This window comes from Coloeus monedula (genome assembly GCF_965178545.1).
Source record: "Coloeus monedula genome assembly, chromosome: 15".
NCBI lineage: Eukaryota > Metazoa > Chordata > Aves > Passeriformes > Corvidae > Coloeus > Coloeus monedula.
Genome location: NC_138795.1, coordinates 10,985,963 through 11,057,255, shown reverse-complemented (window position 1 = coordinate 11,057,255; position 71,293 = coordinate 10,985,963). Strand labels below are relative to the sequence as shown.

The 71,293-nt window shown below is 43.5% G+C and overlaps 1 protein-coding gene across 2 annotated transcripts; it reads left to right on the top strand.

Annotated features, from left to right (window-relative positions):
• The first annotated feature begins 18,807 nt into the window (after positions 1–18,807).
• Positions 18,808–46,937, top strand: P4HA2 (prolyl 4-hydroxylase subunit alpha 2). Of its 2 annotated transcripts, XM_082291320.1 has the most exons (16): positions 18,808–18,847; positions 19,965–20,067; positions 25,842–25,941; positions 27,628–27,724; positions 28,885–29,036; positions 30,531–30,668; positions 31,489–31,728; positions 33,429–33,640; positions 34,376–34,552; positions 38,134–38,204; positions 38,439–38,538; positions 39,491–39,544; positions 41,919–41,978; positions 44,222–44,290; positions 44,698–44,794; positions 46,490–46,937. In XM_082291320.1, exons 3-16 carry the CDS (start codon positions 25,860–25,862, stop codon positions 46,558–46,560), a joined length of 1,620 nt encoding a protein of 539 aa, XP_082147446.1. In that variant the 5' UTR covers positions 18,808–18,847; positions 19,965–20,067; positions 25,842–25,859; the 3' UTR covers positions 46,561–46,937. The 2 variants fall into 2 exon arrangements, with proteins under 2 accessions (XP_082147446.1, XP_082147447.1); XM_082291321.1 differs by lacking the exon at positions 19,965–20,067.
• The last annotated feature ends 24,356 nt before the right edge of the window (positions 46,938–71,293 follow it).

Sequence of the window (71,293 nt, the reverse complement as noted above, 5' to 3'; positions counted from 1 at the left end):
TGGCTCATTGGCGAGGCTGGATCCCTGGCTGGTTGTCAGCCTGTGTAGTTGTGTCCAGTGTATTCATCTCTGCTGATTTGTGCCAGCTAACAATTTGCTCCATGTATTTTTATGTTCTAGTGTTGGATGGGGCTTGGAGCAACCTGGTTTAGTAGATGTCCCTGCTTATGGCAGGGTGTTGGAATGAGATAAGCTTTAATGTTCCTTCCCACCCAAACCATTCCATGACTGTGATTCTTTGTAGCTAGAAACCTACAAATCTCCCCTTCTTCCAGCTCCCACTGCCAGCATTGTGTAACTCCACTATAAAGTGTTTTCAGGAAGGTTTTTTCTGTCTCCTGTTTTTTCATCTCATAGGCAACCAAATCACATTCACCTAAAGCTTTCTATGAAAGAAATTAATTTCCTTTGAACATTCATTTGAGGTGTGTTCGTTTATAAAGAAATCTAGCTCTCTTCATCGCCCTTCCCAGGCACTTCCTTTGCATTCCTGGCTGGCGTGCCAGTAGGAAATGCAGGTGCTCAACCTTTGACTGCTGGTACCCATCACTGTAGGAGAACAAAAGTGTGAAGTTGTGTGCCTAGAACAGTCAACCCAATGGTTTTCTAAATCTTCCCAGCATGGAAAGCTTGAGGTTTCTAATTAAATTAATGGTTTCCTATTGATGTATAAAACATAGAGGGTCAATTCCTGATGTGCTGTGAGCTAGCGTCACCCTGGGGACTTAACAAATGGCTGCTGTGCCCTGTCGTGCATGGGGACACTTCCAGCATGCATTGTATAAAACTTGGGTTTACCTTGTTGGACACATAGTCCCTCCTCTGCTGACCCACTCACTAAAAGCAACAGGACATTTTAGGTGGATGTTCACAGATAGGCACAAGTTCCAGGTCATACATCCTGCAAAGATGCCCCCAAATAATTTTGGGGTGTAGAAAAGACCTTCCTGGCCCATTGGAAGTGCCTGAGAATTAAGTTTCAGAGTGAGGCTGGAGCCTAAATGGGATTTACTTTTGCTGAATGCTGAGGGGCCCCTAAAGACTTTGTATTGGCTCCAATCCAAAGCCACGTGAGCATTCCCGTCAGTGTGGCTTTCGGAGCAGGCCAGGAGCAGTAATGGATTGCTTGCGATATTTCCCAGGCATTTGCTTTATAGTCACTGAAGACAAAGTGTATTTGGTTTCTAATGAATCTGGGATGTTTTTCAGCATAATGAAGTTCCTGCCCTTGTTTTGCTATTTGTAGCCCAGCATTATGTGACATTTAAAACCACCCCATTTGTTTTGCATTGTCTGGAAGTAAATTCCCCCATAAGACCACCACTGAGCAGATACTATCACGGAGGCCAGCCCCGCTCCCACATTCCTGTCTCCCTGGACCCCCAGCCCTGGCTTATCTTGCTGCAGGCCATTAGTAGCTGGTGATGCTGGGTGTGTTCACACAGGGTCCACCCCCTGCAGGCACAGCACACGCTTCCGGGCATGATGTAATGGTGTATCCCATACAGGCACCAAGCCCCAGTTCTGTCAGGAATGTGTCACTCATGCCACAGTACATGTTTAGTCCTAATTTCCATGGGCCTTTTTCAGACAGATATGCCCCATGCTCCATCCCACAGTACAGCTTGGTGTGTAAATGCCTTTAACATTTCTGGGTGAGTGCAAATGCTTGTGCTTTGTTGAGAATAGTGCTTTATCTCATCCAGAAACAACTGTGATCATAATAAATAATAAATAATATGGTGAATAAAATCATATGGTGAATGTGAGTGGGATATTCTGGTTTGAGGCTTTTAGTGTAAGGAGATTATTTTGTGGCAATAGTTCCTGTTTCTATGTCTGAGAGAGTCAGAGTTGTTCAGCTTGGAGAAGAAGAGGCTCTAGGGAAACTCACTGCAGCCTTACAGTACCTAAAGGGTGTTCATTAAAAAGAGGGAGAGTGGCATTTTACAGAGGCAGATAGCAATAGAACAAGAGGAAATGGTTTAAAATAAAAGAGGAGGGGTTTAGATTCAACATTAGGAAGAAACTCTTCCCTGTGAGAGTGGTGAGGCACTGGCACAGGTTGCCCAGAGAAGTTGTGGCTTCCCCATTGCTGGAACTGTTCAAGGCCAGTTGGGTGGTGCTTAGAGCAACCTGCCCATGGCAGGGAATTGGAACTACATGATCTTTAATATCCCTTCCATCCCAAACCATTCTATGATTCAATGATTGTCCGTCTGTGGGGCTAATGGTGGAGTGTTTTGTCACTGGGGCGGCTCTATGGACCCTGGTGTGTCCCTTTGAGCCAGCTGCAGTCCTGGCTTGTCTTCCTGCCCTCCTGGGAGTAATTCAAGCCAGGACAGATGACTGACCTGGCCCCAGGCAGGAACTGGTATGTCCCCCTTCCTGGTCAGTGGGGGGGCCAACAGACAGAGACTGGAAAACTTATTGTGAGATGGAGAGAAGGAAGAATTGTTTTCCAGGTTGCAAAGCTGAGATGTGTAGAAATGAAGTGACCTGACAGGGACCTTTGGGGACAAAAGCGTGGTCCATGTCTTTCAAATTGCAATCCCATGAATTCATACAAACCCATCCTTCCTGCTCCCTGCATCCAGTGGTAGTGGTGCCTTGGGGAGCCAGCACCACTTTGGGAGGAGCAGCAGGAGTCAGCCCGGAGGGAATGTGCCTGGAGAGGTTAGCAGCTCCTCTCGGTGCTCCTTAATTTTCCAGTTGGGTATTTCCAAAGCACACAGAGGATCAAGCATGCTGCGATGGATGTTTTCCACACAAAGCCTGCTTGCCAGAACTTACAGCCTGTGCAGGGTCTCCATTTCCTTCAGTGTCTGGAAGTCACGTTAGGAGCACCTGCTTCTCTTCATGGACAATAACTAACACACAGTCCTATATTTCTGCTACATTTAATGAAGGGATTACTCCCTAAAGGACTCAGTACAAAATTCTGGTGGTGTTAAAATTGTGCCAACATTTTACTCACAAATCTTTGGTTCCCACTGAAGTTAGTGAGTGCAAAGATGGCTTTTAACTTGCTGGGGCTGTGCTGGGGCCCTAAATCAAGTTCACTTCAGGATAACCCTGAGGAAACCTTTTTTTTTGTTAAATGTGGAAAGAATCATATATTCTACTTGCTGTGATTGCCAAGGAAAAAATATAAGGGTTTTTTATTTTTTAGCTTTAGGCTTTTTGCTTTTTTTGCTGTAGGACCAGGTGCTGGAGCACCTGTATGCTGGTCTACATTGTTGGTATAGTGCTACTATTAATAACAACCTGACCAGAAAAAAGAATCTGATCCCATTAAGAAACGTGTTACACAACTCTCAGTGTTGAACCTTGAGTGTATCTTGAGTTGAACCCAACCAATCTTGATTAATTTGTGTTTGACTACTAAATCTACAGTTGTAATTAAATTCAGGGCAACAGCAGTTCTACAGAATCTGAGTTTCTAATAAACTCATTTAAATGTTTCATGTAAATGAATGGATCTTCAGCTCAGATGTATTTTTTTTTCACTTATGAAATAGACTCAAAGGATCATCAGGATTTGTTCTTTATTTATTCCTTGAGCCTAACCAGCAAAATTTTTGCCTTTTTTGTGTGTGGCTATAGCCAAAAGGGACGTTATAAATCTCAGACTGCAGCATTTTGGCTGTTTTTACAGCAGAAGACAAGTTCAGGTTGCCATTGGAGTTAATTAGGAATCCTGTTAGTTAAATGCTGAAGATATGCTTTGTGTTTACATCACTTGGTTGTACTGGGCTGTGCTCGCCCTGGATAAACACAGTTTATTTTCTTCTGCTGCCCTCTCCTTCCCTTCCAGCTGTTTGCATTGCTGTGCCCCAGCATGAAAAATATGGAGGCTTTTTAGCCAGAATCCCCAAATTCCTGTCACCACCTTCACGGTGGTGGCAGCTGTGAGTAGTCCCGGCTTGGAAAGAACAACACCAAGAGGCTGGAGCCAGCAGTGCCGACCTCAGCTGCTGAATCCTGGGGAGCAGTGCAGGGAGCAGCTCCTTCACTATCCTTCCCTGTGGCTGGAAAGTTCCTGTGGAATTAGTCAATCACATGGCTCCTGTGAGCAGCTCACTCAGCCTCTTGCTTGCTTTAGTCAGGAGAGTACCTCAGTTAATAAAGCTTTGCCAATTTGTCTCAGCTCACTGCTGGCCCCATGCAGTGACTCACTGCTAATTATTTCTTTGAGGAAATCAGAGGTGGTTTTTAAATGTGGATTTTTACTGGCACAGACAACACACGAGTCTGGATTTCATTTCACCCAGGAACCTAGATATCGCAGAGAGGACAGGCCCAGACAGGGACCCTGATCAAGGAGGGTGTCCATCTGCATGGAAAACAAGCAGGTTCCTAAAAGGAGCCCAGTGGGTGCACCAATGGTGACAGGACGGGTTGAGGAGGGAAGAGGTGCAGGGGGCCCCAGCTGCTTGTCATGAAAGAGCAACACTTCCTCACTTGTCACCACTTCACCCCAGGGTTAGCATCCTTGTCAGAGGGAGTTTGCTGGCTCCGCTGCAAACATCCCCTTGTACAAACAGCTCCATGCAGTCAGGCTTCTCTGTGTTGTGCCAAGTGCCAGGTGGTTGTGCAGGGGCCAAGGCAGGTCACAGCCCTTTGCCCTGCCTCCTCCTCCCTCTCCCTGTGGGACACATGGCTTCCTCCTGACAGAGTCAAAGAATGATTTGAGTTGGAAGGGACCTTAAAGATCATCTCAATCCGACCCCCCCTGCCATGGACAGGGATGCCTTCCACTAGACACCAGGTTGCTCCAAGCCCTGTCAAACCTGGCCTAGAACACTTCCAGGGATGGAACAGTCATAGCTTCTCTGGCCAACCTGTGCCAGGGCCTCACCACCCTCACAGGGAAGAATTTCTTCCTAATATCCAGTCTAAAACCAACCTCCATCAGTTTGAAGCCATTCCCCCTTGTTCTGTCACTCCAGGCTCTTGTCCAAAGCCCCTCTCCAGCTCTCTTGGAGCCCCTTTAGGCACTGAAAGGGGCTTTAAGTTCTCCCTGGAGCCTTCTTTTCTCCAGGCTGAACAACCCCAGCTCTCCCAGCCTATCCTGAGAGCAGAAGGACTCCAGCCATCTGTGCATCTTTGTGACCTTCTGTGGACCTCCTCTAACAGGTCCATGTCTTCTTGTTGGAAGGACCAACTAATATGTTCTTGTCTTCATCCTCTGCAGGAACAGAGCGAGGGTTTCCCTGACTCAGCTTTGCACCCTAGTAAATCCTAGCAGCTCTCCTTGGGTCCCAGCCCCCTCCTTTGTTTTCCAAACTGCTCTTTGATAAAGTCAGGAGGACTTAGAGAGGCAGAAATGCACTTGACTCCAACTCCAGACAATAGCTTGCAAACTTAGGAGCACTGGGACCTTATTTCTAGTCTCTGAGATGGACAGCAGATGTGAGCAGGGACTTCAAGCTCTCCTGATAATTTAGTGTAATAATGGTGTTAGCAAGAGCCAAATTGCTAACTTGGTTGTGAATAAAAATAATCACCCTGCCAGACCATTGCCATGAAAACTCTAAGAGCAATGAAAACAGACTGGTCTGGAATGAAACCCACTCATTGTATCAGAATCATCTTGTGCATATTCATTGCCAAGTATGTTGGCTTTTGGGTTATTTGACAAAATATGGCCTCAGCTGCTCTCTGCTGTTTGGCACCATGTCAGGAGAACATGGAAAACAGGGAATCCTATTCCACAGATTTTTAGAAAGAGGATAAAAAAAAAAAACAAAACAAAAGCAAAACCCAACAAAACCAAAACCCCAAACAAACAAACAAAAAACAACAAAAAGAGAAAGACAAAGGGTATTTCATATAATTTTAAAAAGAATTTTTAATAGTAGTAATGATGCAAGCAAGCAATGGAGTGGATTTTGTGTGATTTTTATTCCTGGCTACAAATGGGATTTTTTTTGTGGGGGAGAAAGTTCATAAAGCCTCTCTGCTATTTATTCCTTTGACCTCTGCATTACCCCAGCTGTGGCTGGGATGACAGATTACATCCATGCACTCGAAGTTTTAAGGTTAAAAGGAAAAGTGACTCATTCAGTATGAAACCCCCAGGAAAAAAATCCCTTCAGAGTGAGAGAGGTGTTAAACCAGCAGCTGAATTTTGGCCAGTTGCTGGACTGACTTATGGGTTAGTGCTGTGCATCCATGTCTGCTTTGGGGTGGGCTTTCTGGACTAACTCCTTAGGGGCACAGGTGCTCGCTTCTGTTGAGAATGGGTGGGGGCAAACAAGTCCCAGCTGCACAAGTCCTGCTGGGACACACAGCATGGTGCTGGAACAGAAGAAGAGTTGGATGTGAGAGGACTGAAGGAACCCTTGTTTGTGCCTACTGTAGGAGAGGCCCCAGCTGGTGAAGATGTGTCATGCAAGCTGGTCTTTTTTAGGGCAGAGACACAAAGTAAATGGCCTTTGACAGTCTGTCATTTACAATTCCACTTTGTGGAACACTGGGCATGATATCTCAGTTTCTGGGGTTTGTAACTAGTGTTTTAAATCAGGCTTTTCCTTTCTGTGCTTTTGGTTTTAAAAAACCCCCTATTTTTAGAGAGCAAAAGTGGCATTTACAGCTCTCTCTGTGTAAATCAGTTTTACTATAACCACTCTGAGGACAGCTTCATCGTCTTGGTCCCAGTCTTGTGCTGGGGATGTGTCATGTAATAACACATCCCCAGCTTAGTGGAGGAGGGAACAGCTTAAACTACAGAACAAGACAGGTATTCATCACTTTTGATGCTGTAAATGAATGGACTGGAAACAGAACTGCAACAGCAGAGCTGACCACCATCACTTACATCTGGTTTGCACCCTTTAATCCATTGATTTCAGTGCTCTTTCCTGATGTCAGGCAGTTCTCAACTGCCTGAGCAGCCTGGGGTGAATTTGGGTTTGGTATCAGCATGAGAAGCCTTATGGGCTCTGCCTGTCTGCCCAGCATGGTGTTGGGCTGTTACCACCATATCCTGGATCTCTGTAAAGCTGATCCTTTAATTTGTTTCTCTGCTTCATCCAACACTTACAGTATTCTTGCCTGCCCACATGCTTGGATCATCTTGTCAGTCACAGGCAGAGCCCTCTGTCCTGAGCAGAGGGAAAATTGCATGTTAATACGGAAAATACCAATAATGTTGTTGAATTTTGTTGCTATGGGAACAGGAGCTACCCATTGTGAAGGATGCCCAGAATTGTGTCTTTAAACAATGACAGGGAAAAGGAATGAGACACAGAAGGCCAAGATCTGCTCTGTAGGTTAGTTTTCTGTTTCTTTTGACATTTAACTATAAATTGTCCCTCTTGTGACTGTCTCGTAATATAATCTTACATCGTACAGAATTTCTCATGCTCTTGCATTAATAAATGGGATGATGTATTCTCCTCTTCTCTTTCTGTGACTTTCTGTGAGTAAAATACTTCACCGAGAGATGAAAGATACTATTTGCGTTCAGCCCACATAAATATCTTGTGTTAATGTACTAATGCACCAACGTCTGCAGTCTGCACCCAGATGTCAGCCGTGATAGCTTTTCATCTTTCAGTCTGATCATTGGGTTCCTTTTATTTAGGAATGAGTAGGACTCAAAGAGGAGGTGAATAATTCTGTGGTTAATGAGCACATCTGCAGCTATAAAAAAGCCAGGCTATGAAGGAGTAGGAAGGTCAAACTGCCTCACATGTGTCCTGCAGACAGCAGGCCTCTGCTGAGCTCCCTGGTGCTGGTGGAGGTACTTTAAATAGCCAGGGCTGATTCCCATCGATGCTGACAGAATGGATCTCAGTGTATACCCAACTCCAGACCCAACGTTCTCTGTCCCTAAACTCCTTTTCCACCACTGGGAACCACCCTCTGCCAATGTACAGCTGGTTTCATGTGTTTAGAACAAACTAAGTTCCACAACTTTGCAGCCAGGCCATGGCGAGGAGCCAGTTCCCATAATTTCTTCACTGGGGCATTTCTGCCTGCACAAATGACAGGCAGGTCAGTGCAAGGCCTTGATGCTCCAGTTCAGCTGCCATCCCAGCTGTGTCAAGGCACAGAAAACACCCAGCAAGAAGTGGGTACCAACAAGGCCCATGATGAATACTCAAAATGACTGTTTCTTCAAAGCTGCTGGGAGTTTGGTCTTCTGCTGGCTTACAGCATGCTGCACATCTGTGATGCATCACCAAAACACACAGCCAAACACCTTATCAGTAGAGGAGAAACACAGAGCTCGTGCTAGCACAGAGGAAAGGTTTTCCAAGGCAGGTTGGGGTGATTACGCCACAACTCCCTCAGCCTCAAGCCAGAGGCCTATGACAGCGGCACTGAGCAAGGCCTCAGACAACTGAGTCAGCCTTATCAGCTGGGGCCATGCTAGAGGGAGCAGGTTATGGATGGGCTGTCAAGGCCTGCTGGCATGGCCTGCTAGCATTAGGTAGCTTCACAGCTGCTAGCCACTTTCCACATGACTTCTGAGAATGCTTTTGAAAAACTGTGCAGGGAGGTTGTATTAAGCACACTGCCCAGCTGACAGGAGTGTCTTCTCCGCACCAGCTAAATTCCTGCTGTATTTTTAACCTGTTCATTGACCGTTGCACTGTGTGCCTATGTTAGCTGTCAGGAGCTGTGTTAAATTTCTTTTTTACTTTGTCTCAAGGATTTCAGCCCAGGATGCTCTGCTCTCTCCCAAGGGGTGGGACTTACATGCAGAGCATGTGTTTCAGGCTCTGCTCATGCTGAGCAAGTGGCTGATGGTGACCATGCTCTGGGAGAGGAGGGAATGTCTGACCCAGAGCGGGGGGCAGTGGATCCTCCCAGCTCAGCAATGCTCCAGGATGCACACATAGGGTGTGCAGGAGACCCCATTCCTTCTCCCTCTGCATGATTCCTCTCTGCTTCCTTCACATCTTCCTTCCACAGCCAATCCAAAATCAAGGCCAGGAGGAGGAGGAGGGAGAGGAGCTGCTGGTCAGCTCACAGTCAAAAGAGGGATTGGGATGCAGAGAAATGTCCAGGCAGTTATAGGATGAATTTTGGTGTCTATTCACTTTGCCTTTCTTGAGAAAGTGTCTCTAAGACTATGAAAATAAATAGTCCTGCTGTGTCTCAATTGTCTTTTCAGCCAACAGAGTTTGTAATGCAGCTCCTGGCTCACTGGTATGAGGTCAGACACAGAGCAGCTAATGCTGACTTCCTGCTCACCTGAATTCCCACCCAGAAAGTGACTATGCTAGTTTAAGTGAATTAATTTAGAAATGGGTTCTTTCAGGCCACACAGTTTCTGTAGGGCCCTCGGGAGCAATGCCAAAGGGGAGCTCATTCTTTCCTGCTCATTATTTTATGGCTGACCTGTCAAAATAGGAACAAAGGTTACATTTAGCAGGAGCTGTGACAGCAACTGATGCCATATGGACCTCATTCTGCTTGTCCCAGTGATTCACAGGGGCTGTCACAAACCACCATCCTTTCATGGCTACCAGATTTCCCTTTCAACTGAATCAGATTAATCCAAAATGCTTCTGTCAAAATAAGGAGAGTAATCATGGCATTACCTATCTGGATGGCTGAAAGCCTATTATTAATCTCACTAATTCTGTGTTTCACTGTCAAACTGCTGAGTCAGTCACTGGTCTGTGTTCGTGTATATTTAATGCTTTTAGGGATAAAGCCAAGATCCTTGGGTTTTGCAGAACACAATTCCATTCTTTTACTTTAAAATAAGCATGGCACACATACTAAATACAGAAATACCCATTGTTTTCTAGTTGGGTTATAACAGAACTGTTGGAACTGTTAAATCTAATTTCTGAATTTTTTGCTAGTTACTTTGTTACTACCCAACTGTGAGAAATGAGACAACTCTTAAAAAGATTAATTTATTGAAAACAGAAAAAATTGAAAAATTACAGAAATCAGAAAAATATAAAAATTTGGGATCCTATGGCTCGGTAGATGGTATGCCCCAGGAGCGCAGGGATTTGAGATCTTCTGGCTGAGACAGCACTAGACCTCAGGTAGAGAAAAAAACTTGCAGTGCTGGGTTGACTTAAAAAAATTACTAAAAGCCCCTTAAAAGGGGTAAGGCTTTTCATGCCCAGCACCGATGTCTCCCACAGCTAGTCTGGAGAGAGCAAGAGGGGAAGAGAGAAGAGAGCCCACCTCTCGGCTTCGTCCTTTTTATAGTTTTTGCTCCGCCCCCAATCCGCCCACAGCCCGCCCCTTCGGTCCAAGGCGATTGGTGCTTTCCCTTTGATGGATCATCTCCGTCCACCAATGGCTCATCGTTGTCAAGGGGGGGGTGGTATCAGTTAAAGATAAGGGAATACAATACCTTCATTAAAATTCAGGTATTCAGGTTGCCATGGAACTGGCCTGCAGAGTAATGGCTCTGTAGCTAGAAATAGCTGCTGGCTATTAAGACTGGGTGGGGGGGTTTTGGCCTTGGAATCAAAATGCAAGTGAAACACCTACAAAAAGTATTAAAATACATCCAACACACCTCAGAACACTTGTAAAAGTATACAGTAAACACAGGAAAGGTAACTCTTATGGTGTACCAGTGGTTTGTAGCTTGAAAAGGGGCAAGTTTGTGATTTTTAACTGGGAAAATTTTAACTGGGAAGGGTGCAACTCTATTAATAAACTTTAAACAAATAGAAACACTGATAATGGAACTGGATTTTTGTACCTGGGCTGATGGGTTAATTGTAACATTCAATTTAAAAATAATTAACTCAAAATTAATTATTTAAAGCACTTAATATGCAAAGACCAAGCACAAATAGGGATTTCATGTATGACACCAACTATGTGTGGCAGATGCTGGTATCGTGTCAGATTTGTTTAATGTATAGTGTAATGTATAGTGAAATATATTGCTTACATGTGTAGCCACAATATGTTGGCAGAATGTGAGGTTTTATTTCAGTTTGATGTGAGGTAACAAGTACTTGAGTATTATCCAATGTTGCTTCCTTGGCTAGCCAAGACTCTTCCCTTCGAGGGTAATAACCATTTTACCACAGCCATGTGGAGCTAGCACAGCTACTTGGAGGGGGGAATGGATTTATTCTGAGTACCTACAGCAAGAAAAGTGTTTATTATTTAAATGTTCACTCTCAGCTGTGGAGGTTTTTACGCTGGAAATGGATGCACGGGAATGCAGGGCTAGAGAAGGCATGCAGCCCCTCAGCCTGCTCCAGAGGGTGAAGCATGAGGCTGATCCTGGATCCGGCTGATCCTGGATCCGGCTGATCCTGGATCCGGGCTCGGCGTGCTCCCACGCGGCCGCTCCGGGAATCGCAGTCCGGCCCGGGCCCGGTGTCCGGCCCGGGGTACACGCGTCTGGCTGTCGGTCCCTGGCTGCGGGGAGAGCCGGAGGGTCCCGCGGGACGCACTGCCCGGCTGGGCTGGGCTCGGCTCGGGGAGATGGTGAGGCACAACCAATGGGGTTAATACAGATGATGCACAAAGCTTAGAGCGGTATTTTGCCCGGTGGGAAGGATGGGTGAGCTGTCTGGTCAGCAGCCAGGGCCTGGGGGAGAACAGCTGTAGCCTTCCTTCAGGGGAGGGATCTCAGCCGAAGCACTTGGTGAGGACAAAACCCAGGGGTGTCAGGAGAGCTGGATTCCGGGGGCTGGGCAGCAGCATGGGGCCACTGCTTCACCAGTGTCACATTAGAAACCACATGGCTGCCTTGAAACAGCTTCTGTGAAATAAACAGTGCCACACTGAGGCATGAAAAGCCACTTTGCACAACCACATGGCTCTGAGTTTACCACGAGATTGGACAACACTCTCAGATACATCACAGGATTCTTGGGGTTGTCCTGTCAAGGGTCAGGAGCTGGACTCAATCATCCTTGTGTGTCCCTTCCAGGTCAGGATATTCTATGGTTCCAAGGGAACTTTCCAACAGCCTGAGAGTGTCCTTTAATTTCTCGCAGCAAAATCATGCTGAAAGTGATATGGAAAGGGCAGCTCCAGGCATGTGAGGCCCTGCTGGGAGCTGGGCAGCCATGGCTGTGTTCCCAGCTGCCCTTGGCTGCCCATGGGCAGTGTGTGCTGTGGGGTGTAAAACCACAGCAGCAGAGCTGTGCCACAGGCTGCACCCTCCAAGAAAACTGAACACAAATACTAGCACTGCCCAGGGTGGGTCATTTCATTTTTGACTTCCCAAAATCATTACAGGGACAGCAAGTTAGGCCACAATACCAGGGTTAGATCTGCAACTAAAATAGCTTCATCTCTTGGGACCTGAAACTTTGCTAATTAGACCCTTCCTTCTAGAATTATTAGGGGTTTACAATCTGTATAAGCTGAGGATTTGTCTGTAGGGCTAAAATTATTTACCTTGTGATAAATTTCCTCTGTCACACCTATACATTCAATACAAGCCAGATTGAACAGAGTGGAAATGAAGATTTATTTTATAATATTTGAATGTGCTTCTTGAATTACAAATGAGAAAATATAGTTTAATTTTCTTGTGAATTTCCATCCATCCATTTTTATGCTAAAGCAAGTAATGTTATTAGCCTTTTGGTTGTATTAATACATATTTTCCAAACATATTATTTTTCTGTATTAACCATGGAGCTTTAAATCTTCATTAACCAGAATAATTCAGTTCAGTAATTGCTAAATAGAGCTGAAGTGGAGACATATATAACAAAGAGCAGACTAGAACATAAAACCACACACTTATATCATTACAATTATATCAGGAGTTATTAAAATGCCTATAAAGAACACTGGAATCTGTTTAAATGTCAGAAATTGTTAAATGTATATACTCTTTACAGATATGCAATTTTATTTCTTGCAGTGGCAGCTTAATTCCATTGTGTGTCTACTTCTTTTTTTTCTCTTCTTTTCTAATGTAAGGGAAGAACACAGCCCATACTGATTTAAGCTCTTTGAGTTAATTAAATGTGCTTAGAAAATGTGGAGCTGAAGATGCTTCCACACACACTATTTACTGTAGAACCAGTCATTGTGGAAAAAATCTCTGCCTCTGCACTTCCCCAGATGATGCCAGAAATTACTGTCTTGTGTGTCCTATCACAGGCAGAGCAAGAAAAAGTATGTGCTCTGGAATAACACCAGCAAGTGAATGGTGTGACTTTACCTATGGAGTTGTAGCATGGGCATATGTAGAAGATATATTTTCCCTTTCAGCAGCTGTAGTGAAAGGAGTTCACTGCCTTATTTAATACCTCTACATGAACATCCATGCTCAGGCATTCACTGTTTACTTATGCTGAGTATACAGTGCACACACTGTGCCTCTTCCTCTCCCTGGGAAGGAATAAAGATCTACTGTTCAAGTCAGACAAATATTTTTAAAATCAAGTGATGTGCCAGAAAGGATTTCAGGAACTCCAGAAGTTAACAATTCCATCACTGAATTTTGCTGTGCAGATGTTGCTGCTTAGAGGAAAGATCAAGACTCATGCTGCCAGAGTTGCCCTGATTCAGCACTGAAATGGGGGTTCAGAAAAGATGCTTTGCAGGAGCAGCTCCAGATCAGGCAGGAGAGGAGGCACCTCTGGGAAGAAGACTGACCCTGTCCCCTTCTGGCCTGGGTGGCTGTGCATGAACCATGAATGATACAAAATACAAATGAGGGTATGTTATGTGAGAATGATGAGAAGCTAAAGGACTAAGTACTCTGCAGTTGGAGGAAAGATGTTTGCTTTGCTTGCTGGCTGCTGGCAGGCCTGGAGGTCATGAGTCTGTCAGAGTGGAACTTACACCTGTGATCAATCAAATTTAGGAAGGATGCTGTCAGCCTCCCTGGGATCTCAGTTCTGAGATCTGAGATTTCAGTATCTCAGCACAAAGCTAACAAGCCCTCTGCATAAGCATTTTTCATCAGCTGGGTTTCTCTTCCAAGGTGTCTGTAAATTATGTTGTGTGCAAAGACGGGATATGAAAAGCCAGCACAGGCTGATGCTGAATGAGTAAGGACATGGAGCTGAGAGTGCTGGAGCCAGTCAGCAGTGAAATCGCAGAGCTTGCAAGCAGCATTTTCCCAGGCTGCTCTCTTTAGTACAAAAAACCCAAATGCAGCGACCCTTTCCTCATATGAGAAATCTTTTTTGGATAAATATACCTTGGTTCCATGTGGAAAACCCACACACATAGCAGGAGCTATGCCCGGCAGATGATTGTCACCTAAAACGCAGTGACTGCAAATTATCATCTCTCCAGAGAGAAATATTTCATCCTGATCTGACTTCAGACTGATTCAATATGTTTTTTTTAAACGTCTGGTTTTTCATCCACTAATTAGTAGCCTAAATAAAATAAAGGTTGAGATTTTTGTGGTTTTTTTTCATGGGTTTGTAATGTCTTTTACCCATATTTCTTAACTACATCTTTCTCTAAACCTAAAAGGAGTAATGTGACTGGATGGCCTTTCCTATTTCTGGATTTGGTTTATGCTGAAGTCTGCGAAGGAATGACTCACAGAGCCTTTACATTGGCTGCTTAGCCTCATACAGAATCTGTGTTGAAACCCAGGGCGTGCAGAGAAAGGTCTGCCCAGTGCAGTGTGGGATGACCCAGTCCTCTTCCACATTCCCTCTTGGACTTTATTATGCAAAAAATGTGCTTCTCCTCCACAAACCCCTATGTTAAATGTGTCACAAGCTTAAATCCCTTGAAGGTTGCTTTCTGAGCTTCAAGCAGGGCAATCTGTCTGTGTTACTTCAAAGTCTTCCATTTCTTTACCTAGCAGTGAAAATCACTGCTCTGTGGAGAATACAGGGGTCGGGTGGGCAATGCTCAGAGGTGCCTGCTTGCCAGCCACCCACATACATTCCACTTCACTTACACCCTAGCTGTGGTGACACAGGGAGATGGGAATGCATCTTTCTGCAGAAATCAGGATCTTCCTGAGGCTCCAACCACTTAGAGTATTTCCTTCTTAGTTCAAACAGAGAGCACAGGGTGATCCATCATTCCTGCTAGCCACATTTACAAAAGAGTTTATTCATTTGCTGAGGCAGGGGCCAAGTTTTGATTAAAAAACATAAAACATGGGTATAGTTAAAAAATGTTTCAGCCTGGAGAGTGCCTCCTTTGCATGCAAATGATGGAAGTCACAGTCCTCAGAGCTGTCCACCCCCAATGCCCCCTGACAGATTTCAAAGGAGAATATCAGAACATAATTTATAAAAGGTGCCTCATGTCCTGCAAGCCCCTCAGATGCTGAGCAAGGACTGCAGTCTGTATCCCAACACCCCCTGGTTCTTTTGGGCATCCGTGGATAATCTGGAAAATCTAATTAAAACATGGGCAATGTAATTTTAAATAAGAAGGGGAGAATGTGTGTCTTTTTCCTTCCCTGCAGTCAGACCCTTCTAATTCTGTATGGGTGCACTTGTACTGTTTTAAATAAGCCAGTTGGGAAATTACTAGTTTTTTCTGTGTTTGCAGAAGTTTAAATGGTTTTGTGAATGTGCAGCTGGGCACGGCCCAGAGTACTGCCAGACCAGCCTCTACTGTACCAAAATTATGTTGAATAGGAATACAAGCCATCAGATTCCTCCCTGGGATGCTCCTGGTGAATCCAGCTTTAGTGTCCCAAACCTGGCACAGAGACAGCTGGAGGTATCGCTCTGTATGACAGACCTTTTCCATCTGAACACTGTGTGTTTATCTCACCTTAAGTCTTGTCTAGATTATCTGCAGCAGAATTTAAGGCATAAATCCCATCCTTTCACTTCTCTGTTGCACTTTGGTGTCCTCAAGGGGTGCAGCCTTGAATAACACTGAGTTATTCATGACTGCCTGCAGCCTCCCAGTCTGCTCAGCTCAGTTGCACCAGCACCGGGGTGGCTCAGGGCCTCACAGGACTGAGTTCCCAAAACAGTGTATTGGCATAAAGCCTTTTGCCCATTCCAGGAGGATCCTGGCACAGGTCAGACTGCTCAGGAAACTTTCATAGCAGGAGTTTGTTTGCAGCCAAGGTCTCTGAGTTTTGTCAAAGGACAAAGCATTGTATAGTTGATACCTCAGCATTTTACATGCTAGGTTTCTTTAGTCTGTGCAGGGCAGCTCCATGCAGAGACATCTGAGCTGGCGTGGGCTAACTGCTGGACAAAGTTACCTGCAATCAAGACAGCAGATGCCCAGTGCAGAGCAGTGGGAGCACGTAGAGCAGTGTGCTGTGTGGGCTGTGGAAGTGCAGTAACCTGATGTAGCTTTTTGTTGCCACTGTGCACAGAATGTTATTCCAAGAGGAAGTTGTACTCAGATCTGTTCATAGTGAAGTGTGTCTGTCTGGCCACATTGCCTTTTCCCTGTGTTTGCATCTTAGTCGCACCTTCTCCTTGTGATGGAGACATTTCTCTAATGCTTAAAGGGTTTGATTCAGGATGGCTTCCTGACAAATGCTCAGGAATTTTGCTGTTTGGAAATGCTCTGTGATTTTGCTGTCAGATGGGTACCAGACAGTGCCAAGCCCATGGCTGCAGCTGGCACAGGAGGCTTGTCCCAGTACATACACCCTTCCCTCACCTCAGAAGCCCCCCTTCTTCTGCCCATCACCAACAGTACAGTTTGTATTTCCTTTGGTCCACCAAATTCTCAGCTTGTGAGATTCACCTGTGCACCGGCTAAAGGAAGACTAATAATTAGATGATTCTTCAGTAGGCAGCACATCCACAGCATGGCACAATCTTTTATCTACAGCTGATGTAAAGACATTGCTCAGACTTTTGGCTGGATCTTTAAACAGCAGAGATTGGATATTGGCATGCCTTGACTTTTGGCTTCCATCCTTGCTCTTCTAGGATCTGGTATGATTATTTTTTCATTCATGAAAAACAAAGGAAGAGCAACAGACATACAACTAATTTTAGAATTTGTTCCTGTACAAGGCCTTTTTACACATGTAACTTTTAGCTTCAGTTTCAGGGAGAAACCTGAGCTATGCTGAGGTCAGAAAGAGTTGTTTTCCAGACATATTCCTGCTGCCTCCATTCTGATTTGCTGCATTGTTTTATGGGAATTCCCATATGGCATGACATAAGTACTGTTCAGATAGTTTTAATATTTCCTCTGCCTAGGTCTTGAACAAACCCTTGTAATATGAGAGACAAGGGGGCACCCAAAAATACTTGTGGGGACTTTTGGCAGGCAAGCTCTCTGCAAAGGGATTTTTACTCTACTTTTAAGGAACATAAGGGCTTCAAACACCCACAGGATGCTTGATTCTCCTGGTTTTAAAGCAGATCTCCATGCCATACCTTTACGGGTTCAGTTGTTCCTCTCACATATTCTCACTCCTCTCTCTGCAGTTTTTTTCCCCCTTTTTACATACATTAACACTGCTACTGTTGCCAATGGGCTCAGCATTGTCCAGCAGCAAGTCTCTTGGAGTCCGTGGCATTGGCTCCATGGGGCGTGGGGGAAGCTTCCGGCAGCTTCTCACAGATGCCACACCTGTAGCCTCCCACTACCAAAACGTTGCCAGACAAACCCAACACACCTGTACAAACACATTTTTAGTCCTTTCTACTAAAAGAGAAGAAAAAATCTGCTTCTCCCTAACATAAGAGCAAAAAGTCTATAATAGATTAACAAAGAAGCATCAGACCTGAGGAATCTGGCTCTGACTCATGTCATTGGCTCTGAAGACTAATGGTGTTTTTACAGTCTATAAAATGTACAAATATTGTTAATGCCACCACAGACTCACAGCTTGCTTTTCTCATTGATAGTGATGCAATCATTTCTAAGTTCACCCAAACAAATGTTAATGTACAAAGTGTATGTATGTGCAACATACGGAACTGTGTTAGGATGTTCTGGTGACAGGACAGCTGGACCCTTTTATTATGGTTTATGATATTAGCAGTTGTTGAAAGTTTCAGTGAAATTGCACCCTTATGTTAGATATTTATTTCCCTATTTTCTATTTTTCTTATGGATTGTGCTTTGGTGAGTCATCTCCCAAAACGTTGTTTTTTCAGTTGTATTTCACTAGATTTCTCTTTAGAAAATGGACTTGTGATGGAGTGAATTTGGAAAGCAAGAGGTAGCTTGTTCTTGGTGTCTTGCATGGTCTAACATGGTTCCTGGTTCTATTTAACATTGGAAAGATGTTATTTTTGGTAGATGTAACTGTTAGGGTGATTGGCAATGATGATGGTCACTCAGAGTTAGAGTGAATGCTGGTTTCTGGAGAGGAAACAGTAAATTAGACGTTCTGGTGAGCTGGGGAATGATTTTCTCTTTGTTTCAGTTCTGCCCGTGCCTCGTGTCGGGTCCGCCCTCGCCCGAAGTTGTGCTTTGGTCCCGGGACACCCAGTGGGGCTCCGGCTGCTCCTGCCCTTGGCGGAGCCCAGGCCAGCGTGAACCCATCACCCTGCTCATACGGCCCTGCCACGTTCCGGCACTGAGATTGCTTTCCTTCATTGCCATCATTTTCTTTCTGCCACGAGCCCGCCGCCTGCCCAGGGCTCACCCGGAGCAGCGGAGCGCTGGCTCGGCGGTGCTGTGAGCAGCTCCTGAGCTGCCGCCGGCCTGCAGGGAGCACGTCCAGAGCCAGGCGGGTTGTTCTAGGGATGGAGCAGGGGTTACAGGGGTGTTTGATTTCCCTCTGGATCCGCTTTTCACCGAGGAACAGTCGCTGAGAGGCCTCAGCAGCACCCGGGCGGTGCGGGCGCTGGGGGCTATGCGCTGCTACTCGCGGCGTTACGGCGGGGGGAGGGGCAGGGGCGGGGCTTCGGGTGTGGCGGTGGCCCAAGGGGGCGGGGCCGGCGGGAGGCGGGGCTGGAAGGGCCGGGGCGCTTCTAGAACGGGCGGCGGGAGCGGCGGACGCAGGGTGAGTGGGGCAGAATTGAGAGTACAGGTACAGCTGGTGGCTACGCTGAGGGCGGTGGGGCGGCAGCAGCCTGTAACAAGCTGTGCCCGTTCCCGTAGCCCCCCGGGACTCGCAGGGGTCCCGCTGCCGGGCTCCCCAGTGACGCTGCGGGGGAGCCGTGAGCGCTGCCCGGCGGCGCGGTCTGAGCGGACTGAAGGCAGTCCAGTCCTGCCGCGCCATGGTTAAATCCTTGTCCAGGGTCCTCGCTCCGCTGCTGGGGGTTGGTGGGTCCTGGGTGGCTGCCCCCGTCCAGCGCCCCGCGGCGGGGTCGGCGAGCAGCAGCCCCTCTGTGCTGCCCACGGGCCGGGCTCTGGGAGGACGGCGGTTTGGCACGGGGGGAGGTGGTATCGCAAAACACCAGCGGGTCTTTATAAGCGTATTAGAGGTTTCATCGCAAAAATCATGGAAGAGCTTGTTCTCCTTCTCCGCGCTGTTTGGGTTCGATAGGACTGGTATTCCTGGTTTAATGACTGCCAGCTGACTGTGGCAGCTGCATTAACCGGCTGTGCATGTTCCCTGCCTGCCATACGCTCAGCATGGAGCAGGCGATGCCTTAAGCCTTGTAGTGGTGTTTAAACCCCACTTGTTCTGCTCATGTCTCATTTAATTTTACTCTGAGCTCTGTTTTTCTAAAAAAGCCCGTCCTTGTATAGCTGTGTACCTGAGCTGGGGACAAGCCAGGAGAGCACAGGCAGCTGTGTATGACCTGTACGATGCAGCGACCAAAGTCTCGGTGGAAAAGGCTGTGCAGAGACAGTGGAGAGGAGCTGGTGTGAAAACTGAAGGCACTAGCTAAGTATTACCACAGCTCAGCTGGGGCACAGCAGCTTGGCATGTCGTACGATGGCAAAACATGCCTTTGACTAGACAGGAGTAATTTTATTTCAGGCAGCAAAGAATGTTCTTGTAACCTGGAAGCAAGGAGGAGAGAGGATATGTAAATAAAGACTATTTTTGGGACTGTGTCTTTGTGATGTTTGGTATTTCTAGCCAATAATCATCCCTCTTCCTCAATAGTAAGGTAGTGTTCCCCAGAAGAAATTTTTGTAATAAAACCTCTTGCTCTTTAATTTTAAAGGTGCTCTGTGAGGGTGGAGTGGAGCTGAAAGGCCACTGTGGCCATCTTTACCAGGGTAATACTTCATCTTTCTGGCATTAAGTACTTGGAAATAATCCCACAGGTATGTTGCAAATATATATAGCAATCAGTAACTGCCACTCATATTTCACAAGCAGAACGTTATTCTGCACTTGTAAATTGGCACTGCTGTGACAGCAACAGACAAGAATGTGGCTTCTTGCTAATGCCATAATTTCTTGGGATTCAATTTTTTAATGTAACCAATCATACTTTGGGAAGCAGTGTAGGAACTACGTCCTTTAAAGAGAGTAACAGCAGAGGGAGCAGGATTTACCAGTTCGCATAAGAAGTTTTTCAGTGGATGTTTAAGTCAGGAATCCAATCTGTTTATAGTTTCCATGCTGTGCACATTGGCAAACTTCCAAAGAAGCAAGCTGTAAACGCAGATACTTTTCCTATGACTAGTTCTGATTTTTGTGCATGGTTTTCTATATGTCAAAGACATGAGAACATGGAGTGTGGAAGGGGGCATGTTCTAGGGTGAAGTTAGAATAGAGTCAACCCCTGAGATAACGATAACCTCTGAGATAATGCCTGATTTTAATTAAATATAATTGAAAGAAACAGTTCATTGGCAGTAGACCTTTTAATATGAAAAGAACCACTCTTATTTCTGAGCAGGAAGATATTTTTAATGCTTTATGTGAGCAAATGGCAAGTATGATGATATACTAAATTCATGGCCTTTGCACAGTAAAATGCAGTCTAAATATTACTTCTAAAAAAATAAGCTGTAGTGGAAAAAGCCCTGAGTCTTTTTGTTTTCACTGACACTGCAGGATTTGACTCCAGAATGCTTCATATAGGCAGAGCTTGCACAGTAAGATTCAAGTGAATTTGCTGTGTCTTAGACTTGCATCAGTTTTGAGTGTGGAAGAAATGTTCTTTGTTATGGCTTTAAAAAATTATTGGTAGCTAATCAAGGTGATTATGGCTTCTAAGGTGGTTATAATTTACTTCATGTTGGAAGAAATGCTAGCAGTTTTGCATGATTGTGCTGTGTCCTTGTTAATGCTTGCAAATAAACAACTTTTCCTCATTTTCTTTTGGCTTGCCTTGAGAAACATAAGGCAATCCTATTGGTGTTTTTGCTTTTATAATTGGTTTTAGATGCATATTAAAATGCTTTGTAAAGAAAGGTGGTGATGTTGGTGTAAGCTGCTTTGAGCGGTAAAGCCAGTGTGCTCTGGAGGAAGGGGCTGGGTTGGACACTGGTGCATCTGAGTTCATGTGGATAATGAATTTCAGCTCTGAGTTACTTGTTTCAAAGTCTTCAGCCAGTGGTGTGGGTTTTCTTTCTTAGGGTAAAATTATTCATTCCTTAGTATTTAATAATTTCTAAGTAGTTTTCTAGCTGCTATCATGTGTCAGGCTAATCTCCAAGATGGGAAATACTGCTACAAGTGGATGATTTTATGGCTGCTTTTCTTGGTTGGTATTGAAAGAGGCTCTTCCTTGGCAACATCTTGAAAATCTGTTTACAATTAAGCCTGTCTTTTGGCTCTTAATAGGTAAGCAGCCTTGCAGGTTTTTTGTTTATACCATTTTCCACTTAAATATCATTAACTTTATCTACAGCCATCAGTATTGATAGCAGCTTGATGCCTACTTTTGAAGCTCCATTGTTTGTGGAGGGGAAAGGGATGAAGCCATCTGCAGCACCAGTTCAGTACTGCTTGATGTGTCTGCAAGCAAGAAGACAGGGTAGAAAACAGTGGTGTTTGGAGGAGCCCCAAACAGACCTGTCTCATCAAAGAGTCCAGCCTCAAACTGTGTTTTGAGGATGGACCAAACTTCAGAGCCTCAACTGTGTGTGCACTTAGAACTCATCAGTGGCCTGAGGTGACCATGGAGTAGTGATTTGCTTATTGGATTTCACCATGATATTTAAATGTAGATACATGTGAAAGCAGCTGTTTTCAGAGTGATTATCCAGGTGTCTTTAACAGCACAGGCAAGCACAGAAGAGGAGAGAGGCTGTATCCCTTACTTGTGATCAGCTTGTATGTTGTATTCCATTAGCTCAGAAAAATGGTATCTTAATCAGATGTTGACAGTATCTGGTTATGATACTTTGTCTCATAAGCTTTATTATTCTGTAGGGAATTCTGGGTCTGTAAGCATGGAACCAAACCAGAGAGCAGTACTCTGCCTTAGTTCCTTAAAAGAAACTATTCCTGTGTGCTCTGAAAAAATTTTCCTCCACCTAGTCTTTGGAAAAAGAGGTGACTTTGCTTGGAGCAGTTACATCACACCCCACTTCCCCACCTCCCCTAGAGAAGTCCCATAGCAAAGGGAATGCTATCACCTCTAAGTGTGGAGTGGAAGAACGCTGGGGTTTTTTTCTGGAGTTCATGTGACCAGAAAGTGTTCGTACATGAGTACAAGTAACACTCTGGTCTAATTTACCACAATAAAGGGTATGACTTCTATTCTTTATGTTGCACAGACTGGTCTTATGTTGGTCCCACTTAATTGAATTCTCTTGCGTGAGGACTCTGTGCAAATTTGGAGCTGGATGAAGGACTTGTGCTTTTTGTCCCTGTTTTTAGGTAGGCCATCAGGCAAGTGGAGGACTTTTGTTCTATGGTGAATAGAAGAGACCGTAGCATATCAGTTTGATCAGAAGTTGAATCCTAAAGGCACTGGATGAGTAATAGGTGTTTGTTTCCTCTTCTGACCTGAAAAAAGTCCTCTCTTTTGGCTGAGAGCTGGCCTATGTCCCCTGTGACTGGATATGAAATTCAGGGTGAGTGAGAAACTGAAGAACCATGGTTATTACCGCAGGCCTGGGCCCTACGGTATATCACAGTGTCCTGCAGCTGTAGGGAGGAGGAGGAGAGAAGATCCAGCAGGCAGGAATTGTGCAGCAAGATTGATTTATTTAGTTATTTTACAAACTCTTTTATAGACTTTTTTCTTCATAGTCTAATTGGACAAGGATCAGCCATCCCTTGGGGTGATTGGCTAAAATCCTAAAACATCCATTGTCAAAATACTTTTCTACTGTACATAAACAAGACTTTCCAAGGTTGCAGGTGGTTTGGTTGTTTACATAACTCTGCTACCTCTTCTGTGAGAGAGAGAAGTCTCTCATGGACTTACAAAAATGCTGCTAGCAAGGATTTTCTTGCTATTTTCTATCCACACATGGTAGGTGTGCAAGCAACTTCCCTTTAATAGGTCAGGTCTCTATTTTTATAGCTTGTTGATTATAAGGTCTTTATAAAGCTTATTTAATAAAGAACTTGTGGAGAAAAATTCCATCCTGGTCTATTTTGTCTAGAAGAACCTTTTTTTCCTTCTGCCACTGTTCTCTGGGCCTGACAGCACTCTTTCCAGTGGGAGTGATGATTCATTGAGGTCTTATACTGTAAAGAATTAAAAGAAAAAAAAAGCCAGGAATATAGGCAATATTTGTCCTACACAGACTTATTGTCTGGCATTTGTTTGAATAAAACACACTGACTTTACAAACGCTTGTCTCCATTACTGAAGCATGAGCTACTTATGCCTGTTCTGCCTGTCTTGCCCTCTTTGTTGGCATATGATTCAGCTGGAGTGGGGTGGGCGCACATACGTGTGGCTGTGCATACATGCTCCTGCCAGCCAAGACTGTGGTTATTCAGCCTCCTGTGATTCATTATTTGTGCTGGTTTTCCCAGTAACAGCTGTGAAAAGAATGTGTACAAACAATCTTTAAACCCTGCATCCAGGTGTCCTGCTTGTTCGAGCAAGAGCTGCTGTCTCTGTTTACTGAGGTCTCTGTTTATTGACTTAAGTAAAACTGAGTAGGATGGTAAAGCTGTTAAAGATCTGCTATAAAGACAAGCTGCTAGCTGTAGTAAGTGTACTTCTTGGCAGATATCCTCAGCCATGAGAGAACGTGGTGAGGAGGTGCAGGAGAATGTAGAGTTGTGTTGTTTTAACTGGAAAATTTACTTGTAATTGTTCTCCCAGGCTTTATGTTATGCATCCAAAAAATCACTCCATTAAATGATGACAGACTATTCAGATGGACAGACGAAGCTTAATATATCCAAATTAATGTACTTCCCAAGTGCTCTTGCTGGGCTTTCTGCTACATCACTTATTGTGGCTTGTAGTATTGGCAGACCTCTGCATGGCACTATTCACTCAGCTTTACTCATTTCTCAGATTCCCCATGTACTAGTTCTTAACTAACTTAAACTAGCAGTTTGGAAATATGTGGTTTGCAGGAGGGTGAGAAACAGAAGAAGGAAAGGAGAAGACTTATTTTGATGCTGTGAGATGTTTTCCTGCTCTTACTCATGCTTGCAAACTTGTGGTAAATGATTCTGATTCCTTGTGTAGTCTTGTAAAGCAATCAAAAGAATAATTTAAAAACAATCATCTTGCTGTGTGATAATACACAACAGAGGACAGAGCTATTTCTAATGTTTTTAGTGATGGTGGTATCACTAAGGGTATGTTTGATGTTTGTGTCTGGCACTGGTGAGCCCAGCTGAGGGTGAGGGCTTCTCTTGTGCTGTGGACTTGAAAATCCAAGTAAGAAAGGACAATATCCACCTTTCATCTTTTGGAGGCAGATGTGTGGAGCCCAAGGGAACAAGTAAGAGTTATTGCAGAATTATCTTGGTTCCTTCCTATTTGCTGCATTGCTTGAAATTTCAGGACATTCCATGTATTTTCCCTTCCTTTCTCCCTTCCATTCCCCTTTCTCAGGTTGATTCCATTTTGCCGCCGCTAGATGCATTTTTACTGTGTTTGGATTTAGTGGGTTGCACATGGTAATTTTGAGCCACCAGTTTGCCCAGTTACATTGAGTAGGAAAAAGTAATAATTGCTTCCTGAGTTGAGGTGGAGAGTTGTCACCTCCATTTTGACGCTGTGCAAGGGCGTGCCAAGAGCTCAGTGTTTGAGCACCAGTGCCCCTACACAAGTCTGGCATTGGCTGTTCCTGCTTGGTGGACAGGCAGCTCTGGAGCAAGCTGTGGGCTGATTCAAGTGCAGTGCTCCTCAAAAACCTGGAAAAGGTGTTCTGGTCATCAGATCTCCCAGGAGGCTCTTTTGTATGCCCCTTGAATCCCTTGCTTCACTTGACCCTATCTGTTCAGACTGGCTTTCCTCCCATGCCCCTCAGGCTTGTGCTTTTGGAAGTGGAACAATCTGCTTTCAACATTCATCTCTGGGATTGGGTTTCTAAACTGGCATGGCCTTTGAAATACAGAAGTTATAAGGGCTGTGCCCAGAGGCCAGTATGCTGAGATGATGCATGTTGAATAAGCAGAGCTGGAAATTTCACTTTTAACTTTTCCAACCATTGCTGCCACTTCCACACTACAAAATGTTCTGTTTCACTATTTGGCTTTCTCACTGTTTGTGTTTCTAGACAGTTTTCAAATAACTGAGTTTTATAGAATGCTATAAACCCATTTAATTTAGACTTTTATTATTATTGGAATGTAATATAATTTTGTGGGTCTCATATTTTCCAGTTCCAGTTATGTCTGACATGGAAGGCACTGAGCTGCTCTTGCAATAGAGCTTGTTCTCACTGTCTCAGTGGACAATATATTGTTTCCCTTACTTTTCTCTTGTGGACTTTCCAGTGTCTTCCACGTAAATCCCAAAGAGTATGCGAGATAGCATTTGAGACTAAGTAACAGCTCATGTGGTTGAAGAAGAGTTTTCTCAAGCTTTACTAACTAAAATTCAGAGAGTCTAAATAACTTTCATGAGAGTAAAATGACTGAAGATAAAGGTTAATGCTTTGGTTTGTTTCTCACAAGTAAGTTCATTATTTTTATTCCTCCTTTTAATTTTTTACAGGTTTGAGGTATCTGGAAGATGAAGCCCTGGCTGCAGTTGGTGTTCTTCCCCTGTGTTTTCCTGTTCTGGCACACAGAAGCAGAATTCTTCACCTCCATAGGTGTGGAAAGAACAAGTGCATGATGTTGTGATGTGGTTATTGTGATTGCTAGAACTGTTGGAGTTACCAGTTGAAGCATATGGTTTTCTTCATGTGGCCGTGGCCAACACTGTCTCTATTAGGAAAAGCTGCTCTTCTACAGCATCAGTGCAATTTGTTTGCAGTTGGTTGACTTAGAATGTTGTGACGAACATGATTCAAGTTTCTCTGGGGCCTCTCTTAGTAAAATAAGATGGGGCCTGTGTTCTATTAGGATTTGTGCATCTGTTGTCATCTTGAACAGAGCACACCACCTTATGCTAAAAAGCTTAGTACTGAATTTGAGTTACAAAAATAGTTTAAGTGGTAAATATATGAAGGTTTTTTTCCACAGGACCTGGAATTGCCTGTCTTCTCAAAAAGTTGGAATTAGGTGTCAGAAGGAAAAATTAATAACTCCCTTATGTTGTGTGTTTTGTTAGGTCTGAGTAAATCCTAAATAATTGTTATAAATCTGAAAAGTAATTTGATTTTTATGACAATTTAGTTCCTATGTTCTAATAGGATGCAAGCATGTATGATTGTGGTAGAGCCTCAGAATAAGCACAAACTGAGTTTTCTCCTGTTAATTGGTCTAATGTTTTCCTCTGGAGCAGTATGGGGACTTCCCCTTCATAAGGGCATTACAGGCTGATTAACTACCAGTGGCTGTTCTCCAGAATGTTCTTTGAGTCAGTGGAGCTGTTTCTGAATGGCAAAGCTCAGAGCTCCTGGTGGGTTGTTCGGCACCACTGTGTGGAACGGTTCAGCCAGAGTCCCACTGCCAACCTCCTCAATGCCTGGCGGCTGGCTGAACAATATTTAACTACATGTGTAGTATTTGCTTCTGATTTTTTCTAAGTTAAGTAGCATTTTATACAAAGCTTCCATGAAGGATCATCTTCTCTTTACACTTACCTAACTCTGAAACTTTCTGAACCTTTCCTAACTCTGAAAACAGCCTGCTGCCTTCTATCTGCTTAATCATGCCTCATTCATAATTACTTTGGAATGCTGGAGCTAGAGCTGTGGTTGCAGTTATAAATCGCATCATGCTCTTTCAGTTTGGGCTTTGAAAAGCCAAGTTTGTCACAGCAATTGGGACTGACATGTTAGCAATTTCCACTAATGCTAGTCAGGAGAGTGTGTGTGTGAGTCTATGAACATTAGTCTGAAATTCCTCTCTGCTTAATGTTAGGTTGTTTCCACAGTTACCTATATTGTAAAGCTGCAACTTTAAATAATGCCAGAGATTACACTTATGATTCGTTAGTGTGACCTAATCTGTATCCATATGTAGAACAGATGCTTTGGCAACCCTTTGGATCTTTTGTTGCTTTGGCTCCATAGCTATGAGTGTCAAACCTTTCTTCTAATTGTCTTGCATGCCCTTGTAATACTAAAAGTAATTCAGGGGCAGTGGAAGGGCTAGAGCAAAGCTACATGAACTGTTGAAGCTGGGACTTTAAAAGCCCCTTGAAGCATTTGAATGCCAGACCCATGTGTCTAACAGCTTTTGTGCTTTACAGGCATTGAAGTGCATACCATTAATTTGTCTGTTGTTTGTGGTGATTTTAATAGCCCTGGAGCATTTAAGGTTTGTCTTCTGTGCACTTGGTAATTGTTACTTTTTTAGATCTGATGGATGTTTGCTCCTATTTTTTTTAGGTCAAATGACAGACCTGATTTATGCAGAGAAGGACTTGGTACAGTCTTTAAAGGAGTATATCCGAGCAGAAGAGAACAAGCTCTCTCAGATTAAAAGGTAGGGGAGGAGATTTGTGTAATGAAGGGTGACAAAATATTTCATTTGTGTTCAATCACACCCCACCTTTGTCACCACTCTCTGCTGCTAGATCTTGTTGGTATTGCCTCAGTAGATAATCACAGGGAGAGGATAGGTACTAACTTGGTTTAATTTATTCCCATTAACCTACAAGGGTCCCTGCTTCAGATATCACTTAGAATTTGCTTCTTTGGAAATGGTGCTCTGGTGGGCTTTCCCCACTTTGCCCTGTCCTTGTACTATCACAGGACTTGCGTAGAGAGGACACATCAGAGTCATATCGGGAGTCTTGTCATGAGAGCTGAATACCTCTGTGTGCCAGTGTTCTGTGCTGCCTGTTGTTTCATGCCATCAGCCCTGCTTACAAGAGCCAAGCGTGCCAGTGGCATTTACCAAATCTCTGGATTCCTTCCTCTGTTGGCTTTGCCCTCAGGGACAGTGCTCCTACCTTGTTCTCTTCAAGTGCCAAAGTGTCTGCAGCACATCTCTGATGTTGTCCTGATTGCTTGGATCGCTTGAAAGGCTCTTGCTGACAACTGATACTTTGTGTCCCTTAGGAAGATTGTTATGCTTGTCTAGCCAAAAGCAGTATCTACTAGGGTGTGACAGGAGAGTAGTCTAAATGAGGTCCAGGTTCAGAAGAGACAAGTCCCTTTAGAAGGAGTCATGCTTTCCAAAGAACTTCTGAACTTGAGGTTGTATGTGTCAATCCAACCTTCCTTTGGGAATGTAAGATGAGAATGGAGCTATGGAGTAGTGAAATGATAGGAATTCTGGTCATGTATACATAAAATGTTCTTTTCTTGAAAAGCTGCCCTTTGGAGGCAAAGCAATCTCCTCTTCAAGTACTGGTAAAGAGAATATCTGTTAAATGTATGTATAAACTGATATTTTTAAGGCTCGTTACAACTGAGATGCATGCCTGCTGTAGTTAGCTTTAAAATACTAAGCAGGGAAATATTTTCCCTTTGAAAGAGACTATTGTAATTAAGAAACGTCCACTTTATCCTTGTGAACTTGAAAGGTTGAAAGCCAGTTTTGACAATAATTTGATCTAGATGTGTAGTTTGCATGATTTAAGAAGGAAGATGTGCATTTATAAATTGTTCTCAGGCTGAGGTGAACATTTCTCATTCCAGTTGGGCTGAAAAAATGGATATACTGACCAGCAAATCAGCCTCCGATCCAGAAGGGTATCTGGCACACCCCGTAAATGCATATAAGCTTGTGAAGCGTTTGAATACTGACTGGCTGGAATTGGAAAACCTGGTTCTTCAGGATACAACAAATGGTAAGGAGTTACAGGGGACTGCTGTCAGGAGGCAGCCTTGTGTTCTGGAAAGCCACAAGCTTGGCTTAAATATTACTGCCAAGTTTGTTTAAAAAACAACTAAAGGACTTGCCTTGTGTGTACAGATTACCCAAGTGAGTGAAACTTGCAAGTGAAACACATCTCTGTCAAGGCTCAAAAACTGGTTTTTTTGTGGGGAAAAAGGGAGAATGGGATATGCTTAAAGCTGTGGTGGCAACTGTTGAGCATTATGTTCTCTGTATATAAACTGCTACCTCTGCTTTCCCAGTCTGTTCCTTCTCTTGATGATCACTGGTTTTTGACCATGTTGATCAGAGTATGAGATTAAGAATCAAAATGAGTCCCATATTGAACTGGTGGAAAAATTTGTATCAGCCCCAGCATTAGAGTTGGCAGATGCTGTTGTCAGTCTGTCAAAACGAGGATAATATATGGTTGCTATCATTAAACCTGTCCTTCTAAATCAAATGCTTCCCGTACTAATCCTTGGGTTTGCATCATATTGTCAAGTGTCTGCCTGAATTTGCTTGCATACCTTTTAATTTGGTTGCGTGCCTTTTTTTTTTTTTTCCTTAAGTGGAGGTTTATTTTTACTGGACTCCTGGGAAGTGAGGGAGAGGTGGTTATGTTTTTCAGGCAGAACACTGCATGTTTTCCCTTTCTACTCTGCATATGCTAAAGTTTAGGTACTTGGAAGTTTTTTCCAGACAAGGCTTTTATTGCCTTTTGGAATAGTCATCCTAAATGGAGATAAAATACTCAAGTCTATTAAATACATCTGTCACTAATTCTTTTTCAAAAGGCTTCCTTTTCCAGTTTGGCTTGCTATATGACTGGAAATGGTTGGGCTGTTTTTATTCAGTTGGTGGCTTCCTCTTCTGCCCAACCAACCTGCTGTGTAACCCTGATATGTTTACTCAGTGCATCTAATTTTATTTCTGGATATCACCTGGTTTTACTTGTCAGATTTAAGTCTCTTCACTGCATAAGGCCCTACCCTAGTGAGGGAATCCTGGATCAGGGTCTCTGTCCCTGGAACTGAGACTTGAAAAGCTCTTATGGCTTTAGAGGCTGGAATATAGATTTGGAAGTCATTGACCAGTACTACAATCTAAAATCAGTTGTCTCTGTGGATATTGCAGGACATCTGATGAAAGTTATTAAGTTTTCATGTCAAAAAGAGACATTACAGGAAAATGAAGATCATTAGATTCACATTGTACATCAGTAATTGTGTGGCACAAGAAAATTGAGTTTAGTTATTTATCCTTTCTTTTTTGCTCATGAGCCATATTTCTTAAAAAGGGACAAAAAGCAAAGTGTTTATTACTTTTGAGCCTAATAAGAGGCTTTAAATCTGGATTATTTGAAACTCAATTCTAAAGACAGAGCCGATATTTCCTCTTCTGTGTTAATCTTGTACTGATATTTATTCAAGCTCTGGAAGTAACATCTTTCCCTTTTACTGCAAAGGCTTTATTGCAAATCTTACAATCCAGCGTCAATTTTTTCCAACTGAAGAAGATGAGACTGGAGCAGCGAAGGCACTGATGCGCCTGCAGGATACCTATAAGCTGGATCCTGAAACCCTCTCTCGAGGGAACTTGCCAGGTAAGTGCACCAAGGTCTCCTCAGCTTTAACAGGAAGGAAGTGATAACATCCTCAAACTCTCTCCAAAAGTCCTTTATGAAATGAAGATCAATGGGTTTTGCCACAGAGATGTTTTAGAAAATTTAACGAGATACTGGGATGTCTAATTATTAGCTGAGTCATGATGAATGTTTGTTGCTGCTGCTTGAGACACCTACTGAAACAGGTTATGGTGGCTACCAACATGCTGTTTACAAACTAAATAGGCTTCACTGGTGTGTGGGTAGATAAGCTGACACAATGTTTTTAGTTATTATTAGTGTTAATAACCATTAATAATTAACTAAATTTTAAGTCTTATCTGCGCAGCGGAGCAACTGGAAATCAGTGCAGTTGCACTCAACTGTAGACCCAGTTTGTTTAAATAAACATTAGCTTGCTTATGTGCAAATGCAGATTTCCAGTAAAGAGAAACAAGCTGGCTGTGCATGTAGTCAGGCTTCTCTGATCATCTAACAGTGTTAATCTGTAGGTTAGGTTGAAATCTGTTAAGATGTTAGTCTGCTCTTCCATTGTCTACAGCAGAAAAAACAATATCTTACCACTGTAACTGCTGTTAATTTTATTCTAATTAATTCCTTTGGAAACAAAGAGAAGTTTAAGATAGAGCTTACTCTAATTCTGATGGTGATCACTTCAGTACTGAACCTAAAGTATTGTCAAAGCATTGTTTCTTAGAAACATTTTTGGATAATAAGTGTGTATTTACAGATACCTCTCAATGTATTAAGACAAAGGTGCTTCTGTGTGGATTGCTGAAAGCTATCTTTTTGTTTTTAGGAACAAAATATCGATCCTCCCTGACAGTTGGTGACTGCTTTGGCATGGGGAAGACAGCCTACAATGATGGGGACTATTATCACACTGTGCTCTGGATGGAGCAGGCCTTAAAGCAGCACGATGAGGGGGAGGATACAACAGTCAGCAAAGTAGAGATCCTAGATTATCTCAGCTACGCTGTTTTCCAGTTTGGGGATTTGCACAGAGCCATGGAGCTCACCAGACGGCTGATATCCCTCGGTAAGAACAAAGACCATGTTATTTTAGCTGGGGAGAGTTGCCAGCAGCAGAACTGAGAACAGTCATGGTCCATTCCATGAGCTGACTGGAAAGGATATCCTGACAGATGACTTACAATAAATGTGGGTCCTGGAAAAAAGTCTGCTTATATATCTCTAACAAGCTGTCTTCTGGTCCATGCTGCTGTTACCCAAGGCCCCAATGTATCTGACTGCACTCACTACTTGTGTGCTTTGCTGCAGTGTACTGAGGTACTGTGTTTGGCAGTGGTAAAAAGCCTTGCTTGTCTCAAGTGGAGATCAAGGCTACCACAGACTTAGGCAGTGCTGCACCTTCTGTGAAGTCCTACTAACTTTACATATTCCTTAGTGCAGGTACTCTTGGATATTGGGAGAGTACTTTGCCTGAGATCTTGCAGTATTTATTTCTGAATATTCAGAACAAATTTTCTTGGAACTTTTTATTTCTGAACTGTTTCTAGCTTTCCCTTGAGTAAGCAAATAAGCATTGCTTCCTATCCATCTTTGCCTGCTTCCTGTCCTCTTCATTTAGAGCTAACATTTACTGTGTTAGGTATTTCATGTTTTTTTAATGAGCTGTGGTTCTTAGTTTAGATATTAGCAGCATCCTGAGAGTGGATAGGTTCAATAGGAAACCTTCCTATTGAAAACTATGTATTAATCTAATTTCCACAGACACTAGAATTCTTAAATTAAAATGTACAAGAATATGAGTATGTATTGAACCGAGCTCCCTCTGCAGTGGGGCTTAGTACTGATAGCAGAATGTAAATCCTTATCAGCAGCAAACAGTGGAACACACTTGGTAGTCCCCTCTGGAAGCAGCAGCTTCGTCTGCTCTGGGTTCAACTTCCCTATCTGGCCACTATTGCCCTGTGCTCTAAAGAGTGGTGACTGCAGTGAGCATTGGGGTTGGTTCCATGAGATAAACACAGTGAAGTTGGGAAGGCCACAAGGAAAAGAATCTGTTCTAGGTGGTAGTATCCAGAAACACAGGTGAACAAGGAATTGTTCCTTCTTAGTTATCTGGGGTAAAGGTCTATTGATGATGTTTTTTGATTCATACCAACATCATTAATAAATCACTAATATGTCCAAAGATGTTAGTGATCCAGACTCCCTCCCATATAAACCTGTTAGAGCTACAGATGGATGCTGTAGGTGGGCTTAAAGTAGTAACACACGCTTCAGAGCTTCCCAGCCTGAGAGGAACCTTTGGGACTGAAGACTGTGGCTGGATTCTATCACAGTCCTTGGTTAAAGTGTGCTTGTGCAGTGTGGGTGATGAGCATGGTGGAGAGGACAGGTGCAGCAAGTAGGGTACCTTGGTCTCTGCTCATGAGCTCTATGATCTGCTTATCTTGGGTAGAACTGGTCAGAAAAGTTGAGAGAAAAAGGAATGTGAAGAACAAAAGCTTCTATTCTTTTTCTTGGAATACAAGCTTTGTGATGGGTTCTTCTAGAAAGGATTCTTTTGTATCCTGTGTGCACCTCTCCTTTGTGAAGACAGAAACTTCCCAGTGTTGATTTTCAGTGCAGGCTGAAGCCAATGCCTTTGTTTGCCTGATAATGCTTTAGGAAGGGAGGAATTGTTGCTGTCTTGATACAGGGACTTGTTTGTGCTAACAGTTCCTGAGTTTGCAAAAATCACTGTTTCTCTCTGTTTTTCTCCCAATGAAGACAGCACTCATGAGAGAGCAGGCAGTAATCTGCGCTACTTTGAGAAGCTGCTGGAGAAGGAGAGGAAGGAGAAGGAGAAAGAAAAGTCAATAAACAACTCTGTGACAACCACAGAAGCCATGGTGCAAAGTGGAGCCTATGAGAGACCTCTTGACTACTTGCCAGAGCGTGATATCTATGAGGCCCTTTGCAGAGGTGAAGGGGTGAAAATGGTAAGAGATAAGAATTTCCTGACTATGCTGCCTTTGCATAGAGGTGGTCAAGCTTGGTGGGACATGGTGTGTTTGTCCTTCTGTGAAGCTGGTTTTTTAAGAAAAAATTGAGTTTGGTTCTGTCCAGGCCAAGATTTGTACCTTATATCTTGGCTTCTCAATCTTCAGCTGTTACTCACAAACAGCTCTTAGCTGTACCTCTTAAAGGTTGTTGAAAATTGATTCTCCTCAGTCTGTCTACTCAGCTTTTTCAAAGTCAGCTGTAGAGATACACAAGGAGGCTTTTTCCCCAAGAGCTGATTATGCTTTACCACACTTAGGGAATCATGTTTTTCCTTCCCTTTTGCATCTTAGGCATGTTCTCCTGGAGTGACTATTTTGATCAAGTGATTTCCAGTACCTCTCAACAAACACGGCTTCAGTTCTTAGTCCAGGGAAAAGAACCAGTTTATTTCATCTGCATAGTCTTAATTATAAGAACCAGGCTTTTTTTCACAGCTGACTGCTTGTGCACTTCTTAATCTGTAACCTATTGTGATTTAATTCCCCTAAAGGTCAGTGTTTGAGATGCTGCTCAGTGGAATTTGGAACAAGGTATCTTGGTTTTAATTGCAGTAAATTGTAGAATCACTCTTGTTTACGTATGTGGAATGAAGCTCATCTTGTCTTGCCTGTTCGAAGGTCAAGAAAAGTGTTTGAGCAAACAGTGCTTTGTTTGGCATTTTGTTGTTTCAGACACCTCGAAGACAAAAAAGGCTGTTTTGTAGGTACCATGATGGAAACAGAAACCCTCATCTGCTCATAGCTCCCTTTAAGGAAGAAGATGAATGGGACAGCCCTCATATTGTGCGATACTATGATGTCATGTCTGATGAAGAAATTGAGAAAATTAAACATCTAGCTAAGCCAAGGGTAAGTTTCCCTTTTCCCATCTCACTAACTCCATGCTTCAATCTTTATTAGCAAGGACTAGGCAAAGGTTTTGAAAGGCCTGGTTTCATACTATAGATGATACACTGCAGCTGTGAGCCTAAAGATTTCAGAACTGCCTGGTGATGTAGGACCATAAAGCCCAGGCTCCCAAAGGTATTTATGCATTATTGCACTTAATTATGCAAAGTTCTCAGTAAAAGGCTTAGAAAGCTTTTAAGAAATTAGAAACTATATTTGAAAAGGTAAATGGCTGACTTAAAATGATAGGAGTAGGTGTGCAATATGCCTTAAGTCTGCCTTTTGAACTGGAGCCAAACATAAATGAAATTTGAAAAGCCCAAATGTCAACAGAAGTGGAAAGAAGAAAAAGTTGTGCTAGAATAATACCTAGAGGTTTGGGGTTTTGGTGGTTGGTTTTGTTGTTTTTTTTTTTTAATTTTGGTGGGGTTTATTGGTTTTGGTTTTTTTTTTTTTTTTTTTTTTTTTTTTTTTGTTTGTTTGTTTGTTTTTTTTTTGTTTGCTTCTGTATCCTGGAATCTACTGCTTCTACTATAAACCACATGTGTTCCCTGTTACTCAAGGTATGAGTTCTGGTGACTCTGCACACAATAAAAAAAGCAGCTACCTCATGCAGAGCTAGTACTTATCTGGTTTTCTGGAGGTGGAATTTCCTGCCTAACTGTCACCTTTCTGGCAAAAAGTAGTATGGCAGTGTGATAGTAGTAGATGCCACCTTAGTTTTTTTGTGACGTCTGAGCAGAATGTAAAGCTGAACAAATCTTTGCTTATAGAGTGGTTCATTTTAGCACTCTTCAGGCTACTGCTATGAAATATGGTACTAAAATTCCAGTGAAGACTTTCCCTTCTGTAAGTATTTCTGAATGTAAGCATAAATAGTTAGAAACAGACTGAGAAACTGATGCTTCCCAAGAACATTTAATAATTTGGGATGTTTGTGAAGCTGGACTTCTGTGACTACCAGCCAGCTATGGAAATGTTGGCTGAACACTCCTGTCTCAGTGAGGACTCTCACCTCCATAAATGGAGAACTTTTCCTATTACATCATAGTAGAAAACTTCAAGAGCTTCAGATAAAATGGAAGCATTCACATAGAGCATATCACTTAATCTATTTTATCAAATAAAGCACTGTCTAAAGACAGCTGGTTTTTTTGGTTTTTCCTTTTTGTTCAAAGTTTTATGGAAAGTCTTAGTTCTTGGTCTCTGAATTTTGTGTATATTACTAATGTTAGAGGAATTTTTCATGTAATCTATGTAGTGTAGAGCTGCAGTCAGTCCCTAGAAGAGTAGATAAATATTACAGCCTTAAGATTCAGATGAAAATTGTCAATTTAAAAAAGCAGCCATTTTCTTATGAGTTATTTTTTCTAAGCCTATGTATAGCTCAGCTGCAGGAATAACTTTAAATTCTGCAGTATTACTGAAAGAATGGAAAATGCAAATCCTGTGATGAGATGGTCCTTAATAAATACAGCTTAATTTTAGCCAAGAAGTTTTAGGTAGTAATCATGGAAGCTTTCAGACAGAACTGTGAAGTGTTATTTTATTTTAGTCTCAGAAAGATGAGCACTTTCTTTATTATAAAATGCATTTGCAAGAAATTTTTACTTTTGAGTCCAAGTACTTCAACATTTTCTGCAGTTTACACTTGCCAATACTTTTTGTAGAGAAAGAACATCTGTATGGGATTGGGACTAGCTGCAATTGAGTTGCTTTTTATGCTTGTTTTGCAAAATGCAATCACTGTTACTCCACTTCCAAAAAGTTAGATCCAGATTTTCAGGGAACCCATCAGAACTGGCTGGGGTGGGTCAAGAAGATTCTTAGCTCTATTGATGTGGAGAGCATTGAGGCAGGTCTGCCATTAAAGTATGAGAACCATGTTCCCAAAATTCTTAATGTTACCTGCTAGTCGGGAATGTCTGAACAGGCAAGAATATGGCATGAAGTGGGGAGCCATGAATATTTAAGCTCATGCTGCAGAGTTTCAGCAGTGCAGAATTTCAGAAGGAAATAGCAGTGCTAAACTAGATAGACTCTGAAACAGTCAGTGAAACTTCTGACCAATGAAGGGTGTTATGATGATTTTTCAAAGCGAATGCCTCTTAAAAGGCTGATTTCTCCACCCTGAGAGAGGAAGCCTTACGTTTATCAGTTGCTTATACCAACTGAGATGTAGATTGTGTGTCTTAAATGAAGAAACCTGCCTATCAGAGCAGATAGGGAAAAATATCAAGGCAGTCAGGCTTTTTTGAGTTCTGATTTATTTAGATCATATGCTAGGTGCAGAAATCAAGCAAGCATATACAAGCTTGAAAATGGCAGCAGAATGAAAAGTTTGGGAAGCAAAATATATATCCCTAAAGCTATGCTTCACTGTACCAGTGAAGAACAATATTCAGTCAGCCTGGCTCTTCTGTTATGATTTATACAGGAGAAATCTGGAATGAAATAATAGTGAGTCAGAATTACACCAACAGCTCTGCCAAGAACTCTTGTATAGGGACAACACAGCTGACATGGATTGTAAAGCTGGCTGGAGACTTATTTGAGGAAAACAAAGGAAATAATGACTGTGTGCTCTGAAGAAATGCAAGTAAAAAGGCTTTCTATGACATATAATTAAGTGGAAGAAAAGAGGTATGATTTAGAGCGTGTGCGGTTGGCAGGAGTTAAATTTAAATGTGGTCCAAGCTTATACTCAAAGAAAGGAGTGTCCCAATTCTTGTTCTCAGCTGCAAGAATGAAACCAAAGTGACCAAAGTACTGTTAGCAGTCATCTGTCACTCCGAGACCACAGCAAACTTTATCAGTTTTGCCAAGTTCCATTTTTTTTTTTCCTACAGATCTGGTGAAATGGCCTAAATGTGATGATACTGTTTAAAATGTGTAGGTGTGCTGTGCTTTTGCAGAGTTACCTTCATCATGTAATAACATCTCAAACTGTCTCAGAACTAGATGTTCCAGACATTTTTCAGCTGGAAAATTTGAGCATGGGAATGTTGAGAGCTGTCCTCAGGAGTTTTCTGCCACTGGGGATTTGCTTGCCCCATAACTTGTAACTCATTCTGTAAAAGTTTTCACTTGCTATTTTGCATCTGAGAATGAGGTTGGGTTTTCAGTCCACATGAGGAGCAGGCTGATTCATGGACTACCCAGTGATTTTCTCTTTGCCAGGAACTTGGACTTCATGTGTTGTTAACTTTTGTTGTTGTTCCCTCTCACTAATATTGACTCCAGCTGTTTAAAAAAAGTGCCTTCAAAACCTGTTCACCAAGCAACTTACGGATTTAATCAATATCATGGCTTGTGCGGTCAATCAGACTCTTTTTCCAGGATCAAATGCAGGTGGTGAATTGTACTTGTGTTTCTGCAGTTGTTGTTTTAATATGAAATCAGATTATATTCTAGGTTGAAGCTCTTTCATCCAGTGAGATATTAAAGTTGGACAAATCAGGTGTTGATTTTGGTAAGATGCAAGAAATTTTCTATCCTGTAGCTGATGTGTTTCTTCCCCCTTGGGATTTTTTTTGGCACAGCTGGCACGAGCCACAGTACGTGATCCCAAAACCGGTGTCCTTACAGTGGCTAGCTACAGGGTATCCAAGAGGTAAGCAGAGAGAAGGGTTTTAGCTTTAAGGTTTTTGTGCTTAACAGCTGTTATCTGCTACCTATTGTGTCTGAAAACTTGAACTGCTTTGCATGTCACCAAAGCTTTCCCCAACAAATGCATGGAAAATGGCTCTTTTAGCCATCTGACAAAGGGCAGAAGAATCCTTCTGCCTTGGGAAATGCGGTGTGGTGGTTGGTATTGTAAAATAATGTGTTTCTGTCCTTCCCTTAGCTCATGGTTGGAAGAAGATGATGATCCTGTTGTGGCCAAGGTGAATCAGCGAATGCAGCAGATCACAGGGTTAACAGTGAAAACAGCTGAGCTCTTGCAGGTTGGTGCACTGGGTTCATCGTGGTGGAATTAGCTGCTGGTTAGGTTGGTCTGGTGCAGATGGATGTTTTCCCTGTGTGTGCCAGGTAGAGAGGGTGGAGATATCGAAGAAATAGAAGATTAACTTTGTGCAGGAATCTGAGATTCACCTGTTTGTTCTGAAGGAAATGTCTGCTGCTTATTTTTCAAGTCCACAAAAGCTGAATTTGTCCTAGTTCAACCTTTCTAAGACCCAAATATTTTTTGTAGTCCTGCTATAGTCTCATGTGAATTCTGGTCTCTGGATGGCTGTTGGGGAGAAGAGTGCCAGTAGTACAGCACTGCCAGAATAGCTGTACCTTAGCCCATTCGCTGTTTCTTTTCCTCCATGCTCCTTCAATTCCTGTTCCAGAGCCTGATTGAAATACTGTTGATTACAGGCTATCCATAGAAACCAGGTAATTGTGTAGTGATCTGGGAGACACATTAAGTACAGCCTCAGAGTAACTAAAACATGTTATGTGATCGTAAAGTAAGTGAAGAGGTGCTTCTAAGTTAATTTTCTGTGATTCTGGAGAGGCATTTGTATATAACAGATCATTCACAAGTGGCACAGAATCCAGTCCTGTCCCCTAGGCTGGACCCACAGGGAGTTGCACACATTCATCTGCCTTCCCTTCAGAGGAAGGAAGCAACAGTGTGGTGAAACTATTACTGCTGTATGTTAAACAGGCTGTTGTAGTGATAAGTTCAAACCCTTGAACTACGAAAGGGAAAAAGCACTCAAGCTGTTTCTCATCTGAGTACCTCAGTTCTGGCAATCTAAAAATAAATTAAGTGTACTATAGATAATAATCTTGCCACAAAGTGCTGTTTCTCAGAGCATGCTTTGGATTTCTGACAGCAAGTGCTATTCTGCAGCAGTCACTTGCAGTTCAGTAGATATTTATGTGCTTCCTTCTTCCATGCTGTAGGTTGCCAACTACGGAATGGGAGGGCAGTACGAGCCACACTTTGATTTTTCTAGGGTAAGATCACACTTGCAATTATTTCTTAGTAGAGTGGGGAGGAGGGAACAGTTTGGTCTGGGAGAACTTTTGAAACTGTTTTCTGTTAGAGCATTTAATATGTAGGCCTGTTGCATGGATGGATTATAAATTCTGAAAAGCCTTTGCACTGCCTTCTCTGATGCTGAAAGTTCAAGAGAATAATGAACAAATCTCCCTGCTTACCTTTGGGACCTTGATTCCTTGCACAGTACAGACACATTAAAAGTGTCATGCAGCACTTGACTGTGCTCTTTCCATTGTTTTATTTGTAAACTGAGGTCTGCAAGCCCTGGGTTATGAGGGCTTTGGTCCATTAGGCTTCCGATTTCAGTAATGTTGTCCAAATCCTGCTTTGCTGTGTGCTCTAAAGCATTTTGCAGGAGCTGACTGAGGAGGAGATATCCTTCCACCTCCCTCCAGAAGAGTAAATGTTATGGAAATCCTGATAGGTTGTACAGCCCTTCTGGCAGACCCCTGAGAGTGGCTGCAGCACTGGGGTCCGAAAAGGGTTCCCTGGGATGGTGTTGAGGGCAGTGCTCCAGCAGCAGGTGGATGTGCGGGTGGTGGTGCTGGGTCTTCATGAGGCACTAGAGGGCTCTGCCTGGCAAAGAACAGCTGTGGTTTGCTGTGAGTGGGGAGAAAAGAGCAGATTCTTAATAATGACCCTAAACAAATTCATGGATGTGCTAATCATACTGAAGAACTATGGTGACTGGTAACTTCAAGTATAAAATCCATCTGATGCCTTGATTTCTGTGGTATTTCAGTGGAATCTGACATAATTCAGATTGTCCCAGTGGTTTTACCTGGTAGGAGTGATTGCTGCAGCAGAGCACACAACCCAATAATTGAGTGCAGAATTGAAGCCACCCAACTTAGCACTGTTTAAAAAATAAAAAAAAAAAAATCCAAGTTTCAACACTGTGGAAGCTTGTTATTAACTTTGTCCTGTTGTGAGAATTTTCCTCTTAAGTCTGCTTGGTTTCCTGAGTTGAGCAAATGCTCTTGAATTCTCTTCAAAGCCATTGAACTCAAGGACCTCAGGCATCAAATGTCCATCAGTGTGGACTTTACTTTGGATTAGGAGCTGGAGCAGAGCTCCAAGTGGAATTTAACCTTGGCTGCAGTTTTCAGCTGAGGCAAGGCAGTTGCAACAGTTGCCAGAGTTTTGGTCTGGTCCTGCGGGCTCTCTGTGCATCGTAGACTTTGTGTTGAAATAGAGATGCTGCTGTGTCTCCCCAGTTTCTGATCAGCCTTGGAGCTTTTTTGTTCCCTTGCAGTTCTCAAATAGAGGCACTTCAGTAGCTGCCTATTATAACCTGGAGATTTTATTGGTTGTTCAAGTTAGATTTTTGCTATTGAAGTTCAGAAATTCATGGTTGGACATGGGTTTCACAGCAGTGGCAGTAACCAGGGAATTCCCTGTATCTCAGTGGTCTTATGTTGGCTTTTTTGGATTGGATTTGCATGTGCAAGTCTTGGGTTTTTTATGAACCCAGTTCAGGAAAGACCACTTGTTTATTAAAATATGCTTCAAGCAGACTGAACTACATGATCTTAGACATGGTTGCTGTGGTTTTCCTTGCTGTTTGTCTTTTTCAATACTGATTTATTGTTTTCTTTAAATTTTGAACATTATTGCTTTTGTGTGAAAAAATGCACCTTGATGTCTCCTGACTGGAATGACTTCCTGACTATTAGCAATGTAAATAAATTTCTGATTTCATTTTACTGAAGGCAAGAAAGACACTGATATTTTAGGTGTTCTTTCTGCTTCTACATGGCACCAGTGTGATCTCAGCTTCAACAAATGAAACTCATTGTTTATTACAGAGTAAAGACAATTTGATCTTTTTGATGTGGTCTTTAGTCCTAGACAGGCAACCACCTGAAACTACTCTATAGTTTTGTCTGCTGTCAAAACATGCATTTGCTCTTCTTATGACAGTATTTCTTTGAGTTGCTACATTTACAAGAATCTGTGTTATCTAAAGCCCACTAAAGATTAGTTTTTTGTATTCACCTCAGTTGTTGACTTTGGATCAGTGCCCAGAATAATGGCCTGTTGTTGACCTTACTTGGATAACATCTGTGGCACAGGCCCTGAAAGCATTGCTTCTCTTCTCCCTTCAGAATGTTTCAGTGCAACTTCTCCTCATCGCATCCAAGTGCTCTGTGCATGCAGCTGTGCACCCTGGCTGCAGCTTGTGATGGCTTTAATGTTGCCCTGTATCAGTTGTCCCCTTTCTATTCCATCTCTTAAATTGGGCTTGAGGATCTCTGCTGAGCTGCACGTACGTAGCTCTAGTGAGAGCCTGTTTGGAACCCAGGTTAAAGTTGTTGTCTGTTGCAGCGACCCTTTGACAGCACACTCAAATCGGAAGGAAATAGGCTAGCGACGTTTCTTAACTATGTAAGTACCTCTGTGTGTCTACTGTCTGGGAGCTTGAAATTTGCAGTTATTCTCATTTAATTTTATAGAAAGATGAGCCAGATGCTTTCAAGCGGTTAGGGACTGGAAATCGTGTGGCCACTTTTTTAAACTATGTAAGTATGATGATCCTTTAGCAGCATCTTATTTACAGCTTGTGCAGTTGGTTATTTGCAGAGATTTCCTGGCATCTAGCAGTAGGGATTTCATTATTCTTTCAGCATCAAGTGCTGTCCCATCTGAATTGATAGAATTCTGGTGGTATTTAACCTCAGAGCAGAAAATTTGAATATAGTACCCATCTTCTCCTTTTGGCCACTCTACTATGGAATCTATTACTTAATTGGATTCCATGGGGGAAGAGAAGAATTTGGCATGTTTCTCAAAGGGAAATACTTGGGGTACTCATATGGTATGCTGTTGGAGAACTTGACTATCAGCCACTTAATGTGAGACAGTCATATTTTTCCACCACTGTTTGACAGCTGTTGATGTTGTGGTCTGTCAGCCTCTTCCTCAGCTGTGTGGCAAAGCCAGAGTTGCTCAGCACAGCTGCTGCTTCAACAAACGGAGGGAGGCACAGCTGATAAACTTGGTGTAACTGGGTTACAAGTGCAGATTTGAAAGATTCATTAGTTGCATGCATTATACAGCCCACAGACCATGTACACTGGAATCCTAAACATTGCTGCCACTGGGAATAATGGCCTTGTTTTCACAGTAGTCTTCTGATGCTGTTTTATCTGTGAACCTATACTCATTATATCTTTAGGATCACCTCATCTTCTGTGTTTAAGATTTGAGTGATATAATTTAAATATTTTGTCACAGAATTTTAAATTTGATGGCTGACATCGTATTTTGAGAGTGAAATGCAGCTCAAAACAGAACCAGAAGCACTTTCAACTTGATATGGCGGGGAGGGAAATAATCTTCAAAACAAGAATTGGAGTAAGATGGGTAGCTGTGAAATATTCTGCTGCAAAGAGATTTTAATTTTAAATTGAGTTAAACTTTATGTTGTTTGCTTCTCAGAATTTTGGACAAGCCTTGATTTAGAAGGAGCAATACACATAATCTCTGCCAGTTGTACATGGTCAAAGGCAATTTGCCCTTGTTTGTCCCATGTAGAACACATAAAACATACATGTACCAACACCCTTACTAAAAAGAGTGGTTGTATGGCTAAGACATAGATATTAGCTTGCAAGGCTGCATGCACATGCTTTCTAGTTGGAAGGGGCAAAAACCTGTGCACCTTTGGCACCTTAAGCCCTTTTATTGTAGGTACCAAGGAGGAGGACACCAGAGTGGTAATTAAATCTGCTTTAAACAGAAATCCAAGTTATAATAGGGATTCTGGGGACTTGGGGAGTGTATTAATAGTAGTTTTTAAATTTGGTGGGAGCTGGATCTGACTAATTTGTTTCTTTTCATTAGAATCTGACCCAAAGCTTACTGAATTCAGTGGAAAGATGTTATATTTTTAATGGGAGTGTTTCCAGGAACTTTGGTGGGTTTTGAGTCAAGTCCAGAATTTACAATAAATCCATTGTAAATTACTGATTAATTTAATAGGGTTAAATTCATTCCAGTGTGGAAGGGCAAAGCATAAAGATACATGGGGTTTTTTAGAGTCACATAGCTGTAGCTGTTGAAGCTTGAGCTGCCTAAAGCACTTGAAATTGCATAAGACTGCTGGTGAGCAGCATAGAAACAGTGCCGAAAGAAGCTTTCTAATAGTTTGTGTAGTTTTTGAAGTGCTTGACCAAGACGCATAAACTAAATTATGAAAATTAGTTCCAAAGGCATGGTTTCAGTTTGAGGAAATGTGGTTTAAGAGACGCTTGTTTTCCTAACTGGATCATAAAGTGGAATGAAATTCTTGAAACCAGCTTACTCTGAAGTCCTCTCTCTTGTTCTAGAGCATTAGCTTATTAACCTTGTAGGTACTCAACTTCTAGTGGCTATTTGAAGTAGACGATATATAATCCAGGCAATATATATCTAAACATACATAATCTGGACAAAAGCCTTCAGGTGAAATAAAATTGTTCTACAGCAGGTACTGCTTCTTCTGCAGTTCGTGCTGGTTGAAGTGCACCCTCCTCATCAGTGCTGCTTGTAGAGGTGCAAGTTGAAATTTCAGGCCTTGGGACACTTTAGCTTGTGGGACTGTATAAAAAGCCTTGTAAATGGACAATTTGTGGACTCTCTTTTCTCAGATGAGCGATGTAGAAGCTGGAGGAGCGACAGTTTTCCCAGATTTTGGGGCAGCAATATGGCCCAAGAAGGTAAAGTCTGTTTATGTGTTTGGGTTTATTCCTTCTCTCTCCAGTTACTGTCTCTCCCTCTGCACAGTCCGTGTAAAAGTCAGCTGATGTGACAAGTGCACTTCATTGCAGTTATAGTGATCTTGCAGACTTGAGGGCATCTCCATTTGCTGGTATGTATGAAGTGAACAGTTTCTCTGTACAGCTGTTTTTAACAAAGTAAACTTGTGTTCAGTAGACTTCCTCTGTACTCTGAACATGACTGAGTTAGAACAGGACTAAGGGTTTTTTTCCTGTGCTGTCTATGGTGACCTGTTAAAGTGCTTCCAGCTGCCTGCAGCTGAATCTGTAGGCATCCCCCTCCCCTTACTGTAACCTGCTTATATTGACTAGGTTCTGACTAATCCAGACCTGATCTCGCTTTTCAGGGAACAGCAGTGTTTTGGTACAATCTCTTCAGAAGTGGTGAGGGGGATTATAGAACAAGACATGCAGCTTGTCCAGTACTAGTAGGGTGTAAATGGGGTAAGTAATACTTTTTTAGGAACAAAACCTGAAGGAAGGTTCATGTATGTAAAGCTGGGGATATACTGACCTCTTATAAAAGCATTTAGTAACCTGGGTGTTGCCATTTCAACTACTGGAGTCATTTGGCTATTATGAAATTTCCTGCTATTGATCTCATGAAGTGTTAAGCAGCTGCATTGTTCAGCTATAGCTTTTCTAGTGAGTTTTTGTATCAATGGCAGCACAAAGTGTAAGACTATCACTGGGTTTGTGTAACGTGTTGTCTCGGTTTTGAAAGACAGGTGCCTGCTAAGGAAGACAGAAGCCCCCCTTGAAGTGGCAGATATGGCAGATATAACCCCTTTTCCCTCTGAGTTATTATATTATGAAATCAAGGGCCTTTAGGCAAAGATGTGGGAAATAGGAATAACAGTTCTTTACTATATATATATATATATATGTATATAACCAGTCAAACAAAACAACAATAACTATGGCAGTAACAGCAAACAATCACAAACCCAGTCCCAGCCTTCTCGGCTGTCGGGCCCTTTCCCCTCGGGTGCAGTTCCGCTCGCAGCCGGCAGGGGCGCTGGCGGCTCCCGGTGAGCAGGGCAGGTGCGATGGTTCCCCCGCGGCTGCAGGGGGCGCTCCGGAGCGAGCTCGGGGAGCACGCGGCACCGGTGCCCTGGGATCCCGGGAAGGGATGGGACAAAGGCTTCACAAACCCCTGGGCAGCCGATCCCGGACTCTCAGGAACAGCAGGCTGGAAACGGCAGGCGGGAGCGGCAGGCATGAACACAAATCCCGGGTGGCAGACGAGATGTATCCAAAAGGGGAACCCCCCAGAGGCCCACGCAGGCAGGGAGAGCACGGCTACAACGCAGCGAAAGCTCGAAGCAGCAGCGGGGCAGGGCGGCCACAGCCTGGCCCTTTTCCAGCAGGGCAGGGAAGGCGGCTTTTTGGGGGTCCCAGCGTTGTTTCCAGCAGAAAAAGGAAAAAAAAACCGGCCAAGACGAGGAAACCGCAGCTCCTTTCTCTGCAGCTCTTATCTCCGGACGCTCAGAGCGAACTGACCCCACACCCAGGTGTAGACAAAGGAGTAGCCAGGCCTGCCCCACCCCCCTTTTTGTCTTTCTTAAGTACAGCTATTTGTCCCCTAGCAACATACCTATGGGAGAAAATTCCTTTAATAGGAAAAAAACTAAAACTAAACTAAAACCCCAACACGTATCAGCATCAGAATGACTTGAATTATCACTTGGCTAGAATCGGGTCTGTTCCTACAAAGATCTGTGCACAGTTCTAGCTGCAAAAGGATGAGAGCTCCTTGCAAGGTAAATGGGAGTCTCTGGGCACTAGGAATTTCTGCTTCCCGCTGAAAGCTTCTCAAGCTTCATGTTACCTATTCCCGTACCTATATTCCCCCAGCCTCCAAGTTATTCCCCTGGAGTGCCAGAGCATGTTGACTGTCAATGATACCAGCCCCAGAATACACTGCTCTGTTAGTGTTGCCTCCAGAACTGTGCATTGCAGAAGATCCTTTCTTCCCCAGACTTTTGTATCTTTCTATGTATTTTCCCTTGGGTGAGTAGAGAAGTATAAACATGGATCCCCAAACTGAGAGATTTTATGTAAAGTATCCATCCAGGTTGTGATGATACCCACACTGGGTACATGGTGATAACTAATTCCAGTTCCCTGTTTCCACAGTTTCAAACAAATGGTTTCACGAAAGAGGAAATGAATTCTTAAGACCTTGTGGGAGAACAGAGGTTGACTGAACTCCAGCCTGCTACAGACCTTTGTTTGTGTCTCCTTTTCTACTGTTGTTTGTTCCAGTTCATTTCTAAGAAATGATCCATCTTTTTCTCCAAGAGTCCTGGCACTTTACAACAAAAGAACAATAAAATATGTAACACCCATGAACGAAAGCATTGTACACATCCTTGTGTTTTGGTTGCAGTTATTTCCATATTTCTCCTGCCTTCCTCCCTAAAGTCTTCCTCTCTAGTGGTGGTGCAAACAGTGCTGTGAACAATTCTGTTTGTTTGGGTGCTTGGTCTTGTGCCTTTTGTACCTCAGAAGATTTAAATGTTAAATATTTCTTTGAACCGAAGTTGGTTTTTTTAAAAAGTTTTGTGTACATGTTGATTTTATTGTATTTCTATGGATCACAGGTTTTAAAGCAAAAATAAATGTTCTTTCCAGAAAGTGATTATCTATTTGAAGTCCTTGATTAGTGCATCAGTGTTTGGTTTTAGGGAACAGTGGGCCTTTACTTTTTCCTCTGAGGGCCTGTTGCCTTGTTGCCCTTTTCCTGTAGAAAATACATCATGGTTTTGCATAGTGTTTTGTCTAAAACTCCAGTACACAATACAGAACTGTTGCACCTTCTCCTGAAACTGGAAGGATGTAATTTGTGTATTGAAAGTATGATGTGTCCTGGGAGCAGAGAGGCTGCACATTTTGTGCCAGTGGCAGCTGTGGTCTCAGTGTTTCACACTTATGAGAAGCCTTGTCCTGTGGTGTTAACTCTCCTTTTGTGGGGTGCTTTTTTTGACACAAGCAGTTAAAAAAATCTGAAGCCTTTCAAGAATGTTGGTAGCCTTGACAATCCCTGATTCTAAAAGCAGGTATCTGCTGATGAAACAGTGTTTTTCCCACAGGACAACCTGAACTCAGCACATATGGAAATCAGTAGGATGTTCTACAAGCAAATCTTAATCTCCTTTTGCAGACTGGAGGAGGGTTTTGTCATGCCCTTCAGACAGGCTGGGAGTAATCCTGCCCTGTGATCCTCCTTTGCCCTTTTGCTCTATTAACATGTGAGTGTTGGCCCTAAGCCAACACATGGAGGACTGAAAGGAAGTCCCATTTCTGAATTATTTATGAAGAAATGAGAGTTTATTGCTGAAAAAAAGAGGCAAAAGTTATGGTGAAACAGTTAAATGTTTCAGAAGTGTAGGAACTTGGTGTTAGTAGCAGGCTGTGCAGGTGCATTGACTGGATCTTTCCCTGGCTGTGTGTCGTTTGGGCCTGACTTCATGGGACTATGGATGACTGCAGGTGAACTGAAAGCCAGAACTGGTAATGGCTGTACAACCATAAGCTAGTGCTTAAAGACATGCTTGGGTGATAGTTAATGTACCAATGCATGGAACTGGCTTGAGAAAGTGAAAGAAACTTCAATTGCACTGAAACATCTGCTTGCAGTCAGGGTTGTCATATGACCAAGGCTGGTTTGCTTTGTGCTTCTGCATTGCCCTGTGTTGTGCAAAGACAGAGTGAGGTAAAGCTTGAAACAGGTTTTGGGCAGGGTTAGAAGCAATTCCCCTGCTGTCCTCTTAGGAGAGACTTGTGCAACAGAAGAGTTTTACATATTAGATATAATAAATGTCATCAATTTATTCTATCAGTATTAAAACAATGTGGCTCAGCAATGTATCTTCATGTGCTCTTGTATTTTATATGTGAAAAATTGATGAATTTGAGGGTTATTGCTTCATTTATATGCAGCATGTACCTGTACTCACTAAAGCTTTAATTTTTCTGTTAAACATGCACAACTGATTGGAGAGAGGCCTTGCATTGTCCAGGCAGAGACTTGCTGAGCTTAAGTTGTTAATAATACTGAAATGAGAATCTAGACTGGTAACTAAGCTTTGTGTGAGTACTTACAGCAGGTAGCTATAGGACCTGCAATATTTTTTTCCTAAAGGCTTTGAAGACCCAGCACAGCAGAGCTCAATAGCTGCTCTCTAATCTCCCAGTGCACTCCTTTGCTTGCCATGAATTTTGTGATTGCTGGCTGGCTGTTCAGAATATCTCACTATTGACCTCCAGTTTTCTTAGTAAAATGTCTCAATGTAACATAAACTTGGGAAATAAGGAGTTTTGCTTTGTAACAAAGTATTCAATGTATGACAGTCTTGCAGATGTGAAGAAGTGATGATGAGCCAAAGCCACAGCCTCTGGCTGGAACATTCTGGGTTTCAGGGGAAGGAAGAGGAACCTACTTAGACTTTGTCAACGTGGTATGTTGACAGATAAAGTTCACATCAGGACTCTGGCCAGAAACTGCACATCCCATTTCTGAAATAGCACAGTTGGCTAGGAAATACCATTGTTAACTGTGTGTTATCATACTGAACTTCTAAAGATAATTTTAGTTGCTTGTTTTCTCTGAGAAAAATCCTATTCTGTCTTCTCAGTTGTCTTTGACCTTGCTCCCTGTCTCAATTTTGAAAGACAGGTGTCTGCTAAGGAAGGCAGAAGCCCCCCTTGAAGTGGCAGATATAACCCCTTTTCCCTCTAAGTTATTATGTTTTGAAATCAAGGGCCTTTAGGCAAAGATGTGGGAAATAGGAATAACAGTTCTTTACTATATATATATATATATATGTATATAACCAGTCAAACAAAACAACAATAACTATGGCAGTAACAGCAAACAATCACAAACCCAGTCCCAGCCTTCTCGGCTGTCGGGCCCTTTCCCCTCGGGTGCAGTTCCGCTCGCAGCCGGCAGGGGCGCTGGCGGCTCCCGGTGAGCAGGGCAGGTGCGATGGTTCCCCCGCGGCTGCAGGGGGCGCTCCGGAGCGAGCTCGGGGAGCACGCGGCACCGGTGCCCTGGGATCCCGGGAAGGGATGGAACAAAGGCTTCACAAACCCCTGGGCAGCCGATCCCGGACTCTCAGGAACAGCAGGCTGGAAACGGCAGGCTGGAGCGGCAGGGACGAACGCAAATCCCGGGTGGCAGATGAGATGTATCCAAAAGGGGAACCCCCCAGAGGCCCACGCAGGCAGGGAGAGCACGGCTACAACGCAGCGAAAGCTCGAAGCAGCAGCGGGGCAGGGCGGCCACAGCCTGGCCCTTTTCCAGCAGGGCAGGGAAAGCGGCTTTTTGGGGGTCCCAGCGTTGTTTCCAGCAGAAAGAAAGAACGGCCGGAAAAAAAAAAAAAAAAAAAAAAAAAAAAAAAAAAAAAAAGCACCAGCTCCTTTCTTTGCAGCTTCTCTCTCCCAAAGCTGAGAGCGAACTGACCCCACACCCAGGTGTAGACAAAGGAGTAGCCAGGCCCGCCGCACCCCCCTTTTTTTCTTCCTTAAGTACAGCTATTTTTCCCCTAGCAACATGCATATGGGAGAAAATTCCTTTAACAGGAAACAACTAAAACTACACTAAAACCCCAACACTCCCATCTAAAGTAGGAGGCAATGAGTGTGGATGCAGAATTGCTTGAATGCCAAGCTGCTTTTGGTGCTGTGTGCAGGATTTGCTTACTGCTAATCTGATCTGAAGAGTAATAGATAATAAATATAATAATTTGAGAGAAAAGAGCATATGTGTTGCTGCCTGTTCCGAGCTTCCCCTCCCCCCTCCCAAAGACATGTGCTCCGAGCTCCTTTGTTCCAAGCGCGGGCAAAGCCAAATGTAACTCAGACTCTTCAGCAGTGTCTGATTGGCCGCTCACCCCGGGTCCGCCCCCAGGCCTCCCCTTTCCCCTTCTCCTAATAAAGATGGTCGAGGAGAGGCAAACGCCCTCTTACTCAGCTCAGCGACTTTGCTGTGAACGTCTCTGGTTGTCTGTCTCATTTGAAAGCTTCTAACTGCAGGGAATTGAGCGGGCAGGGAGCTATATTTCTCCCTCTTTGCTTCTGCTGATGGTATTTGCTCTGCAGCTGATTCAGGTACCGATTTTAGAGCTACTAAAGTGCTAGATCGCCCTTGCTACCTCTCAAGGCTGCTCGGGGCTTTCTAAGGCATTGAAATACAAGCGCTAGCCGGTATAAAGCTGAAAAAGATACCTTCCACACATATGTGGCTTTTTTTTGTGAGATTCAGGAACCTCCCATGCATATTTGTGTAGTCTGTTGCATTATACTCCCTGTTCTGTCTCCTATCATTGTAGAAGATGAACAGAATATGGCAGTTAGCCTAAATTTAAGCCTATGGGATAGTTCTTAGACCTAAAAGAAGTTTCAAATGCTGGAGCAAATCAGCCTTTCTGCATCTAGGTACACAGAGTTCCTCCTGCCAGTATATTACTGGTAAGGGAAGTACTTAAGTCTTGTTGAGACTGAAATGGTTTTTCTCCTGACATCATGTATGCTCTTCTTTATTTCATAGGGTTTAAGTACTTAGCACAGATAACTGACATACACTGCAAAGGCTGAATCTGGACCAGTGGCTACCAGTCACTTTGAAGTGCTTTGGATCTTTTCTGGCCACATCTGGTAGAATTAGCTGGAGATGAGGTTGTCACAATCCAGCTTAGACCCAGGAAAGCAAAGCAAGCTAAGTCTCTGAGCATAAACCAGAAAGAAGGTTCAAAATATTCCCAGAAATGAGAGTAAAACCAAACGTGGTTAGATGTTGTTGCTAAAAAATGGATGTATTTTATTTAATAGTAAAAGAGGCAAAGAGAAGGGAGGAGAAAAGGAAGAAAGAAATAGAAAAAAGAAGTGTGCGTGGGGGGTGGGGGAACAGGGAGAGGTGACAGGGGTTAGGTGGAAGCATATCACCCATCTGAGGGTCCCAATGATGTCTTGTTGCTCCCCTCCATCTGGTCTGCTGGTGGTGATGGTCCCCCATCACCGCTGTGGCCATGCCACTACATGCTGCCACACGCCATGCCACGCTGCCACACCACACACCCAAGAGTACAGAACTCTGTGAATTAATATACACTTTGGGCCAGGTGGGAACACCCACGTGTCTTTCTTTCAGGGGCTAGCTTGACACACTGTCCTTGCAGCACCGAGGGTCTGTTGCATCATCTCTGGTGCGCTGGTGCAGGGTCTGGGGACCCCTTTGAGGGGGGCCCCTGTGATGGGCCATGTCACCCCCTCCTGCTGTGGATAAGCTTCCTCCCCCCTGGTGAGAACCCCTCAGCTGGGCTCCTCTGCACAGTTGGAGGATGGGCAGTCACTGCGCCTCTTATCAGAGGCGTTTCCAACACACACCCAAAGCCTCTCCTCCCTCCTGCCTTTTGGTGGAGAGTCTGTGCAAGCCTGGCAGCTGATAGCCCTGGGGCTGTGGTCCTCATCTTGGAGGTGTTAAGCTTGTGCTTTGTGAATGTTCCCAGCCCTGAGTTGTTACTTTATCTTATCTTCATCAGTGAGAGGTGTAAGGCCTCACTCAGGGCCCCATTCAGGGTGCGGTAGTCTTCTCTGCAGCTTTTGGAATACAGTTTTAAAAGTCCTTTAAGAAAATGTTTAAGTCATAAAATATAGTATTTCAGTCTCTGACAGAGGTCTGCAAAGTGCTGCCCTGTATGACAGATACTGGTGAAGGCAGACAGCATATGAGCTCTTATGGAAAGATGGTTTCTTATCTTGTGTAGCTTTTGTAGTCATAGGAAGAACAACCACACCCGGTCCATGCCAGTAATCCACATCCTGAATGCTGCTCAGGTGGATATATACTGTGTCACTGAGCAGTTGTGCAGCCCTCCAGCTGGGTTGGGAAATCACCCAAAATATTCATGTTCAGCTGAACAGACTCAGTGAAGTGCTTATCATCTTTTTACCTGCATTAGAAATTAATTCTCTTTCCTGTTACAGTAGAACAGCATGTGAAAACCATCAGTCTAATCACCTTAGATGGAAAAACTGGCATCCAGGCTGAAATGTGTAGTGGGAGTGGTGAAAGGGTCTGGCTGGGATGGACATGGGAGGCTGTGTAAGCCCTGGCAGGGAGCAGGTGATGTGCTCTGCTTAGAGGGGGATCACATTTGTGCTATACAAGACAGTTCTGTACCTTGGCTGAGCTATGGACTCCCTAATGCAGGAAGAGGAAGGGTCCTTTTTCAGTGATGCTAAGTTGTATTTGAGAGGAGGGCGGTGCATGTGTGTGTGTAAAAGGCAGCCTAGGATATAGTTGTCCTCCAAGCCTCTTCTTTCTGTTATTCCTGCACCCTGAGATGGTGCTGGGCTGGCTCAGCACAGCAGGTGACCTGTCATTAAAGCCAGGCAGTTCATGCCCAAAACTTACCTCTGCTTGGTAAGGATTTACCCAAAGACAGACTTTGCAAAGCCCTGGGAGAAATGCCCCCCAGGTATTCTCTAGCTTTCAGAGATGGCTGTTGGCTTGAGCATACAGAACTCTGTGAATCTTTCTTTTGATCTTTCTTTTGAATTTCCTGACGAGGCCTTCAGAGAAAGTCAAGGATAAAACCAAACTGCTCACTTAATGTTAGGATCAGATGGGTCAAAACCCACTACATAGATGAAGAATTATTTTTCCTTGAAATCTCTTCTTCTCTTATGCTCTAAGGGCTCTCAGCTGCATCAGCAGCGTGAAAGGGAACTGGGGTTATGGTGCCCTGAGGTCTCCTGGCAGCACCTCACTGTGTGTGGGCAGTGTGACCCAGCAAGCTCTTCGCCATGGGGAAGGAGAGAAAGGAGGCTGGTTGCAGTTTAGTTTTCCAGCTGCTGGAGCAGGTGGGCAGTGGCAGCTGTGGGGATGTGACATGCAGGTGGGCAGCCCCACGGCTGCAACTTGTGGCTCAGGTTAAACTCCTGCCCACGTGTTCTGCTGTGGATCTTTGTGCAGCCCAGCTACCAAAAGCAGCTGTGTAGCTGCTGTTTGTTGACTAAGGAGAATAAGGATTAAGCTGTTTGGCAGTGTGTAGTTTTGTGCTAGAAAAATACTTTATCAGGTGTTTTGCATCAAGATTTGGGTCAGAAATAGCAGACCTCATGTTCTGATTTAAAGGACAGGTGTCTGCCAAGGAAGGCAGGAACCTCCCTTGGAATGGAAAATGTGTCCCCCATCCCTCCAAATTATTATAACTTTGAAATTACAGGGCTTTCAGGCAAAGATAGGGAAAAAGGAATAACAGTTCTTTACTAGTATATATATGTACAACAAGGCAAACAACCACCACCACCAGCAGTGACTACAAACAAAAGCAGAAACCCAACAACAGCCTTCTCTCGGCTGTCGAGCACCTTCCCTGTTGGTGCAGTTCCGGTCACAGCCGGCAGGGGCGCTGTTGGCTCCTGGCCGGGCAGGGCGGGTGCGATGATTCCCCCGCGGCTGCAGGGGCCGCTGTGGTGCGAGCTCGGCCGCCTCTGTGCAGTGGGGAATGGCGGGCGGGCCCGCGGGAGAGAGAGAAAAGGGGCTTCCTTTGCAAACCCCCAGGGGCAGCTGGTCCTGGTGCCCCTCCAGGTGGCGAAATGGGCTGCAGCAGGAACTTCAGGGCAGCTGGAACGGCAGGGACGAGCAGACTCTGGGGTGGCAAACAAAATGTAGCAGAAACTCCACAGCCATAGCAGAAACCGCTGGAACTTGGGCAGACATGGGGTATCGGGTTAAAATATAGCAAAAAACCTGAAGTAGTGGCAGAAGACAGTGGGGCTGGGCAGCGGCAGCCAGGTTCCCGCAAGCAGCCAGGAGAGGCTGCCTCGGAGGGGCTTGGGGTCCCAAGTGTTCCCCTAGGGCACCCCAGTAGATGGTGAGGGTCCTTTACCCGTGAGGTTGGGTGTTGATAAGGTCCCAGTTCAACAGCTGCTCTTATGAGCAAAGACTCACCCACGGTAGGAGAAGCAGTGGGAGGACGAAAGCTCTGCAGTGGCAGCGAATCCTCTGGGGAGCAATAGTCCAGCACCAAACCCCACCTGTCTCCACTCCGATTCCAAAAGAGAGAGCAAAGAGCCAAGCCCAGCCCCTCACCCCCCAGCCAAAATCTCGTGGTACCTCTGCCCTTTCCAAGAGAAAACCTCCCAGCTAACAGAGTAGCCAGTTGCACCTTCCCCTTCCCCTTCCCCTTCCCCTTCCCCTTCCCCTTCCCCTTCCCCCTCCTCCCAGCCACATCTTTTGTTCTCTTAAGTACCGGGTCATTATCATCTTTTAGGCAACAAATGGGACAAAATTCCCTGAGAGAAAAGGAAAAATCCTAACCTCCAACGCCTCAGGGTAATATCAGGTGTTTCTGACTTCTTGTTTCATGAGAAGCTTGAGAAGTATTTATGAAATTATCCTTTTTTTTCGCCCTGAAAAGAGCAGGGTTCTGCCCATTTCCTCATGCTGTGATAAGGGATAGGCTTTGGGGGCAGCACTGCCTCTATCTTTGCTTAGTTTACCCTTGCAACATCCTTGTACTTCTACTTCCTGGTGTTTCAGCTCTCAGATGATGAAAAGGAGAAGGCGAGTTTCACTTCATTGGCATATTGGTGCACTTTGTTGAAAAACAGGATACCTCAGTCTAGGCAGGGTCATATCTGACCACAGGCTTGAATGGGGGGTTTCTCCTCAATGTTCTCTGCTTCAGGCCCTCACCTGCAAAGCAGAGACTGGACTCAAGGATGCCTTTTTGCCTCATGCTCCAGTGTGGAGGTGGGATCCCTGCAACTTCTGAAACTTGAGGATGATGTAAAATTATATAGGAGTGAGCTGGGTGAACACCAGCATCCCCTTGTGTGGTTGCTGATTGTTTAGGCTGTTGGGCACTTCATCATTCCTTATAGCTACAGAGGATATTGCTGTCCATGTCTGCGAAGATGATGGAAGATTGATGTATCTCATTGCGCATTCAGACCTGATGAGACCTGATGAACTTTCTGAATTTTCTCTGCTTGGCTGGGCTGTGGTGGAGTGACTCACCTGCTGAGGTTCAGCAATCCTGTGACCATATCCATTTGTGGACCTGGACAAAGTTTCCAAGGGATTCATCGCCTGGAAGAGGAGCTGGCTGATCCTGGCACTTATCCCACCTTCTACAGAAGATGAGTTGGGTCCATGGAGCTCGTTCCTCTGGCCCTGGAGCAGCTGTGTGTGATTTGGTTTGAGAGTGGAAGCTGCAGTCAGCTGTGACCATTACCCACCTGCACTCCAGGTGTGCACCAGCCCCAGTGGTATTGTGAAAAACAAGGTTCACCCTCCTGTGAGAATTTAAAAAGTTTAATATAAAGACAATAAGAGGCACATAAAATAAAGCAAAGAGGTAATGGCCGGTTGCCTTGGCACTCTGCCAAGAGCACACCTGATGCTCGAGGTGAGTCCTTTTTATACCATTTTCTTTATATGCATGTTCTTTATGCATATTCAGACTTTTCCAGGAACTGTTCTGCATGGCCACTCCTTGGTTCCACCTTTTTAGAGCATGCGCATTTCTCTGCCTTGCGGTTTTATTTCTTTTGATTCTTGGGCCTGGGCTCGTTGGGTGAGAGTTGATAGTAGAGTGGATCTCTCAATTCTCCAGACAGTCAGGGCTGATTGCAGCTTTGGGCCTCTTTGCCCCCTGGGCAGAGCAGTGACAGCGGCTCTCGGACTCTCCTGGCCCGTTCTCGGGGCGGAGCAGCCTTTGGGCCCTTTTGTTCCCTGGACAAAGTGTTGATCAGCAGCTTCTCGGGCCTCATCCTCTGTTCGCTTGGAGGTTATCTTACTTGTTCACACTTGCTAATATTCTTGCTAAAAAGAAAGAAAACTACATCCACACAGCAGAAGCATTTCTAACATTATATAATATTCACCTTAATACTTGCGAGAAGCCAATATTATATGCGTTTATAACATTATCACTGAGCTCTCTGTGAAGGGTGCAGCCACTGCTGCTGCACCATGGGTAGGCTGGCAGTGAGAGCTCACCTCCTCCTGCTACAGTATGGTTTTGTTTGTTTCTGCACTGATTTCCTCCACTGTAATTTTGAGTGGGCACAGTCAAGTGAAATGTTTCTGACTCAATGAGGTATGGGAATCTGTGAGCCTTAATACCATCTGTGGCCTGAGGCTGTCACTTCCTAACAAGTGTTAATTTATTCATGTTCTCAGCTCTCACTTTGTCCCTACATATGTATTTTGGTGGGAGAAACACTGCAAAACGTGTCACTCACCCATAACTGCAGGATGGACGCAATTGCTGGCTATGGTGTCCCCAGCCTGCAGGATATCACCCTGCTAATATGGAGTCAAGTCTGGCTCTTGCAGGTGTGAGAGATGAGGTAATATTTTGCTGCAGACAAAAGCTTATTAGGTAAAAGAATGAAAGTTGTTGGTTCTATGTGTTGTTCTTCATGGTTTGAATTTGTTCTAGTTAATTTGTTGGGTGTTGCTGTGAGCTGGGAGAGGGGCAGGGCTGAAGACAGGACCAAAAAAAGAAGGAGGGTGAGAGGGGAGGAGGCAGAAAAGTAGGTGATCGGGAGAGAATGTAAGTTCCCGAGTACCCATCCAATGGGAAAGGGGACAGGGACCGCCCCCGGCCGCGAAAGGGTATAAAAAGTTGCCATTTTGTTGGAGGGGGGGTGTGTGTGTTTGGAGCTCGTCAGAGGAGCTATGTACCTGGTTCAGCTGAATCATTACAAAAAAAGTTTTCTTTTGCGACTTTGTCCCCATTTAAATTGTATCTGAAAGTTAGTTTACTTCTAACACAGGTATCCTTCTTTACCATATAAGGGCTTAGTGTGTTTCTAGCATGGCTTTCTCCAGCTCCTCTAGCAGCTGGGAATACGTGCTTGTATTCTGGACGTGTTGGTTACAGTTGGATCCCACCTTCTCTGCAGCTCAGCCTCTCAGGGGTTGCTCCAGCTCAGCTTAGAAGGAGGGAGCTGTTTCAAATTAGCAAAGAGTCTGAGGTAATGGAGCTCTTATTCATGTAGTTTTACCACTGCCAAAATAAATGATGAAAACCTCTTAGCAAGCCCATTGGCCAGCTGAGGCTCTGCTTACTGACCCACCCCCTCCACCCCCCTAAAGATGTTCCATACGCAGAGAAGAACCAGCTGGGTACAGCGGCGTGGTCTGACACATTTTTGGGCACTGTTACAGTGTGGAAATGTCCTACTATGTCACATTCAAGCCAGAAAGAGTTTGTACATCACATAATTCATTTAAAAGAAACTATTTCTGCATTGACATGTTGCCTAGAAATTCAGACTGCTTAATGACTCAGGTTTGTACCTGAGTAAGTTGAGCATCTGAATTGTTACACACTCCCAGCTTTGAATATTCCTTCCCACAAGAGCTTCACGGTGACTGCACTGCCTGTGACAGAAGAACACTGACAAAAAAGTCCTTTGAGTAAGAAGGTTTGCACAGGCTGCCTTGCTGTGGTTTTCATCTCTGTGCTTTGCTCTGAGTAAATGATAGCTTAGGTTTTCAAGAAAATTAGCCTGGGTTTACTCACAGGAAAGAGGAAATGACAAGCTCAAGCTGGTTTTGAAGCGGTACAGAGGAAACATTTGTACAACTTTGGGTGCATTTAAAGGTGGAGGGGAGCGGCTGTGGACTGCATCCTCGGTAAGCAGAACCACATCTTGTAGCACCAAGTGACATTACAGCAGTGTATAATATATCCAAGGTCCTTAAGCTGTTGGGGACTAACCAGAACCCCACAGCAGCACTCCCAGGAATGGAGTCAGTGCTAATGGAAGATTTGGCATGAGTTCAAAGTAATATTCCCATCCTTGGTATTTGTCCCCAGTGGCCCCAGGCAGGCAAAGCAAGCAAAGGTGTCAAGGAGAATCACCCCTGTGAGTACCAGACCTTTGTTTCTGCGAACGATTTAATGATGAAATGCCATTTTTAAGTTGTATCTGGGAAGCCACAAATTTGAAGCTCCACACAGATCAGAAGCTTCTTACTAACCCTCGTGCAAGCAGTGCCTCTTTTTGACACTTGGCATTCAGTTCTGCCAAGGTGCTGCTCTGGCTGGTTGCACTTTCATGTCTTTGAGAAATAGCAGTTCTGAGTTCAGGAAGTCTGAAGTGTGTCTTGTACTCAGCTGGGAAGTTGGATTTTACAAACCTGAGTCTAGAGCAGGACAGGGTGTTTCCAGGAGTGTTCCTCTCCCTCATCTCTCCTGGGTATTTTAGTCCAAGATTTGACTTCATCTTCCAGCACTGCCCTGCTCCTGCCATCCTGGTGGGATGCTGCCAGATGGGGTTTGTCTCAGTCAGTGCCAGGTGCCTCCTTAGGGAAGAGGAAGGATGCAGACACTGATGGAACAGCAAATAGCTTGGAAAATACCCCTCCCTCCATTAGATCAGAAAAGGCAGAATCAGGCTGGCGTGAACAAGTGCACAGTGGTCCGCTTAACTGTGAACAAACCTCTTCTTCACTTTTCATGGCTGTTCTGTGGCAGCTATCTGGTTTTTACTGAACCAGCATAAAAATAACTGCAAGAGCTGACAGCAGATAAAACAGGCCAGGAAGATTTTTGTCTCTAAGAATTCTTGCCTAAAGGTAGTGCAACATGGGATGTTGCTGCATGAAGAAACCATCATCAGGCACTACATATTCTCTAAGAAATGCCCCAGCACAGCTCTGGGGCTCGATATACAGATAAAGGCAATTGCATCTTCCACCCCATCAGTTACACAGCTCAGCACTTCTCAGTGTCAAGACCTGGGTGTGTGGAGCCAGTTGTGCAGCCGAGGTGATTGGGGGGTTGGCTAACACCCACCAAGCCCGGCAGGGCTGAGCAGCTGCACCTCATATTTCAGAAGGGCCTCTGTCCTGTGAACCCCCCCGAGCTGCCCTAGCAGCACTGTGCTAATTCTACTTTTTTTCTAAATATTTGTCAGGTTAAATCCCTTATGTGTCCTAGACCTCAGAGATGGCCAAGAAATCCCTTTCTCAAAGAAAGGATTTACCCAGCCACACTTGTGTTATCAGAAAAACTTCCTAAGCTATTAATACATAACAGCCCCTGTTACCTGGACATTTGACCCATCTAAATTCTGTTTTGTTAAGTCACAATGAGTTTGCAGTTTGGGTTTAATCCTATGGAAAATAATAATTTGGGAAATTCTTCAGAGACAGCACTGTCAAACAGTTCCCCTTGCCCAGGCTTGACCATGGCTGGCTCTGAAGCCACCGTTGAGGTGTCCCCTGCTTGTCCTCTGTATGTGCCACCAGCTCGTGCTCAGGCTGCCACGTAGCTGCAAGTGTGGCTCGAGAGCCGTGCAGGGAACTGGGAAGCTGATCCTGTCCAGCTGGGCCAGCTGCTGGCCAGAGCACCACGATAGTGTGAGAAGGAGCATTTGGAGCTTGGGAGGAAGATATTATTGGAATCATTCAGCTGGAAGGGACCTGCAGTAATCATCTAGTCCAACTGCTTGGCCACTCCAGGACTGAATTGTTTCCTAGAAACCAACTTTCCTTTATTAAAAGCATTTTTGTTAAAAAAAATTCCAAACAAATCTGAAAAACCAGGAAGCCAAAAAACAATTTAAAATATGCCAAGTGTTATTAAAACAAACTCCTCATTAATAAAATGCTGAATTCTCACTTGTGAGTGACGCTCATCCCTTAAGTGCCTTCAAAGAGCCTGCGCGGTGCTTGGCAGTGGCAGCAGCGGCCAGCTTGTTGTGGTGCCCTGAGCCATGGCTGGGTGAAAGGACGAAGTGATTGTTGTGGATTCCAAAACTGAAAAAAGTTATTTTCCACAGAACAAGCCAAAGTATCAAATAGTTGTGCTCAGTCTACACAGTTAGTTGACGCAATATCCTTTGGAGAGGGGTAGGAGAAACAAGTGACCTTGTTTCCTTGGCATGTTACCTGGAGTAAATACAGGATATTTTACACTTCCAGCAGCTTTTATAACTCACAGTGGGGTTTCCCTGAGCTGAAGAGAGTGTGGGTGGGATTTGAGGCACCTTGCAGTGGAAATACACCTGGGACCTGTATTCAGCACATCAAAGCAAGGCAGAATGGAGCCTAAGGAGTCTAACTTGTTTGAGAGCACTGCTCACCTGCCATGTGGACCCTGTGGTTGGCTTGGTTTGTTACCGACAAAACAATTTTTAACCCTTCTGACAGAAGTAAATAATTCAGAGGCAAAGTGGTGTGGTGCAAAGGGACAGTGGATGGTGAAGGAACTTTCCGCAGGGCTGAGAGAAGAAGCTCTGCTCTTCCTCGAGAGGTTAGTCCTGTCCTTTCCCAGTCCTGCCGTTTGCTGCAGGCTAGTAGCTCTGTTTCTAAGCCAGGCCAGGATTTACACATAAAAACTGGAACTAATATTTCATTAAAATAGGGTGGAAATTAAAATGGAATTTTACTATTGAGAGCTACTCTTTTGTTAGCACAACAGGGATCTGCACCAGGTGTGAAACAGCACCTGTACAAACTGCTGGGAACAAGCCTTGATGCTTGCTAAAGCTGGGCCTGATGGTGGTGGTGTTTTAAGGGAGAGCAGCTGTGCAGCTTCTGCAAGTGTCAGTTGTGGGCAAAGCTTTCCACCTGACCATCACCTCCAGGTGTGTAACTACCTGCTATGGGCATTGTTAAATTGATCAACTAGAGCTTAAACTGCCTTGCAAAGAAATAATGTTGGCTCTGGAGCAACTGGTTAGTGCTTAGCATTGCATTTTAATGCTTTTTCACTTAACTGGAAAGGTACAGTGGCAGGAGCTGCTGGGTAGGAATGTATTCTCTAGAACTGAGATGCTCAGTGAGTAACAACTGGAAAAAGGATGTGATTGATTTGAATCCTAGTGAGATCACAGAATGAGAAGCTCATTTGAGCTCCTGGAAATCATGTTATGCTTTCTACTGGATTGCCAGTCTGCAAACCAGACCTGACACTATGGGCCTGAGCCTACCCTGCATTCACAGCCTGGCAGAGGATGGGAACAAGGCAGACACTGCAGTGAGATTCCCTGCTCTCAGTTGTGTGGTTTGGGGAGGCAGGAACCACGCCTGGGATGCAGAGTCCCTCATCCAGGGTTATCCATCTCCAACCTTTCAGCAGCTCTCCATTAATGTCAAAAATTGAAGTAAGCTCATTTTAATTTCACTTTATGTGCTTTTGGGGAATGAATTCTGGATGGGGTAGGAAGTGGGGTGCAGCAATGACCACTGCCTGTGCTCAGCTCCCACCACATCAACCGCAGCCTTATCTCACCCCTCCATCTTAGGGAGGGAGGTCTCGGCCTATCACACCTCTTTCTGTTTTATTTTCTATCTTCCTTTATAACTTTTCTAAAGCTAGAATACCTTTTAAACCTCTTCCATTACAGGCTGTCAGTGATCACAAGTGACTCTCTTCTGTGTAGCACCTTGGCAAGAAAAAAGAAGCAATAAGGTAAGCTTATTCCTATGTTGTACTTTGGAAATTTCCAGATACATCCAGTAGCCTTCCAGACATGAGAAAAACAATTTGTACCTCTGGCTCTAGCTGTTGCATTTTTTTCACAATTTATTCAAAATATGCAAATTTTGAGGGTAACATTTAAGTTCAGGAAGAGCAACCATTATTGCGATACATTTGAATTTGCCAGCGGGTTCTGGGGGAACTGTGACAGGATAATGTGTCTGAATTTATGTAGAGTGGATCCATGCTGACTCAGTAGGGAGGTGGATGGGATGTGCCTCCTGCTTATCTGCAAGCAGGATTGCTCAAGTCAGGAGAGAGAATAGGATTGATGCTGTTACAGATAGCAGGGGGAGTCAGGGACGGGGCTTTCCCATTCTTTCTGTTTGTTTGTGGTAGGTGGTTAACAGTGCACTCAGATCCCTGCTGAGTTCTGTCCTGCACCCAAAGCTTAGACCGTGTTGTGAGGACAGAGAAGAAACATTTAATTTCAAATAATAAAAATTATAAGCCCTTGCATGTGAAGTATATCACAGATAAAATATGCTTCAAGACATGCGATCCCAGTATTTACGGAAGTTATTAGAACCCAGATTGTGCTGCTGCCGAGAATATTAGATCCAGATTTCTTTTTTTTTCTATTGCCTTTGAGAATATTTAGAGCATTGCACTTGAAAAGCTTCAAAGTCTGAATGAAGATTCAAATAACTTAGGAAATTGGATATAGAGAATTAGGGTTGGTTCAGGATTGTTTCTGACTGGAATTGGATGGGGTTTCTGTAAGTCTTACGTCTTTGGGAAATGAATTCTTTTATACCTTTTACATAAGGTTACTGTCAGTGATAACCAGACTTACAGTCTATGGACTGCTGATATGCTGTTAGCTCAAGCAAATTATTTAATACTTGCTACTTCTTCCATTGACTTTTTTTTAATATGAGTTTTTAAAAATATTTTCCATTCTGTCCTGCAATTATTGTTATTGAAGGTTATGGTTTCTTTTAATAAGAATATATTCTTTGTCCGCTCACAGCATTTTTGACTCAAGGATGTGGGTAACAGCTCTTTGCGTCTTAAGACACAAAAAAAAGGAGTTTCAAATATTTCAGCTATGGTAAACAGGTACTGTAGCCTCAGTGCCTGGTTTATTTCTCCACTGTGACAAAGTAATGGGAATAACGTGCTGAAGTTATCTGCCCATGTTTCCTTTGGGTCAAATCCTGTGGGTTGAACTTGTGCAAGCCTTTTCTCATAACTTCACATTGATGGATGGCATCAGGAATCCTCCTAAATTATGTGTCTTCTTGTTTCTATAGAAGCATTGGCTTTAAGTATAGGCTTCATCAGAGTATTTTTAAAAGCTTTTCCCAGCTTTGGTTGTTTTATCATTATACATACTCTGATGCCTGAAAAAACACCAGGGTGCTGGCATATAATTTTTTATGCTTGTTTATAAGCTTTGCTTGGTTGTTTCATCTTGTAAAACATGAGGAATAACTGAGCATAGCTTTGATATTGAGGATTTTATGTGAGAGGTCAACATATGTGTGCAGGAAACACGCTAAATAAATGCATTCATAAAGTTGGTGAGGAAAATGCTGCTGCTGCCTACCCAGTTTGAAAGGTCAAAATGTAATTCTAAATTGGTTTCCTTTTTGCATTTCCTTGATGCAAGGACTTCAAGTAGATGTCTGGAAAAATAAATATCTATACAGGGGGAGTGACCTGAATTTAAGAGTGGGTATAGTAAGAGTGTGAGTAGGTGGTTGGGTTCTTTTTCCCACCTCTTTATGAACTTAAAAAACCAAATATGAGTCATGCTGGAGGTGCTACAGGACTTTCTGATCAAGTCAGTAGAATACTAAGCCCAAATGTCATGCTCGGAATTTTAAGTTAAACTGAATTACTTTAAGGTTAAAACTTCGAGGAGCTGCTGGAGCAGGTGGGTGCTCAGCAGGAAAACCCAACTGAATCTCAGCCAACCCGACCACAGGCAGTAATAAAAAGATGTTGTTTGACAAGAACTCCTTAAAGTCATGGACTCCTGCAGAATAAATATCTTTCTGATGATAATGCGACTCTTCTGTTTACCATCCCAGTTCAAACACTGACTGGATTAGTATCTCTTATTCTGTGGGATTTTGCGAAACCCTTAGGCCAGCTCCAGAAAATATTGTGGGCTGATCTGTTCTTTCTCACAGGGTTGGACAGGAGCACTTTGGTCATCTTGAGGATTCATGGAATTAAACTAAGTGCTCTTCAGTTTCTTTCTGTTTTTTAAACTGAGTCGTGCTTTGAAATGGTTGGCCAGGGCAGGGGGCTGCATGCCCTCGAGGAAAACCCCAGGGCAAAGGTGAGATCACAGATACATAACATTAAATGGTGACTTTGAGAAAGAAACACACTAGGCTTAAACAAACCACTTTTAAACTGGGTATCTTCCAGTATTTTTCAAAGTCCTCTGGCAGTTGAGGTGGGGCTGAATATGTGAGCAAATTAATGTATTATTCAGCAGCTGCTCTGAGTGGAAGGCCAGGAGTTGGTTGCATTTACTATATGTGCCGTGAAGAATTTCAGGACAGCAATTCAGCAGGTTTCTTTGTGTAGGTCCCATCCTTTCACACACAATCACAGAAACTCATCCTTCACCTGGCTGTGTGAATATGGCCCTACAGAACGCTGCTGCAATTCAGATTGGGATCTCAGATGTTTTCATAGGCTTTGAGCTTTCCCAATTTATCATTTTGTTTCAGTTTTCAAGGTTCTCTGTGATGTGGGGGTTTCCCAAGTGCTTATCTTGCCTAGGATGCAAAAAGATGCAGAGAGCTACAGCAAGACCTGTACCACCCTATCACCGCTGCTGTTTTAACCTGGAGATGCCTGATGGTTCAGGGCCTGCTGAGCATGATAGAAAACTCCCTATGTTGGGACTGAAGCATGACAATAGGAGAGATATTTTTCTCCACACACCTTATAAATGGTGTGTCTCTTTCTTCCTCTTACCACTATTTTGTCAGTTGCAAAAATTAGTTCTGATGTTCCAGTCTAGATGGGATGTTGGTTAGTGATCCAGACATGGTGGGAAATGAAGGTGCAAATCTTCTGGCTTGTGTGTCTGTATGAATTTACAAGATTTAATGTGTGATAAATCATACTGCCATAGCAAGGAATTTCCATGGTTGTTAGTGATTTTCAACACCAATCCTTGTCCAAAACTCACCATCCTTGGGCTGTGATTGGGAGTGGTGAAGTGTGTTCAGCAGTAGCAAAGGTCTAAGCACCAAGGTAAGATTCATCTACCAAATACACATCTGTCATATTTCAGAGTTAGAAAATCAATTGATGACTCCTTTATGTTTTATCACAGTAGTTTCAAATTTGGGTCCAGCTTTTTTTCTGGGCTTAGAAGAACTATGGATTTTTAACTGATGTCAGCTAGATTTGTTATTATACAAGCCAATTGTCTTTTGGCTCAATTTTATGACAAATTATAGTTCTGTCGGTACTCAGACAAGTCTGGGTTCCCCCATCTTTTCTAAGTGTGAGGACAAAACCCTTGAAATCTGTGGTGCCTGTGAATCACATGGGAACAGGCATCAGCATCACCTTGAGAGACCCATCATCCATGACCTTTTCTATTTGTTATCTTGGTGTTGTTATTGTAGACTAGGAGTACTGGTATTGCCGTGACCAGAATTGGCTAACCACTACCTTGTGATAGTCTGCATTTTTAAAAACTTCTTCCCATTTAAGTCTCTATGACTTTTTCAAAAATACAGATACCTAGTAAAAAACCAGCATCTAGTATCCAGTTTATACTGATTTACACAGAGCTATGTGAGGTCTTGTACAAGGAATATTATGCTCTGAATCTTTCCTTAAGCATGAGATTCAGCACCGGTTTGGATCTAGTCATAACCTGTGTAAATGCTCTATAGTGAAAAAACACGAAAAATTCAAAGCAAAGTCTGTTCAGTGCATTGGAAGAAGACACTGCAGTCGCAGTGGCAGCTCATGGAGCCTCAAGATTTATTAAGTCACATTCATGTTAAAGCTCATCATAAAGCAGTGAAAACTAAAAGCATGAATTTTGTGCTGGGGGTTAAAGCACATGGAACGGTGGGTGTTGGGTCTCTTCCACCCTCCTGGGGGTTGTGCTGGATCTCCTGGTCCGTGGGTCAGTGTTGGGTTTTCTGTTCCTTTTGTGCAATCCTCACACATGCATATATCCTTATACCATAAAGCTCTGGTGACATAAGACGCTTCACATTCGATAACTGCACAAAATAAGTGATGACACTTGACCATGCTTGTTATACAAAGCTTTAATTGCTGTGTACAGTTTTAATTTGCTTCCTTGCATTAGCCAGCAAAAACTAATATTAATTAGCATCAGAATATTTGCATTAATTAGCAAAGACTCTGCTTTGTAGCAGCTGTATCTCCCCCTCCCCTTCCCATCCAGCCCCTCACTGCCTGGGCCACTCTTCCCTAGCCCAAGCCTCGGTGGGGTCACGGCAGCTGCATTTGCCATCCAGGTACAAACCCAACTCGCTTCTCCCGACAATGCTGCAGTCCAGCTTCTCATTGACCCATCTCAGGAATTCTTGCAGACTCTCTTTAAATTGTGAGAAATTAGTTTTTGCCTTCTCTAAGCATCTCTTGTCGTTGGATGAAGATTTCTAAGAGTAAAAAGGAGGTACTGATGCATGAGTTACAGATCCTGCACATTTTGTCTAAGCTCACTGGGATGGAGTAGGATGCTGCCCTTCACACCCCCAAAACCATTTCACACAATTTTTAGAAATCATTAGTAATTAGCTATTTCTCTTTGACTTTCACAGTATTGCAGACTTTTCTGTGTTGTTTTTGGGGGGCAGAGGAGTCATCTGCCAGTCTGGAAGGTTAAAAACATTTCTCTCACAATACCAAATCCTGGGGACCGTGAGGGAGTGTGGGACACTGGCTGAGTCCCAGCACAATCCCAGCTGCAGCAGTGTGGAGCACGTGTTGGTTGGATGACAGACTTAGACATGGCTTATTCTGCAGCTGCAATAGATAGAAAATTGATGCTTATCTGGTTTTCTTCCTAAAGCCTGCTTCTCTATTCCAGGGAATTACCTAAACACAGTTATTGTTGGAAATTCGGCCACTGGTCCATGCAAACCCTATTTTCTATCCTCTTAATTTCTCTGTTTTTCTCTCTTTTGGATTCAAAAGACAGATTCTTTCATCTGTAGCATTTCTGATCTCTCTTTTCTGTTATTAATTGCCTTGTCCTTCCTGAAGGACAAGCTGTACAGGTCATCATTAATTGCACCTAATAAATAATCTTCATTACTGTAGGTATAACTGAACTATATTGATGTGGTCTCCATAAGAATGAATTTGTGCATGAGATAGAGAGCTTGGTCTCCTTCCCTGGGGCTGTAGCTGGTTCAAAATTAAAAATGAGTGATAATTTCTTTGCTAAAAAATGAGAGTGGTAAATCACCTGGTGTTAAAAACCCTGGATAAATGGATAATTACAAGAAAATACTTGAAACTCAAATCAAACAAATAGTAGAGGCTTACCTTCAAAATGTAGCAGATTTTTTCTAGCCTTTGCATACCTTTCTCCACTTTCCTCATGCACATCCATGTGGGAATCTTTTTTAGTTCATGAATAAATATTTCGGTGTTATTATGTGCACAGCTTAGTTTCTAGGAGAAGAAGGGAAAATATACAGTGTTCTAGTTTGCAACAAGAGAGCTTTTCTTTCTTAAAAGAGCTGTTAATAAATCCTATTGAATATGCCGTTTTTCTCTGGAAATCTAAACTTCTTTTATTCTTTTTAGGATTTCCTCCTATACCGTCCTTTAAGAAGTGTTATAAGGACAGTTTTCATAACTATTTTAGCTGGAAACTTTGGGTCCAGTTTCTGTCAGTGGTGGATGTGACCACATTTGGAATTTGATTCAATTCCATCTAAGTCAGAGAGTGATATATTTTTCTTTGCTTTGGAAGTAGGACACTTAGAGAGAGCTACTTTAACAATTTTCTTTATATTGTCAGTCATTTGAAGACCAGACTTTGCAATCACCAACAGAAGCTTCTCTGGAAAAAACATTAAAAAGAACTGACAATTACACCCTACCTCAAATTTTATCTTTGGTGGCAATTAGAATGTTTACTAGCCACCTTCTCGTAATCTTTTAAAAATATGATATTGCATCAGTGTTTAGGACACCACTTAACATCTGCAGCAATTACAGCTTGCTTTAAATGTCCTCAGACTTGCTGTGCCAGAGCTTATGCTCCAAGTTCCCTTTGGAGACTCTGACTGACAATAATAGAATGGAAAAAACAGGTTCTTACCTTTATGTGAAGCGGTCTGAAGAACTTCTCCTGGAAATAACAGAAATCTGTTAGTCACAAATTGGAAATAATCTCAAAAAGTAAATCTGATGTGAGGGAAGTGGGGAAATTATTTACATTTATGGGCTCATTTTCAGCCTCAAGCAAACAAAGCATTTCATCAATTAGCGAGTATTTAGTCTCGTTCAACAGATGAGGCATTTCCTTCAGAGGGAGAAAGTAACTGGACACCCCAGAACTCAGTAGTAGCAAGAATACTTGAGGATGCATTTTAAAGGTGTTAATTTGGGAGCTTGACCCTTGTTATCTGGAAAGGGCTTTGAATTCAAGCTCTTCTCTCTTGGAAGATAGAAAGCTGGCTTATATAAAGAAGATGAGTAAGTGCAGGATGCGATTACCATCTTATCTCATTCATAAATCATTCAAATCAGAAAACGATGACAACTTGAGCAGCTGAATTATCAGCATATCTGATTTGAGAAACTTTTATGATTAAAGTTCTGGTAAATTTCCTAAAGCCTCTAACTTCAGAGCTATGCTTTAATGCAAAAAAAAGAAGTGATGTGTAAGGGCATGAATATTGTAAAAGAACAACAACATAATCATAAAGTCTTAGAATGGTTTGGGTTTGAAGGGACCTTAAAGCTCATTGTGTTCCAACCTCCTGCCATGGCCAGGGACACCTTCCACTAGACCACGTTGGCCAGAGCCCCATCCAGTCAACTTGAAAACTTTCAGGGATGGGGCATCCACAGCTTCTCTGGGCAACCTGTGCCAGGGCTTCAGCACCCTAACAGGGAAGAAGTCCTGCCTAACATCCAGTCTAACCCTGCCCTCTGTCAGTTTGAAGTCATTCTCCTTTGTCCTATGAAGGAAAATGTCTGAGGAAACTTGTAGTAATGCAGCCATGAAGGGGTTTGCTTCCCCTCAGATAAGACTACATCTTATATTGCTGTGAATTTTTGCACTTCAAAGATTTCACCACCTCTGGAGGTAATATCAGCTAAAGATCGAGCCCATAGGATCTAATTAATCATCTACATTCCTGCAGTGTGGCTTGGGTGAGCATGTGTGAGCAGGGAGGGCACAGACATGTATAGCAGCCTTGCAAACCTGGCTACATTTCTAGAGCAAGTATCTTCTCTTTGACCTGAAAAGAAAACAGTAGGCCGTTTGTTCACCATAATTAGCAAGTGTGAGAGCTGGATTTTACCCTGGCATAATTAATTTGTATGACAGTGCTGTGCAAATCTGCAGTCTCAGCTGGCAACTGCAGCTTCTCCTTCTCATGGGGCGGGGAATGTTTGCTTCTTCATTAATGATACTTGGTCTCTTATGTAACACTTCCCAAAGGTAATGAGGTGATTTTACATGGGGACATGTTAGTAAGTGACAAGAGGGGCTGCAAGGACAGTGCCACATTGTGTGGTGGTGTGTCAGAGATGCTTTGGGGTGGGCCCTCAGCGTCCCACAGGAGGGGAGCCAGGGCTCCCCCAGCTTTCACAGTACCTGCGGCTCTCGCAGCACAATCAGCTCAGAATGAACACGAGGGAGTTCTTTTCCAAATATGAAGGCAATGCATCTCTAAAGACAAAAAAGGGTAATTTGTTCTATGCTAGGTGGCAATTAATGTTACAGCTAATAAAAGAAGTGTCATCAAGGGAGCTCTGAGTGTGAAGTTATTTCTGGCTACCAAGGAAAGGGAAATCACTAATCATCATCATTGGTGACAACCATGCCTGGCAGTGGAGTGGGAGGTTTTGTAACCTTCTCCGGGACACCTGGGCTGCCTCACCTTGTTCTGTGCTCAGGAATAGCCCTGGCTCTAGCAGAGCACTCCTTGTTCAGTGCCAGAAACAACATGCTTGGCAGGTGCTCTTTGGAAAGGGTGAGGGAAGAGCCAAGCTCCCAGCTAGAGCACCAAGCTTTGCCATTATCCCTGTCAGCCTGGGCCAGTTGGTATTAAGGTCTCTATTAAATATTTCCTGTATAGCCCAGTTTCTACTCTTATATTTGATTTTTAGGTATGTAATTTCATAGAAAATGTCTGACAAACCACAGAGTTGGTAGATGGGTTTTTCCAGATTCGATTAGGGAAATTTTGTGTTGAATCAGGGATATGTTTACTTCTGGATAGTGTTCTAAATAATAATAGTAGCAACAATACTACTACTACTACTAATATGAATATCTGAGACTGGATGATGTTCTAAGTTCTTTGAGTATATTTAAGGTTGTCCCTACTATAAAAACAAGTCTGTATGTTAACCATGGCCATGTTATTCACTGTTCATTTACCCTATTTGGAAACTGGAGAAGTTATTTACATTTTCCAGTGCTTTATGAAAGGTTCTTGTAGCAAAAAGCAGGTGGGAAATTGTCACGGCTGCACTTTCCAGCGCTGCTTCGGTTCAGCTCTCTGATGAGAGGCTTGAATCATTCTCTCAAAGGGCAAAATTTTAGTATCAAGCTGCTCTTGGTCTGTTGGTGTCCAGGCCCCCTCATTTCCCAGCCAGGCTATTGTGAGACCAAGTAGCTTTGGGCATCTCTTTTCAACTGACAGCCTGAGGTAGAGTAGATTAAAATGAGTTACCAAGATGATAGTTTAAATGTGCTAAACTGGCACACCAAAAGATGCAAAACATGTAAATAATCAACAAAAATGCCTTCGTACTTTCTCCTATGTGAGTTTCAGTATCTCTTGGTAACACAAGGAAGCCCATTCTGCTTCTCATCTCTGGAGGTGGGAGAAATCAGGAAAGGACAGTCTCCTTTACCTTCTCCCACTTCTGTCTGGATCATTTGCCCCAGGGGAAGCTGTGTGCAAGAGGTTCAACCTTACTGTGTACAAGGATTTAATAACCAGACGCACCAGGGACAAAGCTCTATGTGGGTTGTATGTTCACCTAAGCCATTAGGCAAATATTGACACCTTCTAAACCCATTTATCGAATATTTTTGCACCAGATACCTTTTGGAACAGTGTCACTCCTTTTAATACACGCCCACCTGGAAAACATACCGTGACTTAATGTCAAATAGCTTTGAAGCTGCTGGAGAGAAGTAGCAAGATGTTATCAATAGGCTCATGCTCAGAGAGCAACTCCCTGTGCACAGGATGCA

What these genes read in the sequence shown, in the direction of transcription:
- P4HA2 (XM_082291321.1), top strand. Translation starts at nt 25,860, where the DNA reads ATGAAGCCCTGGCTGCAGTTGGTGTTCTTCCCCTGTGTTTTCCTGTTC. An exon ending in CTCTCGAGGGAACTTGCCAG is followed by an intron (nt 30,669 to 31,488) that starts GTAAGTGCACCA and finishes TTTTGTTTTTAG; the next exon opens with GAACAAAATATCGATCCTCC. An exon ending in AAACAGCTGAGCTCTTGCAG is followed by an intron (nt 38,539 to 39,490) that starts GTTGGTGCACTG and finishes TCCATGCTGTAG; the next exon opens with GTTGCCAACTACGGAATGGG.